Source organism: Oculina patagonica, chromosome 4 (genome assembly GCF_052425735.1).
Source record: "Oculina patagonica isolate OP01 chromosome 4, crgOcupat, whole genome shotgun sequence".
Taxonomy (NCBI): domain Eukaryota; kingdom Metazoa; phylum Cnidaria; class Anthozoa; order Scleractinia; family Oculinidae; genus Oculina; species Oculina patagonica.
The window spans coordinates 10,754,752-10,825,818 of NC_135761.1; the positions used below are offsets into that span (position 1 = coordinate 10,754,752).

Below are 71,067 nucleotides of genomic sequence, written 5' to 3' on the forward strand. Positions count from 1 at the left end.
CTGTTTAGTCAGTTGAGCGGATGAAAACGAGCAAATACGCGATGAGCAATGCCACGATATTTTAAGTCACTTTTTCTGATTGCTTTCAAATTCAAGGAAACCTCAAAATAATAGTTTTCTTACGTAGAAAAACAACAAAGGAGTAATAAAAACCCGAAAAATAACCAAGGATGGTTTCGACTGACGAAGATTAAGACGGATTACGAACGCTGTCAGTGACACGGAGAACTTCACTCACCCAACGTCTCAATGCGTTTACAATAATATTAAATATCATTAAGGTGCATTCTTTATATTTAATGGTAGAGAATTCCAGAGTCTTGGTGCAGCGATAGGAACTTAATGCCTGACTCACCCAGTTAAACTCTGCATTCCTGCACCAACAGTTGATAGTAATGAACCAATTAGTATCACCCATTTGGTGGGAGGCCAGGCGATCTCAGCTACAACCATAACACTGTTTATACTGCGACCGAATCTGCAAAAAACATATCACAGATCAACCTGGTTAATAAAGCTCATTCCTTAACTTTGTCAAATGCAACATTTGGTAATTAATTCACTAAACAGGGGTGTAAGACTCTACAACAGGTTAACAGATTGTGTACTACAAAAGAGCTAAAACTACTTGAAAGTCACGGTCATGAGAATGCTCACCCTGTTATAATTCATGGCTGAAAGGAGTAGTTGAAAGAATGAAATCTTTGCAAGCTCTCCAGCCAAAACTACTGTAGAACATCCCATAAGAAGACACCCTTGGGACCTGAATGAGTGTCCGCTTAGAAGGGGTATTTGCTTTATAGGGGGTTAAAAATGTAGTGTTGGTATAGGTTGCTGGGACCATGACTAAGTGTCTGTTTACAGGTGTCAGGAGTCCCTAAACAAAGGTTCAACTGCATCCATAGTTCTGCACTACTAATGCTGTACCTCGAAGAGAGCATCTGTGTAAATTCTACTTGCGACACAACCTACATCACCTGGCAAGTTTAGCCTGCGGTGCAGGCGTTTTCCGTGGGCACGAGAGAGTATTAGCTCGCAATCAAGTAGATTTGTCAGCCTGACTGGGTTGCGTTTTCTCCTCTCCCCAACCCTCTCCCGAGTACAAATCCAGGATGGAGCTCACCTGATCAAAATACATTAGGTCGCTGGCTAAATACACCTGCATTCCACGCTAGGCAAGTTAAGAGGGGTGTATGGTTCTTGACTAACTGGGATTAAACAACACTGCACAGTACACAGTGCACTGAAAAACTTACTTGTCTCTCAGTAGCTCTCCATGTACTGTTGCTCCAAACAGCAACACTGAAGTGAGATCTTACAGCTCTGTCAAGGTGCTGTCATGAACAAATATCTCTTTAAAAGGGAAATGGTCAAAACTATTGTACTCAGACAGAACCCACCACTCTTTATGTACCCCCCTTCCTTCCCCACCTTAAAATTGTGTCTTGTTTGTATAGCCTCCACTCTATCAGGAGAAGAAATTAAGAAAAAGATTCAAACCTCCTTGTGTCATCTCTCCAGCAATACAAGCTTCATGCACATCTAATATGCAAGTCTCAACTCACATTTTGAGGAAATGTGTCCATTTGGCTAGCCCCCCTACCCCTACGCGAGGTTGTCCTTGTTGAGTACACATGTTATGATTACTTCCCAAAGCAGCCACACAAATTAAAAAAAACTGCCAGGGATTCTAGTGAGGGACAAATTGTTCCTCTTATTATTAACAAAAATACATGCAAGGTGTAACTGCAATTATTATGTAAAGGATACAGACAACAGATGTGGTGGTTATTGCTGCTATTGTACCCTTAGGAATAGACTGCTGAGCATCCCTTAAGTCACCTGACCTGTTAGAACCTGCCATTATTCCTTTGAAACAAAACCCAAACAATTATTACAAAGATGACCCTATGAGATACATGTACAGCAAATAATAATCACTGAGTTTCAACCAGGGTGTTGCTTCTCAGCTGGCTCTATAAACATAAAGGTCCCACGTATAGGGTTTTTAAGAGTTTACCAGAGAAATTGTTTTGATTTTCCAGGCTCCAAGTTAACATACAACCTTACTTCTTGTAAAAAACACATTTCCAACAATTTCCTTTATCTACGCTACCATAGCTAGTTTCAAAATTCCAGGACTTACTAGAACCTGCCAGAAAATCACTTTTTATTAAGACTTTCCAGCCTTAGAAAAAAAAAAACAAAATCCCGGGACTTCTTAGAACAATTTTTTCGAGACCCAATTCCTGATAATTAACAGCACATGTTATTGATTTGAATATCTTTACAGCTAACCTACCAGTGACAGAGGGAAAGAAAATTGCCAGCAAAATGAAGAAAGATGTGGTTATGTCTGATCTCACTTCTCCATCATATTTACCAGCCTGTACATCTGGTGAAACTTCACCCTTCTTAAGATATTGACTCTGCCAGTTATCTGCAAAGATATTGCAACAACAATACACTCAGAAAGAGTTCAGGGTTAAATTAAGGCAAAGCCTGCATACATGAGCCTAGTGGCCCATCAGGCCAGAGCCTATCCTGGTTTCAATTGCATGAAGCATTTGGGAGCATTTCTTATCTCCTCCATGGATGTGATGCTAGTCCTTCACAGGGTTACTGGCCCCCAGCATTAAATTTTCTGGTATCCATTTAAAAAACCTGGTTGAAGCGAGGCACTGTGAGAGTAAAGTGTCTTGCCCAAGAACACAACACGCAACAGTGCCCCAGCCAGGGGCTTGAACCAGGACCGCAAGTCTCAGTGTAAGGATTAAATTTCTAATTGAGTATTTGTCTGATAATCAGTCACTATTCTTCAGTTTTGCACACAGCCGAGATGACCTGCATATAAGATTTGGTTAAGCGTCAAGTGGTTTTGGATGCGCCTTTTGGTTTCATTGCACAGACCATTTGTATTGGACCACTTGTCTGCACCACTCCGCATACCCCACCCTCATCCCACCTCTTTGATTCTGCTTCAACACATACTGACTCTACATAGACTTGCCAATCTGAAACATTCAGGGCTCAAAATAATTTTTGGATACTGACCCGTCATGTTGACTGGCCAAATCAATTTTTGCACGGTCATGTCTCGTTTTTGACCGGTCAAAATATTGAGTATTTACTTTGAAGCAATAGCCTATTCTGCCAAAAATTTCGCCTCATAAGCTAAAACACTCGTTGTTAAAGAGTACAAGGCTTAAACTTAAATGTTTTGATCGCTAAATGTGTCATTTTATTATGTTCGCTTTTTGAATTTCCATTTCTTCTGCGTTCTACTCTACATAAAACAAAATGCTCAGTAGCCGTAATGTTATATTACTCTGCATAGTTTTACATTAGTTAACGACTTACGGGTGGAGGCGATCTTGGTTGTAAGCACTTAACTGGTCTTTACTACCGAACACTAAATAGTAATAAAAGAGTAATAGGACATATGCCCATGCTACAAGTGAGATGACTGTGCCTTTGCTCGGCATGTAGGAAGAAAGGAAACGCCAACGGCTTCATGTCAACTGTGGTCAGTAAAAAGGATAAATTACGTCCTGGACTTTTAGATATCTTTCCTGTATCATGCGATACCAATATCAAGCTAGGGGATTAACAAACTAACCGCCGTGAAAAAGATTTCACATTCGTCCACAACGCTTAGCCAACCAGGCCTTTCAGTAAGGGTGTGCCGGAAGTTTAACATGTCTTTTGTTGCTTTTTTTGGATCTCTCCAAGTTTTCAACGTCGCCTACAACAGATCGAAACAGAGAAGCCTGTTCTTATACTATGCGGTGCCTGATTGAGGTACTGAAATATACTTACGGCAAAGAACTTTTAATCATAGACATCCACGGAAGTAGCCTTACACAAGAAGACTTCGATAGAGAGAAACACTTGAATGCCATGGCTAGATATCGATAGTTATCGTTTCAATCTGTAGACGCCGGACGTGGAGACCATATTTTATATTTTGTACAGTACGAGCAAACGTTTACCGGAACTCTCTTTGACAATTAAGTAGCACCACGTCTTAGGTGGTCAACATGGGGACACGTTCAGTTATAACTAATAAGCACAATTTAAAGAAACATTTCTGATTTAACATTCAAAGCGTTTAATGATTTAATTATTATGCTGGTGAAAAACACGCTACGATGCCATGTTCATTGTTGTCTGTTTAACGTATTTACAGACGTGGTTTCCTGTTTTATTTTGAGCAAACCGCTAACAAATCCGCGTGACCGTCTCATCTATATTTTACAAATTTGTGACTGCAAGAGCCAGCTGCTTTTCAAGAAATACTGCGAATTAATTTGTGTGTGTTATTTATTTGAAAGCCGTGTACGTGACCGGTCAAAATGACCGCCGAACCAAAATTTTGTCCGGACAAATCGTCATTTTGGCCGGACATTGTCCTTTGACCGGCCATTATTTTGAGCCCTGAACATTAATAATTTACAACAAAATACAATGCAGAAAAGATCAGTCTCTGTTTCTGTGTAGAATCAGCTTACCAACAAAGACGCCACTTGTGATGCCTGGCACTCCCACCACATGAGACAACGGATTGTTCTTCCAGAATGTGTTGTCATTTCCATAAGTTGAGTTAAGTAGAGTGTCATTCCTTGAACACTCATTATAACTGCTACTCGCCAACAGCTTGTCACCCAACAAGCAAATCCTGAGAAGAGAGAAAGAGATTAAGTTTTGTTCCTAAAAGGGGAATTAATGCTGTATTTGATGTGTGTCCCAAACCCTGACCTATCTGACACCAAAGAGGCATCATTTTCCATACTATATAATATACAATTTAGTACAAACTGCAGTGGTATAGCCAGTGGTAGCAAATCGATAAAAATGTTATCACACATGATGTGTGATATCATTTTTGACCATTTAATTATATTTAACAATTATTCGCCAATGGCGAAGTGATTATTCAACAATAATCACTGAGCCTGAGTCAATACCGTATTTGTTTTAGTATAATTTTCACAAGTGAATATCAAAAACTTCTAAATGGTGACTTCTGAGCAATTGTGTGAATCCTCTCGAAATTACCAGCTCCAGTGAGAAGAGAACTAAATAATGTTTTGTCAGTCGATCTGACTGAGTGCATGGCCGCGAAAACCAATGTGTTTATGATCAATTCTAATGCCTTAAAAACCATCTCTTGAAAATATTTTTGGTCAAAAAGCCTTGGTAGTTTATTTGCAAAATTCCAAATGTTTGAAATATCCAGGACTTGGAGTGATTTCTTTTAAGTGAGAGAAATTTTCATTCAGCAAATGCCGCCATGTTCGCTGGCCTGGATGGCAAATATGGCATGGAGCTTAGTAGCCAAACCTTGAGATGCAATATTCACCGCCTAGCGCGGTGAATATTGCGCCATAGTCCGAGCTTCTCGACCAATCAGAATTGAATTCACCTCTGGAAATTATGCTAATAATTTTTATACCACTATGCAGCTAATCTTTCATGGGGCTACACAATCACAATGCTAATTAAGGTAGAAATTATAATAATCTAAAAAAACCAATGAAGATAAATTTACAGAGCTGTTCTGGGTACATCGGAAGCAGTAGTTGTGCTTCATCGGCCTCATATCAACTAAATTATATTTTTTTAGTAACTTTTCTTTATTTCTTTTAATAAATTATTGCAAGGTTGTTTAACGATGAAAATCCTCCACTCTCTAGACCACCCTCTCTATTAATCCCCCCTTCCACCTCCTTCAAAAGGTCTTAAACAGAAATAAAACCCCAGGGAAGGGGGAGGGGAGCAGCTTAATAGAGCTTTTATAAAAAAATTTGATTCTACAACTAAGCTCCTGTGTTTCCCTTTTATACCAGATTTGAGACCAAAACTCAAACCTAGATTAAAGGGGTGTGCCTCGCCCTGCCCTGCCCTCCCCCATCTCCTAAGGATTGATCTGCATGAGGGTGGCACAGACAAATCAGTTTACTCATTAACGATAATGATGATGACGACAATGATAATGACTTAATGACCACAATAATAAATAACCATTACCTGGGCATCTCTCGTGCTTGTGCAGAGAAAAATCCAAGATAAATTGCCAATATGGAGAACAACACACAGGCCAGGAAAAGAGAAGCACACTTGTTGACATACTTGACACCAACAAACACTACTCCGATGAGCAAAAGTAGAAGAATAGAGCCATACACTCTCATGTTATTTAACATCACTGGTGACTGGGCACCACCTCCTGACCGCACATCTCCAAACAGTGACATGGATGGAGCCATGTACGTCTGCAGATAAAAAGGACTATAAATTACCAAAATAATTATTAATAAAATTTAAAGAGTTTGGCTTTTTGGCCTCTGCAATCAAACTACATTTGTCTACTGACACTGAAAGTGCTGACAGAACATGAGTAACAAAGAGTCATCAGAACCTGTTTAGAAATGGATGAAATAAAAATTGATACCCCAAAATCGATACCCTCTTTCAGACGAGATGCTACCCGGGCACTGCTATCAATTGGTTTGTGTAAACATTTAAGAGGGGATACAAATTACCAAAGTCCTTAAATCACACTTCTAAAGGGATGAATAATGACAATCATAAAATTAATTAAGGATTTTCTTTCAAAGATGTCTACCTACAGTATTACCTAGCCAATTGCTGACCAGAGTGCAAAAACCATACCCTTTTCCAGACCAAAATAAACAAAAACAATATCCTATTTCAGACCAAAACAGCTTGTAAACCACGCCCTTTGGCAGCACACATAACCTATCAGGGGGTAGCTTAGATTTGAAACTGGTGGAAATTTCTTTGCTATAGGCGGATACTTGTCAAGTAAAAAGGTATTCAAAACCTATCCATTTTCCCCATTTCCCAGCCTTCGTGGGCGGTAAAATTCATCCAACAGCAGGGTATTTTACCCGGCTCCGGCTTAAATGTACGTTCCTGTTACCTATATAGCTTTTGTAAGGGATTACCCCCGGGTTACTCACTGAGAGGTTACATAGTGGGACGCGCAGTGGCCTAATGGTTAGCACGCTCGACTCCGAGTCGAACCAAAGGGGTTCGAGTCCTGGATGGGGCGCTGCGTTGTGTTCTTGGGCGAGACACCTTACTCTCACAGTGCCTCTTTCCACCCAGGTGTATAAATGGGTACCGGCGAATTTACTGCTGGTGGGTAACCCTGCGATGGACTAGCATCCCATCCAGGGGGAAGTAGCAATACTCTCAGTCCCTTTATGCTATGGAAACCGGGATAAGCTCCGGCTGTATGGGCCACTTGGCTCGGACACAAACTTTACCTTTTTTCCGGCTTAAATCTATGTTCCTGTTACCTAATATATAGCTTTTGTAAGAGATTACCCCCAGGTTACTCACCAGAAGGATTTCAATTGCACCAAGGATGTACATAGAAGAAGCAAATGTAGTTCCAAGATAGAACAGCAACCCAACAGCTCCACCAAACTCAGGACCGAGGGCTCGTGAAATCATGAAATAAGCACCCCCAGCTGAAATGTTCAAAAGTTCAGCAAGTAAATTTGTGATGTATCAGTAACAGCTATCTAATCAGCAAAACACATGTTATGTAACTCAATCTACACTTAGCCAGGTACAACAAAATTCAAGGGAGATCAAAGCTGGATCCTATAAGAAGAATGATCAGTGCCACACGACAGCTGCTGTAAGTGCCACACCCCTATAACTGTATAAGGGTACCCCTCTCAGGGCTCGGGACTTACTTTTTTGCTAGCTGGCCTATTGGCTAGTGACAGCTTTGATTTCACTAGCCAAAACCAATTTTCTACTAGCCAGAATTCTCAAGCTAACTTAGGTTTGGGCAGAGGCACTTTGCTGTCTTCACTGACTCTGTTATCATTATCTTTAGAGTTAATTTTAGCTAACTTTGTAGTAATTTCAGTTTGTCCACAGTCTTTGATAAAATTTCATACATGAGGACAGTGTGTACTTGTGAGTTCTGTTCTCTCGGAGTCGATTTCGATGTATAGTTTTCTTCCAATAAATTTCCAGAACTTTTAACTATATAGCCATTTTGTCTAGTGAAAGCCCAGAATCTACTAGCCAAAACTCCATTTCTACTAGCTTGTGGCTAGTTGGTGGCTACTGTTAGTCTCGAGCCCTGGGGCCTCTACTGCATTGAAAACTGTTCCTGCTATGTAAGCTGAAAAGGAACCCTCCCAGAAGCCAACAACTAGGAAACTTCCTGTAATTACATGAAGAGACTTACACTACCTGTGGGATAACTGTACTGATTTTGGTAAAAGGATTAATTGCCATAGGGTCCTTTAATACTGAACAATAATAAGCCAGCAAACAAATACCTGGTACAACTCCATTTGTAGCTATAGCACTCATTGAAATGGCCGTCAACATGGTCTGGATAACACATAAATAAAAACAATAACATCTTGTACAAAACTATTAATTAATTAAAGGTTAATTCACAATACCTGTAATTACATTTAGAGCAGTTTTCAATTGAGTGTCATAAAACCAAAAGCAAAGTAATTACTCTGACCAATCACAAAGAACACAGACAATCCTGTGAACCAATCAAAACTCGAAGTAAATACATGTAGCTGCATGATGGCACTAAGCACAGGAAAACATGTACGAGTAAGACACGATTGGTTTTGGTTTTACCTCTAACTGGCTGAGAAAGTGGCACATGATTTTTAAACCATCGCTAAGTGTAGTAACCAAAGCAATTGCAAATTACTTTTGTAAAACAGAATAGGCAAAAGAAATTACCATCATATACACATACTTACACAACAGCAACAAATGAAGACTATAAAGAAAGCTTGAAGTGTTCCTGCTATGCCTACTATCCATGATAAACGTATAAACAGGATGACGCCAAATATGTTCTGGATAGTGGGAAGATAAACACCCATAAGTGTGCCCATCTTTGTGGCCTGAAAATCAGCAAACATATGTTCTAATCAAATGCTGATGATGATGATGATAATTTAAAAATAAATACATTTTTTGTTGCATTTAAAATTAAAAAAAATTATATGTATCATAAGTTAAAAAATTGTACTGTGCTGTATGAAGTAAAAAAAATAATGTATATGTATTTAAGTTGTTAGTTAAAAGAAAATTTTTGTACTGTAAGTATTATAATATTATAAGTATCTTATTGCATGTTATGTAGGTAAATGGAATTGTAAGTGGAAGCACTGTAAGTAGCATAAGTGTCGTACTGAAAGCAGTGTAAGTATTGCATTGTATTATAAGTGATATCAGGTGATATGCTTCTGGTAATTTAAGTATTTTACAATAAGTAGTGAGTAGTGGACGAATCGTTTTTGTAAATGACTTCTTTTTTGTGTGTATGCAATGAAAAAAAATTAAAATTCTTATTGTGCTTGCAATAGGATGTAAAAATAAAATGTCTAGTAAAAAGTCGGCCGGACTTTTTTCAAGTTTATCTCAATTTGTATGAAAGTGTCATTTACAATGCTCCAAAATCAACCTTGTTTGTTATGTGGCCATGATTTTGCAAATAAAAGACTTTTGCGTAGCTGATTTTAAGTTTATAGCTCCTAATTAACGAAAATTAATAGAATTACCTAAAATACCGTGACCTAGCCCCTTTAAGAGGGGAGAGGAACGGTTTAGGGAGGAGGGAGAAACGGCCGAAAAAAAATAGGGAGAAGGGAGAAACCACGTAAAAAATAAGGGAGAAGGGAGAACCAGTACAGAAAGGGAGAAGGGAGAAAACTATTTTGTTAAAGTTAGTTATTATTTTTTTACAATCAGTTCAGATATTTCCTTGTTTTTCCCTTTGTTTCCGGTATTCAAGTCAAAGCCGAAATGACCGAAATACGGTACGTGATATCAGTGAGCGGTATAGGTTTCTTTGAGAAAAGACTGGGTACTATTTTGAGCCCGTAAGTTCCAGTGATTGCGGTATAAATTTTCGCGCTTCGCAATCGATCAATCGAGCCTTCGCGCGAGTTGTTCACAGAGACCATAGAGTCAGAGAGTCCACAAATATTTCGTGTTTTTTTAAACTACCACTGAGCAGAGGTCAACAGACAGCTTTGGGACCTTTTGGAAATTGTAATAACATCATAATAACGAAGAAAGTTGGTTGTAGTGGGGATTTAGTGGTGATCGTACGGTCCGTGTTGTCTGTGTTCTGCCGCTGTCAAGTCAAGGGTCAAGGCCATGGTAAGTGGAAATTTTTTTCTCTTTCGAGTTACCACTAGAATTGCTTTCAGAAGTTGGTAAAATGAATCGAACGATGGTAAATGAGAGTAAATAGTTGACAAGGGAAAACCGATCAATTTATAAAGCGGCGCCTGTTACCGGTATCTCTGGCCCATTAAGGCACCCTGCTAAGCCAGCATCACGTAATACTCCAAAGACTTTTGCGACCTTTGCGTAAAAACAACCCCGTCTACTACAGATCGCACTGAATTAATTTGCAGAAAGGAAACAATGTTCAATGTTTTCATACGTTAACATCTTAGGAACCCGTTTAAAGTTGTTTATTTCTATATCTACGTGTAGCCTTGCGTTACTTTGGCGCAACCAAAACATTTCCGGTTCAGTGTCTTCAGTCACAAACAGGAAATTTATGAATTGCAAACTTAAAGTGCCTATGAAGTAAAAAATAACTTTGCTCAATTTGCTTGTTTATGTCTTAGTTAGCACGAATATGCGTGTTTAAGATATCAAAAGCGCTTTTTTCTAGTATTTTTTGAGCCTCGAAGTTTGGATTTCGCAATTTGAAGTGGGCCCTTTTCGCGCGCGGCCAAACGCTCCGGTTTCACCGGAAATGACGTACTTAGTGGTTCTAAAGACACCATGATTATGGCGTAAAGAGAGCAAAGAGGGCTGGCGAAAGCTATATTTCGGCTTTTGAGTCAAATAAAGGCAATTGCACAAACGAAACTGCATCAAATACACTTATTTCCTTTGGTGAAGCTTCGCAGAGTAAATGGAAGCGAAATTTCAATGTGTCATAGTAAAGCTATTCGTTCTGATGAAAACGCAAGAAACGAATTCTGTTCCGTCGGCAGTTCGAGGATCGCTGTTCTCAGCAAAAGCTCTTCCTTGCCACAAATGAAACGATAAAGTCATGAAGCGAAGAGGAAATTTATCAAAAGAGTTATCTCTGTAAAGGATATGGTGGTCTCTCTATATCATTCTGCCCTGACTAGCCGAAGAAAGATTTAGCAGTCGCGCCAGGAGTTTACAATATGTTACACAGCTGGGTTCAGTATAAGTGTTATTCTTTTATTATGAGACTTTGTTCCTCAAAATTTAATTTGTATGGTTAGTAGATCGTGTTATCATTCGTAAGGTAGCAGTCGTTTCCTTTCCCAAACACTTGAAACGATCGATCGCCAGACGCAAACGAATGCATCTGTGAAAGAAGCAAAAATATGGAATGTAAATTCGACTTGAGTGCCGGTTAGAAATGCTTGTTTGTTTTCAAGTAGCGCGCTTCGAATGTTGTCATTCACGTCTGCATTTCCGGTAGTATTCTATGGCGAATGCACTTTTAAACAATACACTGAGATCTTGCAAAATCTTGGACAAATTTTACATCTCCCTTCGCCGGAATTATTTGCTGATAAACACGCACTGTAATTTAAATCAGGATTTATCGTATCCGGATAAAGAAGTCGACGGTTGAAAATATACCGTAGAGCTAACGAACCATTAAGAGCCAACAACTGCAGTTCTGTTTATTCTTGAAGAGGAAATTTTTGGTTTCGTTCAGGTCAAAAAGTGCTAATCTTGAGTTTGAAGAAGTGTTATCTTGTCGTGTTGTCAAGTTTAATTAGTTCACTCTCACGCTTCGGAGAAATATGTCAGTCTGGTCAGTCCACTGTACTTTCCCACACAAGAACACAATCAAAATGAAAGCGAGCAACTGATCGCTACTTGTATTAAAATTACCAAATCGTTATATAATACCGTACCGTACCGTAACCTGAATTTACACATTCGACAAGCAAGAGAAGCAAGCAACCTTGGCGCGGCAAGCAGCGCTCGTGTCAATTCCGAAGCAGTGACATTGCGACACTGCGAAACCACTCACAAAATCAAAGCCCGTCGATGTATGTGCTTTTGGAAACAATAAAAATTCTAGTTATTCATTTTTTATAGGGAATTTCTCATTTGAATCTGCTTCGCCGAACTTCGATCGTCCTCGTCGACCAGCGCTTTGTGTGAAAGAGCGCTTGATCGGCTTGCGGCGGTTGGACAGGTCCAACTAGCTACTTCAGTCCATTTAGTGTCACGATATTTCGTTGTGCGATTCATTTCTGCTAGAAACCCGCTCTGCCAAGTTCGCAGATGGCAACATATCGTTCTTGTCGGACAAGATTTCGATTTATCAACGAAAAAGCAGCAACAATCTCAGGTGAAGTAGTGAACTTCACTGTGTATCAACAAAATCTAAGTGTAAACTGATCCGTGGAACCACTAACTACGTCATTCGAGCCAAATTCGTGTCCAGTCTCCGGACCCACTGTTTTGTCTTACCGAGGGCACTTTAGGCGGCAAAAAGTCCGATTTCTCTCTTTTGACATTATTCTTTTTTTAACTTTTCGGAAAGTAGACATAATAAGCTACCAAAAAAAGCAAAAAAGTTTTTTACTTCATAGGCACTTTAAAGGGTCTTAAAGTACCAGGAAAAACATTTTACTGACCAAATCGACATAAATCTGGGGAATATTGCTTTGCTAAGTGTATGCAGGAGTGATTTATTTCTCTTTTTGTACATTTGATTTGTTTGGCACGGACTGTCAGCCCTTTAGGCTCTCTTGTTTTGGCAATCGCGCGAAGTGCAGATCGATGAGCGCGAAGCGCGATCGTCGAGCGAATCCCAAAACAAGAGAGCCTAATTATTCACAATTTAACGAGTTCAGTTTGTTACGAGTGTGGGGCAAAGAACAACGTACATTACGATCAATGTTGAGCTACAACTAAAACCACTGAGACGAGGAGAAGAGCCTGTTACTTAGGTCACTAAGGGAGACCACCGCCACATTGACCCACAAAGTTGATGTATATCATTCATAGGTTAGGTACATAATTATTAGGACTATTAGGTCATGATAAATCTAGTGGTCTATAGGGACTATACACTGTAGGTCTCTACAGACCTCTACATCTACTGTAATCAGAGCTTTTGAGAGCACTTAAAGCTCTCTTGAATACAGTATTACGTAATAAATAGCTGTGAAAAGCACTGATAAGGGAGAAAGGGGAAAAATTAGGGAGGAGGGAGAAACGGCCGAAAAAATTAGGGAGGAGGGAGAAAAAGGAGCTAAAAAATAGGGAGATAGGATTTTAAGCTGCCCGTTCCTCTCCCCTCCTTTAATGAATCAACTGACTGGATGACCCCCTCCTTGCACCCTTTCTGCCTCCCCCTGCCTCCTTCCTTTATATACATCATGCAGATCTACCTCTCAATCACACAAATACAGGTATAATCCCTAGAATTGGGGGGGGGGGCATTCTCTATGCAAGATGTATATAAAAGTACTGTTTGGAATTGTGCAATCCCCCCCAGTAAAGATAATAATTTCTAAGCAATATAAAATTGGTGACATAGCAGCTTTCACCCCTTATAGAATTTTAGAAGAACGAAAACCCCTTGAACCAGGGTACAAGCATCCCCAATCCTAAATAGCCCCCCCCCCCCCCGCTACATCTTCAGATTTCTGTTTCACTTAGCAGAGCTATTTTGAATGTACTTGCGTGAAACTTTTGCTGCAAGTAGACCACAATTGAAAAGCATATGCTTCGCGTCTACGTTATTAAACTTGCAAGACCGTTACTGATTTAATATTTATGGGAAATTAAAATGATTAAGCTTTGCTTTGTCTGTGTGTTGGGATTAAGCTTATTAGGCCGATAACGCGAGACAATGGCGGTCTATGTAACTACATTAAGGTCAAGAATGTGCGACCTTTTCTCTTGTTTATGCTTTTAAATATAGAGGGTTTGTATATATATTTACTCAAAATATTAAACACCGCGAACTTTTGACCCATCAAACAGCAATTTATCAATAATTTAGGATATTTTCAAAGCCATAGCCTAATTTGCATAAACCAGAAAAATACACATTCAGAAATTGATCAGTCGACATCGCTTTGTTCTAAATAATAAAGAACTTTTATGTTGTACCTGAGAAGATTTGGCCGTTTTCGCTTCTCCTTCTTCGTCATCTTGTTGGGGTGAGGCGACTGCTTCGTACCTTGATAAACTCTCCAGTAGTGTTGAAATCCTCGGTCGCTTATGAATTTCATCCTGTGTAGTACAATAGAAAGTTTGAATACGCATTCAAAATGAACAGTACACCTACGGCGCGAGTAAAGACCGCCCAAAACAAGAACCAAATTCAAGGGAATAACATCATCTTTACCTCGTATAATGCTAAATTCCCGGCTTTTCCAGCCACAAGGTTTGCTTGCTTGTTCGCTTTTCTCTCGGGTGCTACAAGCAAAAGATGTACAAAGCCGTTTATAGTTACCAGCGTGAGAAAAACGACAACTTTGTGATGTAAGCTTACATTTAGGCTAAGCTTTCGCCTAAAACGAGTGTAAAACAGCAGGGACCACGTGAACGCCAAAGGCCGCGAAAAAAAAATCTTAACAACTGAAGTGTGACAAAGAATGAAAAGTATTTTGGCTACACGTGGTCACGATCGGTGTTCAATATTTCCCTCGTAAAAATATGTCATATAAAGCGTGTACGTACAAGGCTCGATGATATTCACTTGAATATCCGTTGACAGATTCACTCGTCGGTAAGTTTCCTTGCTCTCTTTCGTTCCATCAGTATCGGCCTTTGAAACTTTGAAACGATTTTCAGACATTTTCCTAAAACATACTGAATCCAAGACATGCAGAAAAATAAAAATATTCACGGTGATCCTAAAAATCAACACAGCCGTCGCGTCTCGTTGGCCGCGCTGTATTTCATCTTGAGCGTGGGGGGTGGGGTAGGGTAACAGGTGTTTCCTGACCTTCCTGACACCGGGAAATGGCATCGTGCGCCCACCGTGCGTCGATCAGAGAGTTGCGAGGAGTGACTTGTATGCCTGGCTTGGAAATAGCAGTTGTTGAAATTTAATTCCCGAACGTAGAACAGGATTTAGAACTCTGGCCCGTAGGGCTTTCCACAAGTTGCTCGAAATTTCTGAAAAAGGTGCCCGAAAGTTGCTCCAAAAATCCAAAAAAGTTGCTCGAAGGTCCTCGAAAGTTGCCCCCAAAATCCAAAACGCTGCTTTTTGTCAAGAAAATTTCGCCATATAAATGCTAACTTCCCTTTTAAGGTAAGATTTTTAAGCAGTTTCATGCGATTTTGCTGCAACAGAAGTATCTAAATAATATATTCAGGCAAATTTTTTTGAATAACAAGGATTTCTTTCACTGAGAAAAATCGTAAAGATATCGAAGGTTCTAATGAGGAATGAGTCGAAAGTCGAAACGTCTTCGGATATTCTACGAAAATTTTTGGCAAACTTCGTTAATCTTCGGGAACGTTCGTATGGACTTCGGACAATCCTCGGGGATCTTCGGTCTACAAATTGCTCAAAATCAAGTTGCTCGGAAGGAAAAAAGTTGCTCAAAGGGGAAAAAGTTGCTCGAAAAATAAAAAGTTGCCAAAAAGTTGCCGAGCAACTTGTGGATAGCCCTAACTCTGGGGATAAGGATCGCCGAAATAAACGCAATTTTTTTTTAGTTTCATGGAGTCTCAAATTTTTTAATCAATCCAGGAATGGGCCCTGCCCCCCAGTCTGAGACTGGGAAGCAGGGCTTCTTTTGAAGTCAATTTTCCACATTTTACCATTTTAACATAATTGAGAACAAGAACTTATTAAAATTTTGTTCATTCAAATTTTTAATGCTCTACTGTCCATTTAAAATCTCACTAGCTTCCACGTTCTTTGTGATGTATCCCTCCTCACCATAGTTAGTAGATTCTCCTCTTCTAAGACCTACTAACTATGTCCTCACAGTTGTCTCTAGACTAGCGCCAAGCTGCTCGTTTTCAGTTTTCTTTGCATCTATAGTTACTTAAATAAAATCGCTTCGAAATCAAGCGCGAAAAAACACTTGAGTAAAATCGTCTTTGAAATCGCGCGCGAGGATTCATTTCTGTGAACGCGCGCGCAAAGGAAAACAAATGACACTTGCCGAGGAATGGCCATTCCTCGTTCCGCGATCCGCCAAGATCCTCCGCCATTTTGTTTCTCATGCCCCCGCGCGCCCTCCGTGTCCGCGTAGGAATGTGACGAGGAACTGGCACGAGGGCCGACAGATAGTGCCGCCCGCACCGGCCGGCCCCACAGACCGGGCTGGACCAGACCCCGACTCCAGAAAAGCAAACACGGAAAAAGGCCACCACGGACGTCAGGGGGATGACGCACCACACGTCACGCCGCACTGGATCGCCACGGCCGGCCAACAGACCACAACTGGCACCAAGGAGAACGAAGAAACCTAAGGAAGAGCCGATGCGGGGACGGCCGACACACACACCACAAGACGAGGAGGGGAAGACGAGCGGGGGGGACGCCCCCGGAAGACGGGACGCAACGCGACAGGAGAGCACGCCCGGCGGGAGAGACGACGGCGGAGGAGGGAGGGGGCCCGACGGGAGGAACAAAGGAGAGAGAAACTGTGGGGAGGGGGGGGGCCCCGGAGACAGAAAGATGGCGGGACCAAGTGAAGGTGGCCAAGGGTGCCAAAACGCACACAGGAGCTAAGCCGCCGGACTACCGTTTCCGTATCCAGCGATCTCCTGCGAATCTAACGAGCGACTTGGAGCAAGTCTTAGTTGTCTCTAGTGGTACCTCTTTTTAAAGCTCCTTGTATAAATGGTGGCCGTCGGAAATGAGCGTCTTACAGTTACGAAGACATCAGCGCCTCTTGAAATAAAGAATCTTCAGCGTAAAGCGTTTGATCTCACATTGTCAAGAAAATAATCAAAGATTAAACGTTTTGCAAAATCGCGTAATTAAAGTGATTTTGGATATAGCTTGCAAATACAGCCGCCTCTCATTCGCTTCCGCTACTATTCGCACGTAGTGGCCGGAGCGAATGAGAGGCGGCTGTATTCGCAGGCTATTTTGGATACGACAATTTCCCAAAATCACGAAAATTTTATGTAATAAGGTAGTTAGTGTTCGCCGCTGTAATATACACTCTTTTTATCTTATAAGAACATAGTTTATAAGAATATCGAGGCTGAAATTTTCAAATTTGTGAATTTTACGAATATTTTGTGCACGTTTCACATATACAGACAGCCCTTGCTGGTTCACAAAGAGTTTTCCGCAGTTATCACACTTATTAAACTATCATTGACGTAGTTGAAGCAAAATCTGGTTTTGTTCATTTCCCTCATTGTATCTCTGTGAGGAATGCTTCATTTAAAGCCAAAATGGCCAAGTGTCGTCTGATGCAACATCTTTAGTTTCGGTTTAGTTCAAGTTCAGTTCAATTCGCCATATTCAAAAATACCATAATACACTTTGTTGTCTACCCAAAATTTTGCATAAGCATTGTTTTCAATTTCTCTTAGGACAGCAAACTGGACAGCAAAACAATGCTTATGCAAAATTTTGGGTAGACAACAAAGAGTATTATGGTATTTTTGAAAATTTCGAATTAATTTCTTGAACTTGCTGGATCTGGACACCAAACACTTGTAACTGATACCCCAATATGTGTTCAAACGGAAATGTCAAACTCTATTATCTAAGACTGTTCATAAGAATATTTTCAGCCTAAAATCGGCAGAAAAATAATAATATTTAGCCTGGGTTGAAAAAAAAATATTATAATAAAATAAAAAGAGTGTAAATAAAATAACAATGGAGCCCGCCGAAGACAGAGTGCGAGTCTGGGTCATAAAACAGTCTGCGAGCAGGCTCGCGTTTGGGAATACACACCGAGAGACAAGTTGGCAATAATCCAGTCCTTGTATTCTTCCGTTTCGCGCCTTATATAGGGTCTTATATAGGGGCTTAACCCAGGGTTCAACCAGCCTTATCAGTAAAGCACGCGCAAGGGAGAGTACAGGGGCTATAAATAGCATGGGCGCGAATCTACTTCCGCTCTGCACGTATGCGACCTTTAATAACCGATTCAAATTGAAATATGTCTTCGTCCACGGTCACAAATGGTTTTCTAACTCTAACCAGCTTTTTGTAAGTCTTACTTATCGAATGTCACGGTTCTAAAGTCATTAGCACTCCGATAACATTTTCCTCACACCTCCCCCAAGCACGTGCATCAACTCACCAGCTATCTAGGGAAATATTATTGCAGATACAGACTAACTCCCGAGTTAGGATTTCGAGTTGGATTTCGAGTTGGATTTTCGAGTTGGATTTTCGAGTTGGATTTCGAGTTGGATTTTCGAGTTGGATTTTCGAGTTAGGATTTTCGAGTTGGATTTTCGAGTTAGGATTTCGAGTTGGATTCTCGAGTTAGGATTTCGAGTGGATTTTCGAGTTGGATTTTCGGGCTAGGATTTTCGAGTCAGGATTTTTTTGACAAAGCAAAACCCATTACAATTATTAAAATCTAACCGTAAACAGGCTAACTAGAGTACATAGTAGGCTAACCGAAGTGAATCCGGAGTGCATAGTACAACCAATTGAATTGACCTATGACTTTTTCTTACAAAAAAGGTTCTCAAAGACTTCCTAACCTCGAATTTTGTTATTAATACGATTAATTAGTAGTTGGACTTCGTGTCGTACAATTCAGAGAGTAGTCGTGCTCGTAATTTCAAATCGGCCTCTCGCTGCGCGTTCTGCCGATTTTGAAATAACTCGCCCGATTACTCTCTGAATTGTACACCACCAGTTCAATTACTATTACTTACTTTATTTTTTTTCTCAGCGCGCAAGCGGGAAAGATGAACCGAATCCTGCAATCTGATTGGTTCTGGTAGCGGGCGGAATTTTCCGATCCTGACCGCGGTCAACGGAACGGGATGCAGTTCCGCTCAGTTCCGCGCAAAATCATTTTGCAGCGAGAGACGAACGAACACATGAAAGTTTTGCTCTGCAAAATCGAAATAACTGTTCATCAACCGTTGCAAATTTGAAAGGACTAAAAAGCAGTGAAAATAAAGGCCTCAAAGTTCTTCAAAAGGCGAGTATTATAATTATTTCTTTCTCAACAAAATCGAGTTGTAGTTTACCGTTCTTAGATTGCCGTCGCGTTGTTTGTGCGTTTTGCAATGATTTTCACGCCATTGCGGTAAACTTTACGCGGTTTATAGACTCAATCTAAACTGCCTTGTTTATCTATCAAGCTTTGCTGAAACAGAATACTATTTGCCATCATTCAAGGAAATGAGATCCTTTGATTAAAAACGGACAATTTAATTATCACAATATTGTGCCGTACGTAGACACTACGCATTTCATTTAGTTTGGCACTGTTTATCAGAATAAAATTCTGCTGGGCCGTTTTTTTCCAATACGGACCTCCCGGCCGCCAAATAACATATATTTATTCGCTTAGCATTTCACATACTTCCCGCATTTTTACGCTTTTGACACATTTTATTTAACTTTACATTTAAGCATAGGCCCACGCGGAATCTTTTCAATCCCTGATGATGCCGTGCATCGGCGAAAGCTAGCATTTTTAGCGTAACGATTTTTACAGTAGTTTTAGGCGATATTTGAACTTTTTTATTTATCTTTCAGGATATACCTTATTTCTAGTTTTCAGCTCCAGTATTTTTATATTAAGCAAAAATCAATCCCGCTAAGAATGTGCTGTTTCTAGGAACTTTTATTCTGGAGCAAGCTCTACTCAGTGTTCTCAAGTACCTTAATAGCTTATTTGACGACTGTCAGCTGTCAGTAATTTCGTGCTTATTCTTCGTTGCTGCAAATTTTCAATTTGTAATATTATGTTCTCTCATTCAAATGTTTCATACCGTTACGTTTTTTCCTCTAAAATTTGCGTGATAAGAAATAATTTTTGTGTTATTTTTAAATGTAGAAAACTCTACCTTCCCTCGAGAAACGCATGTGCTGCTTTTAGGTAATATTTTAGCGCTAGAAATATCTGCTCAGTGATAGAGAAACACCACAAGGCATGCGCTGTTTCTTGGCAACATTCTGGCGCTAGCAAGTTCTGCTCAGTGACCGCACGTACCTTAATAACTCATTTGACGAATGTCAACTGTCAGTAATTTCGTGCGTATTCCTCGTTGCTCCAAATTTTCAATTTCTTACATCCTGTTTTCTCACTAAAATATTTCGTACCGTCACGTTTTTTCTTCTTTGTAACTTAAGACTTATCTAAAGCATCGTGAACTAAAATTTATCTGAATATAACTGAGATACGAAGCGCGCGCTGATTGGTCGAAAACCTAATATGTAACTACGCTTTACGTCGCGTAAGGACGAAGAATTGCTTAGCATTAGTTTAATGTTTTATTTTGCTTTATCAGTTGACAAAAAACAGAAGATATGATTCTCATGAACGATGGAAATGCAAACTTACTTAGGTGACTACAACGAATTTTCCAGCCCGCCGTAGTTAATTAAAATAGAGCAAAGAACCTTGAGGGAAAAAACCGAAAACAGCTAGCAAGCTCTGCTCAGTGATAGAGAGTTACAGACACGCCACTAGGCATGCGCTGTTTCTAGGCAACAATCAGGCGCTAGCAAGTTCTGCTCAGTGATCGCACGTACCTTAATAACTCATTTGACGAATGTCAGCTGTCAGTAATTTTCTATTTTCTCATCAAAATATTTCATTCCGTCACGTTTTTATTCTTTGTAACTTAAGACTTATCTAAAGAATCGGGAACTAAAATTTATCTGATAAGAAATAATTTTTAGGTATTTTGAATGAAGAAAACTCTGCTTTCCCTGAAGAAACGCCATTTTGCATATGCTGTTTCTAGGCAATCTTTTGGCGCTAGAAACCTCTGCTAAATGATCGCGTTTACCTTTATGCCTCATTTGTCAACTGTTAGCCGTCAGCTGTCATTTTTCAGTCTGTGAAATTTGTAAACTTGCAAAGTTTTCGTGCATTTACTCTCGCGAATTAAGAATGACTCCGGCCAATTTCCTCGTGAAAGTACTTTTAAAACATTGAACAAATTTTCTGCTTTTAACCGATTGTCATTTTCCTTTCCTTTCATTTGACTATTATAGCTTATTACTTTTTTAATTTTTTTTGTCGTGTTGATCAGTAAAATTCTAAGCGTGGAGCTGCACCTGTGTCTTATTCTTTCAGCCGCTTTGATTTTTTTTGATTATTTTTTATTTATTTTATTCCCATTTATTTTATTTTTATTCAAGAAACGTTTTCTATAGTTTAGTATCCATAAATGCAATAGACCGCACTTTCCAGGGGTTTACTGGCGTAATAAAACCACTTGGGATGTTGGAAGAATACTCTAAAAGCATGTAAATCACTCGCCTAACACTCCTCATTTACCAGCCTCCTTCGTAGACGTTATTTGGGCTCGTCATTTTTGTCCCACGAACGTCTGCTTAACCAAGCTACCAATTCTGTTCGTCGGTGGTTTGCCTCTGTTATGAAAAAAACCAATCGGCACCCGTCTATCGTATAACAGAAATTCGTGGGGAAGAAACGCGTGAAGAGCCCAAAGAACGTCTGCGAAGGAGGCTAATGATTTACAAGCTTGACCTCAACAATTTGGCTTCCGTCCCAAGCTGTGTACAACTTCAGCTCTCACCAGTTTTGCAGATGAGGTCCTATTGCATATGGAGAGTGGAGAGCTATGCGGTTCAGTGTTCTTAGATTTGACCAAAGCATTCGATACCGATGACCATAACATCTTGCTGTCTAAGTTGTCGGCTATCGGTGTCTTGCACAGTACCCTGCAGTGGTTCAAGTCTTACCTGAGTCATCGTAAACAGCGGACTGCCTGTAGTGATGCTGTGTCTGACCCTCTCCAGATGACCTTTGGGGTGCTACAGGGGAGTATTTTGGGACCGCTTCTCTTCTTGGCTTATATTAATGATCTTCCTCTGGCTATAAAGAATTGCGAGGTGACTTTGTATGCTGATGACACGATCCTGTACTATTTTGGTAAGGAGCCACATCTGTTAGAAGAGGCACTAAATGATGATGTCTTGAAAGTTGTTCAGTGGCTACATGGAAATAAGCTAACTTTGAATCTTACTAAGACGAAATCCATGATCATAGGAAGTAATAGGAAACTTGTTGACATTTCCTCTTTCACATTATCTATTTTTGACACTGATATAAATTCTGTGACTAGTTTAAAATATTTGGGAGTTATGTTGTCCTCAACTTTTACATGGTCCGACCATTATGAGTATATTTCATCTAAGGTTAATAAGAACCTTAGTCTTCTACGTAGGATTAAGTATTATTTACCTTATAATGCCCGTTGCTTTTATAACAGCTTAGTGCTATAGCTACCTATTTTTGACTATGCTGATTTAGTCTGGGGTGACAAGGACAATGTCTCACTAATGAATGAATTGTAAATTCTGCAAAACAAGGCAGCTAAGTTGATATTAGGTAGATCACTTCACTCCTCATCCACTGATGCATAAACAGTCTCGAGATGGCTGAATCTCGAAGAACGTAGGAAATGTCATCGATGTATATATGAATACAATTGTATTAATGGCCTACTTAATCATTCTTTGGACATTGTAAGAAAGAGTGACATGTACTCCTACAATACTCGCAATAAAGAAACTATAAAGCTCCCCAAAATCAAATATAATTGGGGAAAACATCGTTCGCAGTACCACTGTTTCAAAGACTTTAATGTGTTATAGAGAACTGTAAGAAACTCAGCAAGTTTGCCAACTTTTTAAAAGTATCTTTTTCTGCTTTTTTTAATTAAGTATTTTTAATCTTTGTAGTGTATATGTTGTAAATATTTATATATTTCGGTTTTAGCTCTTATTTATTGATTTTAATTGTATCATTATATAATATATATCTAGTGTTAAGACCTCTACGTAAACCACTTTTAGTGATGGAGCTTCCTAATATAAGATTGTTATTATTGAGCTTTTCTCGTGTTCTCCTAGTCCAGTCGCTAAAATCTCTTCCAACATCCCGCGCGGTTTTATTACGCCAGTAAACCCTTAGAAAGTGCGGTCTCTTGCTTAAAGAAATAATGTTTAGGCTTTTTAATGTAGAAAACTCTCCGCTTGGCTTACAAGTGAGGTTTCTAGACAATTTTATTCCAGCGCTAGCAAGCTCTGCTCAGTGATAGAGAAACGCCACTAGGCATGCGCTGTTTCTAGGCAACATTCTCGCGCTAGCAAGTTCTGCTCAGTGATCGCACGTACCTTAATAACTCATTTGACGAATGTCAGCTGTCAGTAATTATCTTTTTTCTCATTAAAATATTTCATTCCGTCACGTTTTTATTTTTTGTAGCTTAACACTTATCTAAAGAATCGGGAACTAAAATTTATCTGATAAGAAATATTTTTTAGGTATTTTGAATGAAGAAAACTCTGCCTTCCCTGAAGAAACGCCATTTGGCATATGCTGTTTCTAGGCAATCTTTTGGCGCTAGAAACCTCTGCTAAATGATCGCGTTTACCTTTATGCCTCATTTGTCAATTGTTAGCCGTCAGCTGTCATTTTTCAGTCTGTGAAATTTGTAAACTTGCAAAGTTTTCGTGCATTTACTCTCGCGAATTAAGAATGACTCCGGCAAATTTCCTCGTGAAAGTACTTTTAAAACATTGAACAAATTTTCTGCTTTTAACCGATTGTCATTTTCCTTTCCTTTCATTTGATTATTATAGCTTATTACTTTTTTAAATTTTTTGTCGTGTTGATCAGTAAAATTCTAAGCGTGGAGCTGCACCTGTGTCTTATTCTTTCAGCCGCTTTGATTTTCTGACCAAGTCATTCGATGAGTGTGTTGAGAATAACGACCAATAACCAAGTAGTTGATCTCGAAATTTTAACAAGATTTCTATTTCTTCGAGAAACGATTTCTATAGTTTAGTATTCCATAAATACAATAGACCGCACTTCCCAGGGGTTTACTGGCATAATAAAACCACTTGGGATGTTGGAAGAATACTCTAAAAGCATGTAAATCACTCGCCTAACGCTCCTCATTTACCAGCCTCCTTCGTAGACGTTATTTGGGCTCGTCACGCGTTTCTGTCCCACGAACGTCTGCTTAACCGAGCTACCTATTAGATAGATCACTTCACTCCTCATCCACTGATGCATAAACAGTCTCGAGATGGCTGAATCTCGAAGAACGTAGGAAATGTCATCGATGTATATATGAATACAATTGTATTAATGGCCAACTTAATCATTCTTTGGACATTGTAAGAAAGAGTGACATGTACTCCTACAATACTCGCAATAAAGAAACTATAAAGCTCCCCAAAATCAAATACAATTGGGGAAAACATCGTTCGCAGTACCACTGTTTCAAAGACTTTAATGTGTTATAGAGAACTGTAAGAAACTCAGCAAGTTTGCCAACTTTTTAAAAGTATCTTTTTCTGCTTTTTTAATTAAGTATTTTTAATCTTTGTAGTGTATATGTTGTAAATATTTATATATTTCGGTTTTAGCTCTTATTTATTGATTTTAATTGTATCATTATATAATATATATCTAGTGTTAAGACCTCTACGTAAACCACTTTTAGTGATGGAGCTTCCTAATATAAGATTGTTATTATTGAGCTTTTCTCGTGTTCTCCTAGTCCAGTCGCTAAAATCTCTTCCAACATCCCGCGCGGTTTTATTACGCCAGTAAACCCTTAGAAAGTGCGGTCTCTTGCTTAAAGAAATAATGTTTAGGCTCTTTAATGTAGAAAACTCTCCGCTTGGCTTACAAGTGAGGTTTCTAGACAATTTTATTCCAGCGCTAGCAAGCTCTGCTCAGTGATAGAGAAATGCCACTAGGCATGCGCTGTTTCTAGGCAACATTCTCGCGCTAGCAAGTTCTGCTCAGTGATCGCACGTACCTTAATAACTCATTTGACGAATGTCAGCTGTCAGTAATTTTCTATTTTCTCATTAAAATATTTCATTTCGTCACGTTTTTATTTTTTGTAACTTAACACTTATCTAAAGAATCGGGAACTAAAATTTATCTGATAAGAAATAATTTTTAGGTATTTTGAATGAAGAAAACTCTGCCTTCCCTGAAGAAACGCCATTTTGCATATGCTGTTTCTAGGCAATCTTTTGGCGCTAGAAAGCTCTGCTCAATGATCGCGTTTACCTTTATGCCTCATTTGACAATTGTTAGCCGTCAGCTGTCATTTTTGTTTTCTAATTGGCTTATTAGAACCTTTAAAAGAGAAAACGTCCAAGATCGTATCCCATTCTCAACAGAGAACCAACTGCTAACGGAGATCTGACTTGACGCAGAAGAGGTTCATCAAAGAAGAAAAAGTGCAGTGCAGTAAGTTACGTCTTTTATCATGTTTATAAGACTCTTTCCTCCGCAGAGGCCTCTCTCTTTTTTCGTAAGAGCTAGGAAATAGGGAGGAGTTAAATTGAGCGCGCGGAGCCTGGGGATATAACGGCTGTATAAACCAATGCCAAACATGAGGAAGTGGACGCATTCCTCACAACCAATTTTTACGAAAGTATAAATTACCAAAAATTATGAGTCGATAACAGCTTATGTATCACAATACCTGAAATGTTTGTTGAAAGCCTTAATTCTTGGTATTTTTTTAGAAGGTGGGTAATGTTTTAATAAAAGAGAAACAGGGAAGTTACCTACCCTTTGGTAGTTTTTCGATGATTTTCATAGTGTGAATGTTAGGCATGAATAGATTGTGCTAGTAAATTCAGGAAAAGTTGCTTCACAATATACCTTAAAGTTGCTCTAAAGTTGCTCAAATATCAAAAAGTTGCCACCAAAATTTAGAAAAGTTGCTTGCTCTAGAGTCGTTTTGTTTTAGATAAATACTCAAAACGTGTTTGTTTGTTTGTTGCCATTTAAAAATTTTCATTAAATATTCTTACAATCATTAAAAGAGTCCAAAAAGCCATTGTTATATGAGAAATAGAAATACTTTTTTGTAATCAATATGCTCTTTAAACTCAACATAATTTCAATAATAGATAAAAAATAAAATAAAAAATAAAAAAAGATAAAAATCCCTCGAAATGAAACGACTTTTATGGTTTGGATCGGTTTTATATCAATTTGTTGCTCAAAAGTTGCCAAGGAAGGCAAAAGTTGCCCTAGGTTGCTGGTACTACAAAAAGTTGCTCAAGACGCTAAAAGTTGCTCAAACGTTGCTGAGCACAATCTATTTATGCCTATCTGACAGGCCCAGAGAACAGTGCACCTTCTGACTCGTCAAGATGCGCTTGGGAATGTATCGTCCATCTTCGCCTTCAGTTCTGCTGGTTTTGGCCATACTGGGATGTCTTACTTTAACAGTAAATGGTAAGTCTGCTATCAGTGATCCATGTTCTGGAAAGAAGTACTTTACATGAACTTCAAAGAAGCACTCAATGAAACCTTTCTTTAAAATAATCTCAGTTTTCAACCTGATAAAAGAGTTTTGCGGGTTTTATTTTGGGCTGTGCCTCCTTTATGAAATACCTCGAAAGTTTTAAATCTATGCTGATCATGTTTTCGCTTACGTTTGCACGATTTAATGCACTTTGTTAAGGTAATGAAAGCTAGAGCAAGAGGATAGGAGACGAATTTTTACGCAGGCAGGCAAATATATCTGCTGTTAAAGAGGTTACAAGTATTTCAAAGGTGACATGCACGGGCAGACAACTTGTTCTTCGATCGTTGGGAGCTGAGAATGTTTTCTAAACCTAACATTTCATTTTATCAAATCATGTTTATTAGCGTTGTTTTAGAAAATAAAAGGCTTCTAATATTAAAATTATATTATATTTATATGGGTCGATTTCTATTAAAGATCTAGAGCCCTGGCAATTTTTGCTTCACTGACACCACACGACAGTCTCGTATGAAAGGAGAGGTTTGACTTGGAAAGATACTGTTGAAAAGATCTTTTTTAATGACCTGGAGCATTGTTTAAAGGAAGACTCAATCCATTAACTTGGCTTTCTAGCTACAAAATTCCTTTTTCGAAGAGGAAACCTACTGAAGCAACTGACGCAGTAAATGTCGTAAGATGCGCATCTTGTTACTTTGTTTCAGCTGTGTTACAGTTGACTATTCACGCCTATGAGAACGGCTGGATTTGCAAATATGTCTGGACAATTTACATCTAAGATTTAAGGAAACGTTCAACAAGTAGTTCATCGCATTATTTTCAGTTTATAGGGGGGACTGCATGAGGAGGTCGAGGGTGGGGCGGAAGGTAACGTTAGCGGAGATTTTTTCAGAAAGCTGTGTGTTCTTGCACCCCATTTGGATGTTTTGGACCCGGTAACTTGATTAATGAGTCGAAGTGCATGCATCTGGTGAAATCTCTTCGGACGTGCAAAAACGCACCGTGTGAGTACAAAACCATTGCCTGGCCTGAACGCGCTGAAAATCTTTTAGTGATTTTGTTGGATTAGTGCCGGGATACTTTAGTGTGGAATCCTTTTATCAGCTACTTATAAATGTTTTTTTGGAGGCTTATATGTAAACATGTATAACTAAGCCCTCTCAAGGACAGTTAAGTTGTGCATTGTTTTTCTTTGGTGCCAGTCCAATTTCAACACTCCGCGCCATGCAATTAGCTTAAACTTGTCTTTTTCATTCGTTAAGTGGAAGCCACAGAGTAACCTACGATCAGGCTAATATTTCGCATTCTTATTTTCTCTTTAAGTGGGTCGCGTGATCTTCGACTGGATCCTAAAACTGTGCATGTCTTTTGATCTTTCCAAACTGTCAAAACACAGCAGATCTGAAACATATCAGGCCGTGACAATGTTAAACTTATTTATATAACTACAAATAGCTGTGAGATATTTTATTGTAAGCTTTTGCTTGCTCACTTACGAAGCTGCCTTGCTTGACAGATGAACATAAATGGTTTAGTCTTATTCAGTCGCAAATCCATTTAACAATGGAATTTGTTGTCTCATTTCTGGCTAGCTATTTGCGGCAGTCTGTTTAAACACGTTTATAAAAGTCACAGAAACGAGTTAATCCATCAGGGAGAGATCTCACGCTGCTTTTTTGTCAAGAGATGACTGATTTGGCTATCTGCACCTATCGTGTCACCTGCACACGCAAAATGTGTAGAAGAGGGTGGAGATGTGATCCGGAGCCGCAGACGAGAATAGCGGACAATGGAACATGAGTGGTGGAGAATAATGGAAAGCTGGGGGAGCGCCGACAACTGAAATAATGGAGAGTCAGTCACAAATTCATTTTACAGTGGAATTTGTATTCAAGTTGTTTTATCAGTGCTGGCTACCGTCAAGGACTTCAAAAGCGGTCTGAAAGTACCTTTGACCTTTAATAATGACGGCCGAGTATCGTATAATATATGTCACGGTTCAACATAACGCACTTCTTGTTGAACAACAACAAAAGGGAATGTAAACGCAAATGGGTCCGTGTAAAAGCCTGAGGCTTTCTTGTCAGCCAAAGAAGGGGTTAATCATTAACCACCTGTATTCAAGCTATTTTCAGTAGCTTTTTGTTTGGGAACGAAGTTGAAACTAACCAAGAATGCACTTTTATGAAAAATGTTTCACCCGCATACATTCTTTATTATTCTATCAATATGTTGAAGTATATACTAAATTTTATTAAGTTATACAACAAACTACGTTGATGTGCGTTTTTCAGTATGCTAAATATTTCAGCTAACAGACGTTTGTCGTTCTGTCTGTACAGGGCTTTCACTGCAGCAAAGTGGCAAGCTCAATATGTCAAGAACGTTTAAAGACTGGACCTGCAGCAGTGGATGTTTACCTCCTATAGATTGTCGACTGCCTATTTGCACAAACGTTGCATTTCCTCATGTGTTCAGTGGATCAGGAAAGGTTAGTGTGTTAGTGCAGAACAATTGAAAATTAATTCGATAGTGAAACAGTGGGTATTAAAAAGAATTTATAGGCAAGTTTGAACGGTCTTCTATGCCGCAATATACACTGGATATCTTAAGCTTCCAAATAGTGGTGCGTCCTGCGTCTAAATATATGGCAGGGCTCAGCAGGTTTACGGAATTTGAAAAATTGTCTACTTCAGTTACAGAATTAACACAACTGTTTACGCTGGCTGCATTATGCACTGAAGGCCAGAATTAAGCGAATCAAAAGATATAAAATGTGTTTTTGTCGAATTGGGCAGAGTTTTATCTCGACATAAACAGGAGTTTCCTTTATGAGGTAGTAACTAAACGCCATCCGGTCACTTCGTTCCAAAGTCACTTTTTTCCATGCTGATCGTTTTACATAACATAGTAAGATCGTTTTAGAAAGAAATATTAATTTAGTTAGAAATAGTTAGAAACAATGTCAAACTAGTGAAAATGTTCCCCTTTGCCTCGTCATTTCCGTGCTGGAAATTTGTGCGCATGTTTTGTAGTGTGAAGTTTGTTTATATCGTGTTTGGTGAATGAGGACTCACCCATCTGCACCCGCAACTGAATGCTACTTACTTTATCGATCAAAACGGAAACCCGATAAGAAAATAAGAGGTCTTTCAAAATAAGAATTATTTATTTTGTCCTTGGGTAGAGAAAAAATGTAATTGATAACTTGATATATACCTAGTTCACATGAAGACTTAGGTATAATTACGTGAAAGAAGTTATGAAAAACAAAAGTGTGAAACTTTCAGTTTTCAGCCATGTGGTTATCGGCCTTTTAATCCTCCGGAATTTCTCTAAATAAAATGTCTGTTGTTAATGTTAGTTTTACTTTACGTCCTTTAGGTTCAAGTGCACGTGTCATTGAGCCATGGTGAACAGTTTTCACGTGTTCACTCTCCTTCTGCTATGTGGGTTCAATCCGTCAGTACACGTGGATTTGAGGTGTGTGCACGTGAGTCAGGCATTGGATCAAATGGAACTGGAATCATCAACTGGCTGGCTTTCCAAGATCAACCACAAATGACACATGGTAGTGTTACTTTTAATGGAATATGGACAACAGAAAGCAAATGCGAGAAAGTCACGTTTTCACAGGTTAGAAAACAATATCGTTAGAAGAAAGGAAACTTTTAAAAAATCAGTAAGGCTTTTTGATAGAAGAAATAGAAAAATAAGTTGTAGTTTCTTTCGTCTGTTTTGATAGCTAAAGTTATAACGAAATTCAATTACTTCTTATTGGAATAAGGTGGAAACTGAATAAATGCACAAATTTTTTTTCACGTTTTCCTTTCGAGTTATTTTTTATTCCTTCCTTTTCATCGAGTTGTTCCCATCATCAGTTCTATCAGCCGATCCTAGAAAATGTCAGAATATAGTGGCAATTTAAAAGAAAAAGGGGATGAAGGTGGCAGGGGGTGCAAGCCAAACCCTCGTCACACAATTTTAGAGGGATTGTTTAGTGCTTTTATTCGATTTAAATAAATTATGCACGGGAAATTTCGCAGGCCTCTATTTTTCTTCCTTCCCTGCTTATAATTCAACTACATCAATCAAATCTTTGACTCTCATTATATAGTTTTGTTTAATTCATACAGAGTTTTGGTGGAAAGCCTTCTGTATTTGTCTCAGCTAAGTACACTCGTAGTACAAAGCCTAATGACGCCATGTATATCTGGCTGGAGAATGTGAAGCCCGGATCCTTCGAAGTTTGCATCCGCGAGTTTCTACAGTTCGACGGGAAACACCAGGATGCAATTGTGGTGAGTAAAATTATTTGGACATTTTTGAGAGTTGCATAGATTTAACTGAAAATAAATGTTAGAATGGGAATGGAAGTTAACACAGGACTCTACTATAAAATGACTCTTTTTGCTGCAGCTCAAAATGCTACCGTGCTGTTTGATTTTTTTGGGTGGGTGTTTTTATTGTTTTTTTTTTTTTTTTTTTTTTTTTTTTTTTTTTTTTTTTTCCCCGGGTCGTTTTTTTTTTTTTTTTTTTTTTTTTTTTTTTATAAACACATAAAAAATAATATTTTTTCTATCATTTTTTCTTAATTTCCTCACAGGATTGGTTTGCTTTCCATGGCAACGGTTCTGATTTGAATTTTACGCTGGCAGGAGAATCGTTCTTCCCTAACACAGGAAATCCAACCGCTGAAGACAACTACGGCTTCTGTCAAGTGAGTGTATTTGATAAGCAGGTGTCAATCACGTCATCGTGTATAGGCTTATCTCAGTAAACAAAAATAAACACCTTAGACGTTTCAGTTGTTTAATTTTTTGTATGTCTCAAATTATGAGCTTTTGCCAATTAGTATAAGATCCAACAAACAAGTTAATGTCTTCAACCAATGATTTCATAAACGTGATGGTTTGAAGATTGTCGTGTGATATTTTTTGAGAGTAAAATTTCACCATAGAGGAAAATATTGCGACTTTAGTGCACTATGTATCGTTTCTTTGCATCAAATGACGCCTTTTTTGTCTATTTCTGTTCACAGGAAGTGCAGTTCAACACAACATTCTATACATCGCCAGTCGTCCTTGTGTCTGTCAATCACTATTACGATCGGAAAGTTAAAAACAACATTTTACCAGAACACAACATTATCACGGCATGGGTTGAGGTAGGACATAGCTTTTTATTGCATGTATTTATGGCAGTTTGGCCCTCATTGCTGTTTTAAACAAATACACGTTAACACCCAAGAGACACTTTTGAGCCTGTAAGGAATGCATTACAACTGAACCCTTATAAAAAACATTGATAAAAACTCACAATACTTCAGTTAACATTTCCTTTTCATTTTAGGAAGTTGGACTCACATCCATGCGGATGTGCGTGAAAGACCTGAGTGGAACGGGAGCCCAACACGACCCTTTGTCTGGTAGTTTTGTTGTAATTGGAGGTTAGTTATTATGCTGTTTATAATCTAAAACTTGGCTAAAACTAAGGCATACTTATTAATCAAGTGATCACCTTGTAAAAAAGTTGCAGCGATCTAAAAATTAACAATGAATTATTTATAACGATGTTCAGTTGTGCACCTATCCTCCAGTTCTAAAAATTGATCGTTCAAACTTGATCACGCCAGTATATTATCTGTTTTAGTTTAATTATAAAATGGAATTGTAATGCAGCTAGTCTTGAAAGCGGTATAAGTACAACTTGTTTTTTTACTCTTTTGTTTAACAAATCTCGATCGATCCATTTCGTGACGTGCACTGTCCATCATCTAGGGCCAATATAAGACTTACTCTTATACTCCTTTGTTTTACAGATCGCAATCCATGTCTGGGCGTTCATTGTCCTTCATTTGGCGTTTGTAAAACTTACAGCGCCTATAAAGCTCGCTGTGTGTGTTTTGAAGACTGTCCTTCCTATCAGGACCCAGTGTGCACCGCGAATGGTACAACATACGACAACAAATGCTGGCACGAGTTGAACTACTGCAGAGGACTTGAGAATAATCTTGTGTACCACCCAGGAAGCTGTGAGGGTAAGTCAGGGGGTCTGTTGAATGGTAACAAAGTAACATTTTGCTCAACCTCATGAATCGCAAAAGCTAAATGGCTTATGGATGCAAACGGGTAACTGCTGTCTTTGCTGTGTAAAACGACTAGAAGTACTTTTGTTATCTCCTTGGATAGGATAAAAGTCTATCGCATCTTGCAGCTCGCGAATTATTTTGCAGCTCGCGAATTTTTCTGAGCGGCGGGAGGAACTATAGGAGTACGGTGTATTCTTGGTTAAAAAACCCAATGCAGATTTTGTCATCTCTAACTTATTTATCCCTTGTTTATTGATTAACACAATGTTCCATTTAAAGATGAATCGAAAACTAAAAAAAATAATGTAATGTACACTTTCCCTCACATTCATTTATCATGTGTGTTACTGGACTTTTGACAACCAAAGCAAATGATAAATTTGAATTGAAAAGTAAACGATTTTGGATAAATGTCCACTTACTCTCAAAATGTTGTTAAAATGTTAGTTACTTGAAAAATGTTTGGCAACAAAAGCACATTATTAAAATGAGAATGTCCATTTCCTATCAAAATTCTTTTATCATGTTTGTTACTCGACTACTCCACTGATTAAAATGAGTCATTTTTATTTTCTTAAACAGGTTTTCCAATTGAGCGTGGTCGAGTGGAACTTCTTCGTGTTCCAAAGTGGTCTGATTCAAGCTGCCAGACGGTCGCTTTCCCGCCATACCGGTTTTATCCGGACAAGCAAGTTCATGTACAGATAACAGTCAATCACATGAATCTGAACGATACTGAAACTGTCCACGACGCCATAACTTCCTGGACTGAAAATATCAATACAAAGAATTTCACAGTTTGCGCAATGCAATCTGGGAGAAAGAACAAGAACTTTAATCCATTTGCGACTGTTGATTGGATGGCATATCAGGGAGCACCGCCCCAAGGAATGACGGGAGATATAAAGATGAAGAAATGGTGGTCTGGAACAAATTGCGCAGATGTGACTTTTCCCAAGGTAAGATTGGCTGTCTCATTTTTTTCTTTTTAACGTTAAGAACTTTTTCTAAAAACATTCAATTATAAAATTTCGACATACCTCTTAGAGCACAGGTATCGCAACGTCAATATACGAGCATCTGTTCTACATGTAAGTAACACAACAGTTTAAGCACAAGAATGTGTATTCTCCAACCTAAAAAGTACAATTGACTATTGAAAAGGAAAAGAAAACTTCTTTCGCTCGGGTCGTTTGTTTCTTGTTTTCAATGAGATTTCGGCCTCAATTTATGGTTCTCTAGGTGGTTTTAGTGCTACTGCTTTGTTCTCTATATATCCTTTCCAAAGTGACTACATTTATCTTCAAGGTTTACACTCTTCTAAGCCATAACACTGATGCTGAAAAATGCGAAACGTTTTCCAGTAAAAGTTCACGCCTCACTGCTGATTAAACGGACATCTTGTGAAGTCATTTCTATGATTTAAGTTGTAGTCGATTGATGACTCAATCGCCATTCTTCCCAGAAAGTAGTAAAAATATGTTGTAAATGAAATTCTTACTGTTTCTTAATAAAGGACAAGTTTAAGGAGGAGCCTGTAGTTCTCGTGACGTCAGAACATTTAAGGACCGGAAAGGAGTATGATGCCGCGCTGATCTGGACAGAGGATGTAACAAAGGACTCATTTAAAGTCTGTCTCCGAGAATTGCAAAACTTTGATGGAAAGCATGAAGATATTAGTGTGGTACGTACTTTAAAAATAATACGACCAATAATTTATTAAAGTTATACGTGAAGAGAAAAGTTAACCATTCACCCACCTACAACCAGTCAGAAAATTGCAAAAATTGAACAGCCGAATTTAATTTTGACCTGTATCTTTCGCAAAAGTTGTTGCTTGTATGCATTGAATTTAAAACCAACATTCCGACAACATTGATATTGTGTGTGTGTGTATGTGTGGGAGGATAACACAAGTTTGAATTTGTAAAATAATGTAGAATGACCCCCTTTAATCCAGAATATCTCAAGTCTCCTTTGTAAATGATTGTAGCACTCAGAGTTCGTAATGTTGGAATGGCGGGATCGAGTGTTTGTTTTTAATTCAGGATTTAAAACTGTAATTTGTAAGAAGCGGTATTGACGAACAACGCGAAGCTTTTAGTGGGTAGACATGAACTTGTATCTAAAAACGGATTGCATTACAAAAACCCCATTCATCACGTTAAGATCAACTTTAGTTGCCAGCTCCATAAATATGAATAAAGAAAATATAGAAACTTTTACAACGGACTTCTGTTTATTCAAACCAAATCCATTGCATTTTTTGCAGAACTGGTTGGCATTTTCTAAACTACACAAGCCGTTCTTTACTGAACATGGCTCTGTCGGGTTTCCAAACACCAACCCACCAACAGATGAAAATAACAACGCTTACTGCGAGGTACGTTTAGAAGAAAGTGCATTGATAAAAACAACAGGCTGCTTGAAAGGCAGAAAAAAGGGACTTTATCAGCGTTCTTGTTTATTTTTGGTTTACTCGGACTTAAATTATATTATTGGGAAACAAATTATGAAGTTGTCAGAAATAGTTCCCTGTCTTTAACATGAACATATTATTGTTAGACTTTAGAACCCTAGTGGATTATTATTGGAGTGTTGTATAAATTCTAAATTCTAATGAAATGTAACGTAATCGTAGTATAGTGTATATTGTAATGTAAGTAATGTAATAGTGTTTATTGTTAGACTATAGGACCCTTGTGATTTATTATCGTAGTGTTGTATAAATTATTTACGTGTGTCGTAATTAAGGTAGTAAGGTATTGTATTGTTGTCTGTAACCGAACTGCATTAATAAAAAAAAAATTATTAGGGCGCGCATTTGTAAGAACTAACTCAGCATCCGATACAGAAAAATAAAATGTGCTTAGATAAAAGTCACTAAAATATCAGTGTATTGATGTTTAATTATTTGGCTTATTTTACAGTTTATGCACTTTACACGAAGTTATAATACAACACCATCAGTTCTTGTATCAGCCAATCACAGCACAACAGCAAGTGGAAACTCGGCACCAGTCCATAACGGTATCACGGCATGGATTGAGGTAAAACTTTGTTTCATTATACGCGTACACTGACAATAGGCTAGTTTCGAATTGCGCTCTACTGATCCTAAACAAAGGAATAAAGTTGAGGGGAATAAAACAAAAGGAAATTCAAATTATTCCCCTGAACCTCGACTTTATTCCTTTGTTTGTGATCAGTAGAGCGTAATTCGAAACAAACCTGTTCTGGGAAAAGCTGTCGATAATGAAGCTTTTGCAGTAGCAATTTAGTGGTAACAGTAGTAGCAGCAAGTTGTGGCAGTGTTTGTGGCAATGGTGTTGGTGTGGTAATGGTAGCAGTCACTTAGTGTTAACTTTAAATTTGCAGAACATGAACGCCTCTGGATTCAGAGCCTGTGTCAAGGAATTGTACGAGACAAGATATGATCCTGTGTCAGTTAGCTATGTGGTCCTTACAGGTTAGTGAATACTGAGGGCCACACAGGGGAATGGAGGGGTCCTCTGTTGCCTTGTTCGCGGGAAAATTTTCTCTGTGTTCCCTTCTTCCCTTAAAGTATTTTGTCGATATTTAATTTTTGTTTTGTTTTGTTCCCTTGTTCCCAATTATTTTATGAGGATATTCCCTTGTTCCATGAAACCCCTGGGGAGCCTCAATACTACTCTTTTACTTTGAACTAAATAACTAAGAAATAACTTCCTTTCACTCATTAAGACAAAAGGCAAACGGATGTTTTCTATTTTTGCAGATATCTGTGTTCCTGGATGGGACTATTTTAATGGCTTCTGCTACTATACAAGTCAGACATGTGTCAACTGGACCACAGCATTGCAAAAATGTCGACAAGAAGACTCCGTCCTCGTTGATGTCAACAGCAATGAAGAGAATGTGTTCTTGCAGCATCGACACAATGGTGCAAAGTCTTGGCTGGGGTTGAATGATCGATTTGTGAAAGGCAACTTCACTTGGGCGGATCGAGGAGAAGGAAACTTTACGGCTTGGGCTCAAAATCAGCCAAATAATTTCAGAGGAGAAGATTGTGTTCACGCACTTGGTGTGCAACACAGTTACGAGTGGAATGACGTGCAATGCAGCGATTGTCATCAGTATACTTGTAAGAAAGGTAAGATGTCAATCAGTGTTTATAAGGCCGAATTATAAATCGTAGACAGTAGGCAGTGTTTAAATATTTCAAATCAAGAAATACAGTAATAAGTTGACTTGAAGATTCTCTATCACGCTGTTTTCTTGCGCGTTTTGGAAGAAAGTAGGCTTAAAATTAAGGCTTTGTTAGAAAACATTTTAACTAAGTATTGAAATACTGAATTGAAATAAGCCATACAACGGTTATAGAGAGGCATCGATGACTGAAACTATTTACAACTGCCCAATAATTGCATACCTTACAATGGGACACAATTTACTTGACGGACGTTTTGAGTGTCCAGGAACAAGGTGGAAAAATTTAACACATTGTTATTTAACCTATGATTTCAAGAATGATTATCATTTGATATTGTCTTGATCTAACACCAAATTCTCTCTACTTACTTTTAAGGAAATGTATGACAATCAGTAAGGAGAATTACTAACATCAATTTTTTCGACTCGATTTAAGCCTCAATTTTCTGTGCACATTACAAATAAACACGCCTCTTTGACGATATTACATTCATTGTTATGCTTAACTCATCTTGTCTGTTCAACAGACGTAAATGAATGCGAAAGACAGATAAATGAGTGTCATCAGCATGCCAGCTGTACTAATGAACGTGGATCATACTCCTGCACATGTTACAAAGGTTACGCTGGAAATGGCTCGGAATGCTATCGTGCTCGTGTTGTTTCCTGCTCGGCGATACGAAAATATGTCAGCAGTGTAAGCGGAAATTACGTCATTGATCCAGATGGCGCAGGAGGCCTGGAACCATTTACAGTTTACTGTGACATGAGTGACAAGAATGGAGTTGGCGTGACAGTGATAGGTCACGACAGTGAGAGCAGAACGCACGTGGGGGGATGTGATCCTGCTGGCTGTTACTCACGTGACATCCATTACACCGGAGCGAGTCTGTCGCAGCTGGCAAGTCTCACCAGAGCCTCCTCACACTGTGAACAGTTTATCAAGTACGAGTGTTGTAATTCAATGGCTGTTGAGTAGGGGATTTGCCTGGTGGGTGTCACGTGATTCAATTAAGATGACGTACTGGGGCGGAGCATCACCTGGCAGTGGTAAGTGCGCATGCGGGATGACCAACTCATGTGCAGACCCCAGGTATGGTTGTAACTGTGATAAGAATGACAATGTGTGGCGTGAAGACAGCGGTCTCCTCTCTGACAAGACACATCTTCCAGTTAAACAGCTGAGGTTTGGAGATACAGGCGCTGGCGGCGAGGAAGGTTATCACACACTGGGGAAACTGAAGTGCTATGGCATAGCGTAAACACTGTTATGTTGATGTATGTCTCTAAACAAATTAAACACAACCGACTTAGCTTTATTATAATAATTCAGTTCAGTTGTGTGAAAATGTATGGCCAAGCACATTATTTGCAATAATCACTAGGTTAGCTTTCTATGTAGGAATGTACGTATTACAAGAAATGAAAGTTCGGGAAACCAATTCGTAGTAGCAAAACGATAAGAAAAGCAAGTGAGGATAAGAAGTTAAGGGTTAATTTGTTTAAAAACTGTTCACTTTGTCTTCAGATTGTTAAACGTAGGAACTCTGCGCCATCTAGTGACAAATGTGAAGAGTGACAGCTTCGTGAACAACTGTAGTGTAACCAGGCAAAAATGAAGTAATAAAATGAGAGACGCATTGATCAATTTGTTTTATTTTCTTTATTGTGCATCCGTTTACTGTTACAGAATCTCTTAACAACATTGAAACAGTTTCGGTGATCGCTTATATGTAATCTTACTTATGACCGAAAAGGATTAGTGTAGAAGTAAGTATCTACTACATGCTGAATTTTATTCCCTGAAACTAGTTATAACTTTTGTTAAGACTTGCAGCAGTTTAAACCCAAATTTTAGAGTTTTGTCAAGTGCCATATAGACTTGACATTGAGTGGAGATCACGAGTTTCTAAAACAATGAATTACACAAAAGTCAAGCGAGTCTGATCCGTGTTTACACAGGGATGGCGAAAGCGGGGGGCTAAGAGGGAGGGGGGGGGGAGCTTTAGCCCCCACACCCAGAATTTCTGAAAAAAGATAAAATAAATATAAAGACTTATAAAGAGAAGAATTTTTTAAGCCTATCAACTTCAAGTCACTGGTCACTGGTTAACCGCCCATTTGGGGGGTTCATTTGTTTTCTTTACGGTTAACATACGTGATAAAAGTTAATTTCCATTGATTAATTGAACAGAGTTGAAAATCAATGTTTATCATTGTAAACATATAATTTTAAGGCCTTTGGACCATTCTGGGATATTTCGCAGCCCAGATCTGGGCCTTTCTCTTTACCGACAAACATATAAGGCCTAGTTCAGACATCGTGCTCCTGCCGTGCCGAACTAAATTCAGGAATTAAGTTCGACAAAAGCACGGCAGAAGGACGGCGTCTGAATCAAACTTTTGAATTGAGTTCGGCAAAGCAATTTAGTTCGACACGGCATGTCGTGCCGCACGACTCTGGCACGGCAGCGGTTCAAACGTCGTGCTTTTGCCGCACCAAACCAAATTCATAAATTATATAAATGTATTTTGGCGGGATTACGTTCCCGCGAGGAGTTTCGAGGAGACCCGAGAATAATTGTCCATTACGGAGTATGCGCACAACTTCATTCCCAGGGTCTTCTCCGTTTTTAGCGGAGCTCCACAGCGGCCCGAAGGGCCGCAGAGCGGAGCCCCATACCCATAGAAAATTCACAGAAATAGGAAAACCATGAACTTGAGTTTTCATGGTCATCATGGCTAGCGGCATAGCTCGCGGGCGCGTACGGCGTACGTACGGTGTTGCGCACTTCAGAACTAGATTAACTCTAATCTATTTGTTACTGGGCATCCAAGTTATGGTCAATTGACAGCTGTCAATACACGGTATCCGCTGACCAGTATCACGTGATCATATCGCGGGCTCAGGTGTATAACTCATCGAGGTAACGCGTTTTTATAAAGTTGACCGCTGACCAAAAATGTTTTTTTTTATTGGATTGCGGGCTCATTAACTATTTTTTATGCCTACGGTCAGTGAATTCAGATATTTTAATAAAGGGCAAAGTAAAATACCGGGGAGCTCCGCTTTTAGGCTTGGCTAAGGAGCTCCGCTTTTAGGCTTGGCTAAATCTATTTTAGCCGCCATTTTGAAAACGGAGAAGACCCTGGTGCCGATGTTTTAACATCGTCACCAGTTGCATACTTAAAAGAATGCAAATTGAATTTTATTCTTGCCAGACGGCAAAAACCATGGCGGCCAGCCAAAGGAATACAATGAATATTTTTCTGCTAAAAAGCACGTCGAGGATGTTTTCATTCAACGAAGTAGATGACACTGAATCCGAAATAAGCAAGTTTTCGGAAACTAGTCGGGCAAACAAACAAACATTCGCCGTACTCGCAAAAAGAAAAGTTTTTTCTTTTGCTTTTCTTTGAGTTTTTGCTGCAATTTGGAAAACGGCGCCATTTTTGTTGGATCACCGCTGACTAATTGTTACGTAGATTCATTACTCCTGAATTTGGTACGACTCTGGCACGACGTCTGAATCAGAGTCGTGCTTCTGCCGTGCTACAGTCGAACCTAATTACAGTTTAGTTCGGCACGGCAGGAGCACGATGTCTGAACTAGGCCTAAGGCAAGACAGAAACATCTTCACAAGAGATTTTAATACTCTCACTTTCGTGGTCTCTCGTTGCTAGACATTTTTAAAGTTAACATTTTGTACGGATAAGGGTTAATATGTTTAAATTTTTACGCCTAGCACCTAAGTTTTTGGCCGGTCTTACGGTAAATAGTTAATCCCATTGAGACCCTCAACTAAAAGCTGACCACTAACCCGCCATCGCTTTGATAATGCTTGCCCTTCCCCTCTCTCGGGATTGTTGTTTATAAACATTCGAATGAGAATACAAGGCATCATGAACAATAATAATAAAGGACTATGAACATTCCAGCACTGATTCTTAAAATTTCCCTAATCAGTTATTCCCCTCTGGTGGCGTGTGTAAAAATCATTTCCGAGCCCACGAAAACTTTCCTGTTGGTGTCCCGGCCAGGGAAGAAAATGTAAATGTTGCTTTAATTTCATGGTCATTTATGCCAACTTCGGGGGGAAATTTAAGTGGTTCAATCAGACGAAGGTTGGGATTCGGCAATAATCCCTGGCTGAACTGTTCAATTACAAAAGGATGTTAAAATCTTCCTTTGATTATAATTTACTTCACGCTAATACAATGATCTTTTACATAACTTTCATTCCCAATAATATCTTCCCCCTCCCCTCCCCTGCACATGTACACCACCTCACCAGCCCAGAGAAATATTCTTGCATGCCTGCTGTGGTAAATAAATCTGACCCCAAGTGCGATAAGTACGTAATATGCTTCCTGTGATACTCAATCACCATACCAAGCACAAACAAGTCAAGATTTTTAATTCACATGGGTTAACGTGGTTGAGGTCAAGGTTCATGTTACATATTCGTCGGTAAAACTCAGACAAAACAGCTTTCTGTCTGTCTTCCTTGCTCACAGTGTAGAAAAAATTCCTTAATCCAGCTTAATCTTAGTATCAGTTTGGAATCACAAGTTTCTGATAGGAGCCGTAACGACAGTGTAACGATGAAACAAGATAAAGAAGAGAAGCGGACGAACAGAAGACAAACACTGAACAGCTTGCGTTCCGCGTCAGGCGTGCTGTTGTCTGTTTTGTGTTGTATCGCGCTAATTCACGTGGAACTCAGAATACAAGAACATCATCGACTGATATCACACTCAGTAACATTCTGTGATAACATGGAGACAGAAATCCTTCGAAAAGTACAACAAAATTACGGCAGATAGCAAGTTAAAGCTGCATGTTATCATGTGGCGCGCCTTCTTTGCAGTCTTTGCAGTCTTTGTCTTCTCTTAACCCTCAAGTCATTTATTTTTAGTTACATTTTCTACCAACACGAATGAAAACGAAAACACGAGGCTGACAGCATGTTACGGATGCCCGGGGTTAAATGGAAGCGCAAGTCTCCTCTACTGCTAAAGCCGCATTATAGCATCCGTTCAGATCCGTTGAATTTCTATGAATAACTGGTTTAAATTTTTTAGATGGACAGGAGACATTCTCAAGACAGAAACGCTCTTCGTCCGATGATTCAAAACAGGAATCAACCCTGACAGCTTCCGAAGTACAAGTATTGATCAAACAAGAACTCCGTCTGCTGCTAAAGATCACACGCTTTGCCGTGCAGGACCAAAAGGTAACACGGGACGACGAGGAAGACTGAGAACCCGAGGGAGACAAGGTCCCCCAGGGAGACCCGGGTCAACCGGACTTCCTGGTAAACACGGGCCAGTAGGAGCTCAAGGAACGAAGGACATAAAGGGGGACGTTGGGATACCGGGGGCCCCTAGTCCCGTGGGACCTAGAGGCCCGCCGGGTATGAAAGGCGTCAAAGGTGAATCGGGCCAGTCCTTCTCGGCTCCATCTCTGCGGCAGCGTCCTGCTGGAATGACAGTCAATGAAAGTCATCTTGAAATATACAGTGGATGGCAACCCAAGTCCAAAAGTCACGTGGTCCAAGGTGAATTCATCGCTTAGCTTCCGGTCTGTTGATCACTAAAAAAAATGCAGGTCAACCCACGGTAATTGTTTTGTACGATAAAGTTTCGCCACATGAAATATACATCGGAAGGCATCTACCGAAGATGGGCTATAGGCAGGCTATATATAGATTAATAAAATATAAATGCGAAATAACTTTAATTTCGTTTTTATAATATCCAATGTAAATGATAAAATCTTGTATTTTTGTCACGTTATGCATGGTCAAAGAAATACAGTTCTCTTTTTCTCGACAGTTGCTCCTCAACTTTATTTTCATCCAATCGATTGATGGCTGAAGAGAAACAAAACGTCACCATCGTCTGCACTACTACTGGTCAGCCGCTTCCCAGTGTCACGTGGTCCAAGTCAGTTGGTAGTTTGCCTGAAAACAGAACTGAAGTAATGAGTGGAACCCTGACAATCTACAGCGTGACAAGAAAGGACGCTGGAATATACATTTGTAAGGCAGAGAATATTCTGGGATCAGCAACAAACACTGCTCTAGTTGTGATATTCTCTCCTCTGCGGTTCAAGGTCTGTCCTCCTCAAGAGGTAACACCTGTGATCGGTTCAATTGTTCATCTGCCGTGTGTGGCCGAGAGTGACCTGAGACCTACAATCGCTTGGACAAAGGATGGTAAGTCTTCACTTCCTGTAGAGTCCAATGTTCTACAGAATGGAACACTGCTTATTCACAACATCAAGAAATCTCACGAAGGATCTTACACCTGTAGAGCGACTAATGCTCTGTCAACAATAGAAGCCAAAGTCAAAATCAATTCTCCATTTATTGTGACTTCCTGTTCTGTGATAAGAAAAAACGTCAGCAGCGTAAGCGGAAATTACGTCATTGATCCAGATGGCGCTGGAGTCCTGGCACCATTTACAGTTTACTGTGACATGACTGACAAGAATAAAGTTGGCGTGACAGTGATGAGTCACGACAGTGAAAGCAGAACGCACGTGCAGGGATATGAAGCTCTAAGTAGTTACTCACGTGACATTCATTACTCAGGAGCGAGTCTGTCTCAGCTGGCAAGTCTCACCAGAGTCTCCTCTCACTGTGAACAGTTTATCAAGTACGAGTGTTATGGTTCATCGATTATCGGAAATGCCTGGTGGATGTCACGTGATTCTACTAAGATGACGTACTGGGGCGGAGCATCCCCTTGCAGTGGTAAGTGCGCATGCGGGATGACCAACTCATGTGTGAACCCCAGTCAAGGTTGTAACTGTGATAACAATGACCAGGTGTGGCGTGAAGACAGCGGTCTCCTCACTGACAAGGCACATCTACCAGTTAAACAGCTAAGGTTTGGTGATACAGGCACAAGCCAATACAACGAGCAAGGTTACCACACGCTGGGAAAACTGAAATGCTATGGTATAGCATAAACTTTAACATCTTGATGTAGGTCTCCGGACAATAATAAGCCACATCAGCTTTTCTCTGCCTTTTCAGTTACAAAAATGTTTGGTTAAACTTAGTATTTTAATAATCGTAATAGGTTTTTATGTAGGAAAGTAAGATAGCCTAAGATACTAATCAGTGTAGTAACAAAAAAGACCAAAAAGCAAGCAAGGATGAAAAGATATGAGCTTTGTTATTTGTTTAACGGCCATTGATATTTTCCCAAGAGTGTAATTAACTATAGGAACTCTGGGCTACTTATTGAAAAATGCGAAAAGTGAGAGCTTCGTGGACAACTGTAGTCTACCTAGCACAAAAAAACTAATAAAACTGGAGTCTCAAGCTGTTTGATTTATCAGTTTAATTTCATTCTAAATCCTTTGAATTTTTGGGGATTCCTAAGGGCATCCCCAGTTGTTTTCAGGGTGCGTGTGTATTTCCCTTGGGAGTGAGGATAATTTGATTAACAACCGAAATAACCAATAACAGCATCATATATTGGTCCCTTGGGTGTTGGGCAAACAGGTTTTGGTAAGGTTGGGTTAAATTGTGAGGAATTGAGGAAAACTGGTTTTGATGTGGAAGACAAGGAAATTATACAAATGCATGAGCTCGAGGATAACTACTTTTGCAAGGTGATTGTTTCTATTTTCGTGTTCAGCTATCTCTGCGTGTAAATTAAATCGCTTTAGTTGCTTTCAATAAACCCGGGAATAAACCGCCCGAACTAGCTAACATCTAAATTTTTCAGTTACAGTTGGACTCTCATTCCTCATATCGTTAGAGCGACTGGCGGAAATACGTTGACTATGCCAATATGATAAGCAAAAGCGAATTCTTTTGGTATTTTCCTTTGTGAAAGCTAAAATTCCTTGCCGGTCCCGTCAAATGTCTACACTTTCAGCAGTCAAATCAGTTACATGCGGTTGACTTTTCCCAATAATATTTAATCAATACAGTACTGCATGTATCTTAAAATTTAAACAAAGTTTTATGTGGTAAAAAATACTTGTGAATTGATTGAGACGTTCTTCGCCACTTTTGTGTCTTACGTGATGTCTGTTAAAATTTAATTAACAATTAAACACGCAACGAGTTCGCTTCATATTTTTCGCCGATACATCGCTTTATTCGAACTTAAAAGCATTGTAGTCGCCAAAAAATTTCAATATTTTTTTGGTGTTGCTGAGGATTATCCTTCCGATATTGAAGAACATGGAAAACGGGTTTGTTTGCCTTCAGTACAACGTGTTTGACATTGTGGTTACGAGCGTTCTTCTGTTTGGATAGTAGACCATGCTGTGTAAATAGTTCACATCGAATCCAAAACAATACCGTTTCGTTTCTGAGGAAATCAACCAAAAACAGCAACGCGACGTTTCTATCGAGCCTTATTTTAAAAGTATTTGTTATCCAACGGTCTCTTTCCTTAAACTGCTGACTTGCTACGTTTGTTAATCTTTCGCGCGGTCGGGGGGAATGAGTAGAGTACAAATATCGTGAGATATTTGTACTCGTTTTGCTGGTTATTTCACTTATTTGTACTATACGAAGCAGAGTTGGATAATAATAATAAACTGTCGTTGTTGTTTATGCCAAATTCAAGTTGACAAGCCAAGGCAATAAAGAAACGTATGACCTCAAGAAGGAATTACGAACCAAATTCATCCAAAGAACATAACACAATATGTGCAACAATACTAAGGTGAATATTTATTCTGATCCTAGCATTTGTGAAATCGCTGCAACATTTTTAATCTATATAGAAGTCCCATGAAATAGTCTAAAATCTTACTATTTGCTGTTTTTTCTCAACAAATTAACGTTTTCTTTTATAAAAAAATATTCAACATAGTGTATATTAAGCTATTCCGTTTAATGATGTAATCAAGTAACTGTTGTTTATTCTCTATGTTATACTTGGGTTCAAATTGGGTATTACTGGTGATTTTTCAGTGGTATGGAAATTTACGTAACGCGAAAATAATTATTTTATGCTCCTTTATGCGTTACTCAGCGAAATTTGTTCTTATTCTGCGCCCATTGCCTTGGTTGAGCTCGGTTTGTTGGGAAGAGATATGACATAACATATCATTGCCATCTTTTGGCCACCGAGGTGGCCGTTTATTTTCAAATGAAGTTTAGTCTAAATGAAACTGTTCCCAGCAAAGGTGAGGGGATACCTGAACACATGCTAATAATATTTTTCTGTGGGAAACAGGGATGGTGGGAAATGTTGACATCGCCTTAAATGCTTCGATGCCAAGAGGCTGAATATAGCTCCTCTCTGTCTTATTTTGTTTTTGCGTCCTGTGTCTTTTGAGTTGGTATGCCTGTGTACTGTTTTGCGGAATGAATCGAGCCGCTTGCGCGCCCAGATGTTAGAATGCCAGATTGCCCCCACCCCCAACTTGATTTTTGCAGGGGCAAATCTCGGCGGGGAAACTGGTAGCCACAGATAGCCTCGATCTCATGCAAAACAGGATGGCGCCCCAAACTGAGCTCAGAAACATTATTTTGCTTGAAAAAAGGGCTAAAAACGTGTGCCCAAAATTGTAATTTTGCCGAAAATGTCGTGGAGAACATTAAAGGGTTATCATCCAAGGCAGCAGAGTTGTCTTCAGCCAACGAACATCATAAAAAGAGTGGAAATCGAGTAAGTCGATGCGTTGTTTCGTACGGAGTTCGTTCGTAGGTAAACCAGCGTGTGGTCCGGTAATTACATGTTGCACAAAACTACAAATTCTTAGAATTGCATGCATCAAGAGTGGGTATAATGCGGATAATAATTGTTTTATTACTGCTTTGAATTTTGTGATATTTCGTTATTCCTAGAAACACTAGACGTTTTGACGAGGAAATCGTTGTATATTGAATGTTCAGCATGCGTGTAGTGGATTACTGGTGAATTATGTCTGTATTTTTTAAACTTAGTGGAATTTTGTGGAACTTCGTGAAATGAAACTATTTCCAGAAGTTTATGGAAGTTAAATCTCGTTTAGTGCCAAACGATAACAAGTCAAGTGAAATAAATAATTAGTTTGTGTACATAATATGCCATTCATTCTATGTTCTTTTGGCTCGTCACACAATCCTTCTCACACATATACTCCTCGCGTTTAGTGAGGTATAAGCATAGCAGTCCTCAAATGTTTCTCTTTGTAATAATTTTCAATCTCCTCCTTTTGTCTTTGACGATTATCTTTTCGATATTTTAAGAACATGTTTTTACCATCTTTTTGCCTTTGTTAAAACGTGTTGACATTGTGGTTACGAGTGTTCTTCTGATTGGATAGTAGCCCCTGCTGTGTAAATAGTTCGCATCGAATCCAAAACAATACCGTTTCGTTTCCTAGAAAACGAAACAAAAAGGTTGGTTACAAATCTCGTCTTCTGGGTCACAATACAAGCTCCACAAACAATTGCAGTTTTAGCTTTCCGGTTTTTTTTTTCGAAAATGAATTCACAACCCAAACTACTGTTCTGTGCAGAGGCTGTGAAGATTGAAGCGTGAGGAAAAAGACAATGTGGATCTCAGCTGTTCCTCTTTAACAAATATACTTAAATCTAATAAAAACAGAAGTTAATGGCCTACTTAGCGTCCAATAGCATTAAGTGACAAACAAACTCATAAATGGATTTGTGATCAAGTGACACACAGCTGTGTGTCCACCAGAGACTTTCATTATGATTTTAGATCGTGAGTGGAAAACCAAACTAGAAACAAGAAAGAGCAAAGCTAGCTATGCTAGGCTGGCTTTGGCTTATTGCTAAAGCCAATAAAACATTATGTATTCTTTTTTCATTATATATTTTTTTGTAGTACTGGACTGTTATCCAGATGAGGCCTCATTTTTAACTGTGTATCGCTTGTTCATATTGGTATTCTTAGAAAAATAGCATGCCACCGGAAAACGGCCAGTGCTCGGTTCAAACAAGACAAAAAATTTATCTCCTGCTAAGGTAGACCTTTATAACTTAATTAAAATGCTTATATTCTCAATGACAGAATTTACTTACGCGAACGTGCTAATTCACATCCACAAAGAAGAAAGGGTGTCACAACTTGCAGCTGAATTCATGCACAACATTAGCAAAGCTAGAAGATGACATTCCGTTTGACATATTAATGGAACTAAGCAGAACATTCTATAACCAACGCCACTGCTAACAAGAAGAAAATAGATAAAATAATAAGCTAATGTGTTTGTTGGTCTCATAAATCTAATTAAAAAAGGACTGAAAAGTAGTTTTACCTTGAAAACATATTGTAGTCGAGAATCGTGATAACGAAACATTTCCTGACCTGAAAGCCCTGATGTTTCCTCTGTAGGGCCTGGACATTACTCAGGTCACGTGCTCCATCGTCACTGAACATTAGAGCTGCCTCTTTCTCTTGGATCCAGGCCCTGGTTTGGTATAAGTGCTAGTTTTGTTTTTTGATTTGATAAATATAGACTTTGCGTAGCCAGGTTTATAAACAGACTGTTTTGAAACTCATCGTTAAAAGCAATTAGCAGGCTTAGTTTGCTTGATAAATACAGGCGCATTGTTCTCAAAGTTTTCAAAAAGAAGCTTTAACAGTTTAATTTATCGAAATAATAACAATATCTAAGTTTCTTGCAATGGCGAGGCTTTTTCACATTCTTTTTTCCTCTTAATTGGCCTTCTTTAACGTACATACATTGATGTTTAGCACTGTTGGTAATGGCAAGGAATGTAGTCAGTTGTTAAAACTTCTAAAATAATATTTTGACAAGAATAAAACAAATCTAGTATCCAGGAGTATCAATATCTGTTGGGCCTAATGTGTTTTGCCGTTTATCTTTGTTCAGGTGGAATCTCACACCGACAAACTGTCTTGATTATATCTCTGCAAGCTATGTTAGGAAAAAAATGTGACAAAAAATCAAAAGAAGAAATGTTTACTTTTATGCCATTGGATAGATCAAAAAAGAAACAAACTCGTTCTTGCATGCGAACAAAATCGATCATTGTTCAAGGAAGGAACTCATTCAGCTTTGAACAGCAAGAAGTAAGTATATTTTTTATTGTTTTTAAAATCATTTTGATGCTGCATCTAACGTGTTTGATATCCCGTTTTCTTATATGTTCTAGTTTCTGCTTTCGTTCTTACTACCCAGGCGCTGAGTTCTTGGCAAGGTACGTTATATACAATTCTCTTCAGAGTTTTTTGTATTTTACGTTTGCAACTGAAAATTTCAAAAGCAAGGAAAACGCCCCACTCATTACCTGATGCGAACAGGCAGTTGGGGAAGAAGAAAGAAAGCCTTTTAAAGGACCTCTAACTCCATCATGTTAAGAAATTAAAATTATCTTTATTTGAGTTAGAATCGTTTGAGAAATGTTCCGTGTTAAATCAGATATAAACTAAGAGACTGCCTCTCGATATTTACTTGAAATAAATTTAAATAAGTCATATTCACAATTTTTAATAGCTCAGCGCCAATGTTTAAGAGACAAGAACGCACGTCACAACGAAAGAACTTCAACAGCAGCTTTTAATGCAACCAAGATGGCTGACATATTACACATACAGAACATGTGGCGCGAAAACATGCGCGCGCATACAACAATACTAATGCCGCAGGCACTGCCTGCTGGCGCAGAAAATAATTATTAGACCTCTGATTGATATTTAATCTGGTTGTTAATGCTATTTCACGCACGCTTCTATGATGTTTCATCACGTGAAAATTACCTTGTATAAGCATAGCAGGTAACCAGTTTTGAGACTACAGAGCGGAGACTACAAAGTTTACAGGTTCAAACTGGCCTAGTACAATCTAATAGTCAGAATTTAATCATGAGAACTAATTAACCACTCAATGATTTTCCATTTTCCTTAATAGACTTTAAAGATGACTGCCAAGGATATTGTGTTTTTCATCCTCTTGATGTCACGCATTGCAACGGAATCAAAATTTTCCGAGAAGCCCAGAGGTAAGCATTACTAAATATAGAATAAAAGCCCTCTACTGAGAGGACATGTGGTTACTGTCTGCAGTAAATAAGAACAACAATGATGAGAGAGGAGTTGTATCTTTAGGTTTATTGGGGAGTACCTTATTTTTACTTAATTTCGCAGGTACGGTACTTCATTTCGCGATTTTGACGAGACAGTATTAACTGGTACTTAATTTTTGCGATTTGGAAAAAAAAAATACGTTTAGAACATTGAAAATATATTTAAAAACGTTAAAAAATACGTTTGGTGGGTCTTCATTTCGGTTTACCTATAATGCACTCTTGTAAGCCTGTCTGTTAAGTTTTGTACGGAAACACAATTATTACTTAGAATTGAAAAGTCTTTGAATCAAGTAAATTGGTAGCCTATTGGTAGAGTTGAGTCGACTCCACACCTGCCGTTTTTTTGTTTTGTTTTGTTTTTTACATTTTGCTTTTTCTTATTTTCTTTTTCTAAGTATCTAGTGCAATTATTGCATTTAGCTGCGCGTGCAAGTCCTGAAAACTCCATTTCAAGTTCGTAGTTTGGGTTAATGACATTATTACAATAATCATGTCTTAGTTTTACTTTCTTAAGGTTGACGAAGGTTGGTGTTAGCTATCGAACAATCAGAAGCACTTTATTCTGATATGATTGAGTAATATCTTTAAGGCCAAATTGACATCTTGTTGAACGAACAGACAGGAAATAGATTATTCAATCCATTTTTTGGGGAAGTGCGTCGTTAGTGATAAGCATTTAAAAAATGCTAATGATGTTGATTATGATCAAGGAAGTGATCAAAATAATTTTACCCTCGTTTTCTTCTCAGTTTTTCCCAAAAGTACTCTCTTCTCTGCAGAGGCCTCTTTCGTGGGGGAAGGCGAAAAAAACCACGGGGGGAGGATGGCGAAAACACGAAAAATGAACCTCTTTGGTTTCGATTCTCTGCAGGCTCCGCGCGATTACTTTTCACCTCTCCCCGTTCCTCTCCCCGTTCCTCTCCCTATTTCCCAGCCCGTACGAGACACAAAAGAGACCTCTGCGGAGGAGAGAGCCAAAAGTATGTTGGCAAACTCCCCAGGAGACTCAGTACATAATGATGCAGGGAGGCCTGGTTGCGTGTCACGCAACAACGTGAAGAATGTGTTTCTTGAGATAAAGAAGCGTGTAGACAACTTGATCGAGAAACAGATTGCTGATCTAACAGCGAATGCAAGTTGCATCCGTACGCGCAAGTTAAGCAAAAATATGATTAATCGTGACATGCCAGTTAGTTTGAAGGAACTATACGCGATCTTGTGGTCCCACACACTGCATCTCAGCCGCTACGCTCGTCAATTAAAAATATCCTTTTGAGGTCATCTTTTAATTTAAAAAAGCCTTAAAAGGTCAAATATTGGGTGATAATGCTTTACAAGATTAAACTAAATGTGTTTCATCCGCACAATCGGCCTAACTGTAATGGAATGCCAAAGACAGGAGGGTCTAAAATATTGTGAGCCACCTTAAAGAAAAACAGTAGATGATGTTGATTGCAATTTTTTTCTTCATTTTTTCAGTACCAAAGTCTTGTAGCGACTTGAAAAATCTCGATCGATCAACAGCAAACGGTACAGCCATCATCGACCCTGATGGCGAGGGAGGTCTGGAACCTTTTACAGTTTACTGTGACATGAGTGACAAGAATGGAGTTGGCGTGACAGTGATAAGTCACGACAGTGAGAACAGAACGCGCGTGCGGGGATATGAAGCTCCAGGTAGTTACAAACGTGACATCCATTACACAGGAACGAGTCTGTCTCAGCTTGCGAGTCTCACCAGAGTCTCCTCACACTGTGAACAGTTTATCAAATATGAGTGCTATGATTCAAGGCTGCTCGGACATGGAATGGCATGGTGGGTGTCACGTGATTCTTAAGATGGCGTACTGGGGCGGAGCATCACCTGGCAGTGGTAAGTGCGCATGCGGGATGACTAACTCATGTGCAGACCCGAGTCTTTCTTGTAACTGTGATAAGAATGACTTAGCATGGCGTGAAGACAGCGGTCTCCTCACTGACAAGACACATCTTCCAGTTAAACAGCTGAGGTTTGGCGATACAGGCGGAAGTGTTTGTAAATACAAAGAGCAGGGTTACCACACACTGGGAAAACTGAAGTGCTATGGCATAGCGTAAACGCTGTTATGTTGATGTACGTCTCTCAACGAACACAATCGTCATTAGCTTTTCAATTACAAAATGTTTGGTCAAGCGCATTATTTGGAATAATCGAGTTTCCATGTAGCATTGTACGGATTACAAAAAATGAAGGCCCGTTAAACCAATTCGTAGTAGCAAAATGACAAAAAAGACAGCGAGGATGAGAAATTAAGGATTTATTTGTTTAAAAACTGTTCACTTTGTCTTCACATTGTTAAACATAGGAACTCTGTGCCATTTTGTGACAAATGTGAAAGTGATAGCTTCGTGAACAACTGTAGTGTAACCAGACACAAATGAAAATAATAAAATGGGAGATGGATTGATCTATTTGTTTTTTTTTTCTTTATTGTGCTTACTTTACAGTAATTTCTTAACAACATTGAAACTGTTTCGATGATCGCCTTTGTAATCTCACTAATGACCGAAAAGGATTGATCAGACTCGCTTGATTTTGTGTAATTACATTGTTTAAGAGACTCGTGATTTCAACTCAGTGTCAAGTCTATATGACACATTTGCCAAAACTCTAAAATGTCGGTTAAAATTGCTGCAAGTCTTAAAATAAATTATCACTGTTTTTAGGGATAATAAAATTCAGCATGGTAGTAGATGCTGTAGTAGAGTTACTTACTTCCGACACTCGTGTTTACACAGAGATGGCGGAGCCAGGGGGCTAGTGGGGCTTTAGCCCCCACGCCCAGAAATTCTGAAAAAAATAAAGACTTATAAAGAGAAGAGTTTTTTTAAGCCCCCCACTTCAAGTCACTGGTCAACCCCCATTTGGGGGGTTAATTTGTTTCCTGTACGGTTAATTAACAGAAGTGATAAAAGTTAATTTCCATTGTTAAAAAAAGTTAAAAATTAATGTTTATCATTGTAAACATGTAATTTTAAGTTCTTAGGACCATTCTGGGATATTTCACAGAAATTCTGGGCCTTTCTCAGTACCGACAAACATATAAAACAAGACAGAAACATCTTCACAAGAGATTTTAAGACTCTCACTTTTGTGGTCTCTCGTTACCAGACATTTGTACGGATAAGGGGAAAAAAGGTTAAACTTATACACCTAGCACCTAAGTTTTTAGTCGGTTTTACGGCTAATAGTTAACCCGATTGAGACCCACAACTAAAAGCTGACCACTAACCCGCCATCACTTTGATAATGCTTTCAATCTCTTGCCCTTCCCCTCTCTAGGGATTCTTTTCACGTGTTTATAAACAATCGAATGAGAATACAAGGCAAGAAAAAAATAATAAGGGACTATGAACATTCCAGCACTGATTCTTTTTGTGATCAGTTTTATTGCCCCCCCCCGGGGGGGGGCACTCAAAAAGGTTTTATACGGGGACGGCTTCGCCCCAAGCTTTTACCCCTTACCCTTTTTTATACCATTTTGACAGAAATTGTACCCCTTTCGTATACCTTTTACTGAAAAAAGGTACCCCTTTCATATACCTAAAAGACATGGCATAGACTTAGAACAGGATGTTTTCTCGTCATTTTCATGCAGCGCTTAATAAATTAAAATAATACAGCCATAAAGTGCGTCTGTTCGAAATGTTTTAATTAAAGGCCCTTTTAAAAACCTAAATGACGGATCTTCATACCCTTTCATATACCAAAACTTGTGAAATCCCTACCCTTTTATATACCTGAAGCCTGAAAAAGGTACCCCTTTCGGGCGGAGACTCTCCGTATAGGCCATTATATGGAGTACTCCCCCCCCCGGGATTCCCCCCTGGTGGCGTGTGTGGAAATCATTTCCCACGAAAACTCTCCTTTTGGTGTCCCGGCCAGGGAAGAACTTGAAAATGTAAATGTTGCTTTCATGGTCATTTGGGCCATTTTGGGGCGAAATTTCAGTGGTACAATCAGAAGATGCTCGGGACTCGGCAATAATCCCTGCCGTGACCTGATCTGTTGCCAGAGGGTGTTAAAATATCCCTTTAATTATTAATTTACTTAACGCCGATACACTGATCTTTTACATAACTTTCATTTCCAAAAAAATCTTTCCCTCCCCTCCCTTGTAGTCCCCTTCACCAGCCCAGGAAAAAAAATTCTTTAAGTACGTAATCAGATAATATACTTCCTGTGATACTTAATCTCCATAACAAGCACAAACAAGTCAAGGTTTTTACTTCAAGCTTCCGGTTACAGTTTCGTCGGTGAGATCGATGAAGCTCAGACAAATCAGCTCTCTGTCGTCTTTACGTACATTTTAAGCAGCTCACAGAGGAGATAAACGTCCTAAGAATCATTTTGAAATTAGAAGTTTCAGATAGGAGCTTTAGCGATGATACAAGATAAAGAAGAGAAGCAGACGAACAAAAGACAAACACTGAACAGCTTGTGTTCCGCGTCAGGCTTGCTGTTGTCTGTTGTGTGTTGTATCGCGCTAATTCACGTGGAACTCAGAATACAAGAACATCATCGACTGATATCACACTCAATAACATTCTGTGATAAGATGGAGACAGAAATCCTTCGAAAAATACAACAAAATTACGGCAGATGGCAAGTTATGGCTACAGGACGCCATTGGCAAGCGACCAAAGGTGAGTTGCGTTATTTAACTGTTCATTCTTTATATACATCCGCCGTCTTGTGTTCTGTTCAACCTCATGTCATTTATCTTTAAATAAACTTTTTACTCGCTTTTTACCAATACAAATGAAAACGAAAAAAACCAGGCTGACAGCATGTTACTGAACCCCTTTCTTAAGGAAGCGAAAGTCTCCTCCACTGCTTCTGAAGCTCAATCATAGCTTCCGTTGAGTGTTTAACAATACATGTAACAATATTTCGAAGGGTGCGATTTTAACTTGAATAACAGGTTTAAATTTTTCAGGTGGACAGGAGACAGTCTCAAGACAGAAACGCTCTTCGCCGGATGATTCCCAACAAAAATCAACCCTAACAGCATCTGAAGTACAAGTAATGATCAAACAAGAACTTGATCTGCTGCAAAACCAAGTCTGTGCTAAAGATCACACGCTCTGCCGCACAGGACCAAAAGGAAACACGGGACGGCGAGGACGACCGGGAACCAGAGGGAGACCAGGAACCCCAGGGAGACCCGGGTCAAGCGGACCTCCTGGTAAACATGGGCCAATAGGAGCTCAAGGACCGATGGGCATGACGGGAGATATTGGAATGCCGGGAGACCCCGGTCCCGGGGGACCTAGAGGCCCGCCGGGTATGAAAGGCGTCAAAGGCGAGCCGGGCCAGTCCATCTCGGCTCCATCTCTGCTGCAGCGTCCAGTTAGAATGACAGTAAATGAAAGTCAGACGACCATCTTGAAATGTACAGTGGATGGTAATCCAAGTCCAAAAGTCACGTGGGCCAAGGTGAATTCATCGCTAACCTTCCGGTCTGTTAGTCACCACGTGGTACAGTCCAGTGGCGCTCTGATTTTGAAGGACGTAAGACCTGGAGACGACGGAGTTTACATCTGCAAAGCTGAAAACTTATTAGGACAAGTGAATGCCTCGGCAAAATTAACTGTTCAGTGTAAGTTGAATAATTTGTACATTTGCCTTCCAGAAGTTGTAGTTAATGTTCTAAAAGCAGGCTATTTAGTGATTAATGAAATATAATATAAATGTGAAATATTTTTAATATCCTATGGGTATGATAAAATCTTGTTTATTAAAGTGCATTCATCTTGTGCTTGGTCAAAGAAGTACAATTTTCTTTTTCTCGACAGTTCCTCCTCAACTTTCACTATCATCCAATCGATTGATGGCTGAAGAGAAACAAAACGTCACCATCGCCTGCACTGCTACTGGTCAGCCGCTCCCTAGTATCACGTGGTCCAAGTCAGTCGGTAGTTTGCCTGAACACAGAACTGAAGTGATGAATGGAACCCTGACAATCTACAGTGTAACAAGAAAGGACGCTGGAATATACATTTGTAAGGCAGAGAATATTTTGGGATCAGCTACAAACACTGCTCATGTCATGATATTCTCTCCTCTGCGGTTTAAAGTCCGTCCTCCTCAAGAGGTGACTCCTGTGATTGGTTCAAGTGTCCATCTGCCGTGTGTGGCCGAGAGTGACCTGAGACCTACAATCGCTTGGACAAAGGATGGCAAGTCTTCACTTCCTGTAGAGTCAAATGTTCTACAGAATGGTACACTGGTTATTCAGAATATCAAGAGATCCCACGAAGGATCTTACACCTGTAGAGCAACTAATGCTCTGACAACAGTAGAAGCCAAAGTCAAAATCAATTCTCCACTTATTATGACTTCCTGTTCTGTGATAAGAAAAAACGTCAGCAGCGTAAGCGGAAATTACGTCATTGATCCGGACGGCGCAGGAGGCGTGGCACCATTTACAGTTTACTGCGACATGAGTGACAAGAATGGCGTTGGCGTGACAGTGATAAGTCACGACAGTGAAAGCAGAACGCACGTGCAGGGATATGAAGCAAAAGGTAGTTACTCACGTGACATCCATTACTCAGGAGCGAGTCTGTCTCGGCTTGCAAGTCTCACCAGAGTCTCCTCGCACTGTGAACAGTTCATAAAGTATGAATGTGTTGGTTCACACTTAAGTGGCGGATATGGTTTCTGGGTTTCACGTGATTCAACTAAGGTGACGTACTGGGGCGGAGCATCACCTGGCAGTGGTAAGTGCGCATGCGGGATGACCAACTCATGTATAGCCTCAGGGTATAACTGTAACTGTGATAAGGAAGAAAATGTATGGCGTGAAGACAGCGGTCTTCTCACTGACAAGACACATCTTCCAGTTAAACAGCTGAGGTTTGGAGATACAGGCGATAGCGGCGAGCAAGGTTATCATACACTGGGAAAACTGAAGTGCTTTGGCATAGCATAAACGTTTACTTCTTTATGTATAGTCTCCAAATGAAGTAGCAACACTTTTAAGTATTATGTTTGTAATGACAGACAATATTGATATGTTAAAGTTATATAGGGTACATATCACAAATGTCTTATAATCATGTTTTAGTAATCACTTCTAGGAAGGTTACTAATTAGTCCGTAATATTTTGGATTGTTCTAGCATTTTAACAAATGAGACAACAGTTCGAAAATAAAAGTGATAGGGTTCGAGTTTGAGATTGAGTACGAGTACGAGTTTTCAAACCAAATTCGTGTGCCTCAAATAATTACTTATCACACCAATCGATCCTCTAACATTATTCATGTGTTAGTGAGCAACAGAAAAGAGTTATGGTTCGTGAGATAAAATTGTCCCGAAGTTCCAAATCCGTACTTGTACTCGACTTCGTACTCGTAGTCCGATCTAAAGGTCGCTAAAAAAGGAACCTCGGATAATAAACCACTTTTCGTTTGGTCGACAATAGCACTAGTCTCTTCAAAAACCTTCTATGCATTCATTGTGAGGGAAGTAAATGTAGGGAGAATAATTAAAAAATAGAAAAATAGAAAAGCCAACGTAGACAACATTTTGTAACTACAGTATGTGGTCCTTGGACCGGACGAAAAAGACGCGAACGTATATTTCTTAATTAACTTCGAAGAAGAGCAGTGAGCTTATTTTGTCCTGTAAATAAGTTACCGTAACATTCAGCTAACATGTGAAAAGACAACAGTTTTTGTGCTTACTCGATTACCCTGTATTATCGAAAACGGTGGTTCGTTTTAAAGGCCCTTGGTCCGGACAGCGGGTCCTTGGTCCGGACAGCACGCAATATTTACACAACAATTGTTCAAAATCCAATCTAAAAAATATTCTTCTACATTTTTAATATGTTTTAGTGAAATTCAGAAAAAAGAAATAAAAACTTTAGGGAAGAGAGCTTTATTTCGTCTCATCAAAAATATACAGTGAATTTAAACTATAGCGCTTATTAGCCTGATATATTGTTTTCCATTGTTTGCCGCCAGTGTCCGGACCACGGACCTATAGTCAGGAAAATTACTTTGAAATATTAATTCGTTATTTTGGACGAAAACTCAAGCGGTCAATCAAATTTATTGCACTAGTCGAAAGATTATTTCCTGTACATCAATTCTATAAAAAACAACCTCTTTTAGTGAGATCAGGTTCGGATATACAGGAATTATAAAGAAAACCAGTTAATTTGAAGCGCCATAAATAAATTAACATCGCGAAAACAAACTTCACCTACTTTCAAGTCGACTTGAAATTCTCGACTTCACCGCCAGCAGGAAAGCCTTCGAGCGAGGTTAAGACAGCAAAGTTGAAACAGATTAGGAAATCTTTGGAAAGGTTCGGTTTTATTGAAACTTTGTTTCCTATCGGAAAAATGCACGATGAACGGAATGTGTCCGGACCAGGGGCTGTCCGGAATTAGGGCCACATGCATGCTGTACTTACTGTGGTTTTGTTGTAAATTTAACTGTAATTAGCGTTGAAGTGTAACAGTAACGTGAAGTAGCCTTGTGTTTAACTGTTATCTACCTGTATAATTTTGAAAGCAATTAATTCAGTGCAAAGCTTAGATCATAGATTCCGTTCTTTCCAAAAGAGTTTTAGAAGTATGCGTTTTTACTTTATAATTAGCCTTTTTTGTTATGCTGTAATATCGCATCGCGTCCATTGTTGGTCTTAAACTGCTTAAATAGAGTTTTACTGCAAAATGTTTTTTGGCTACATATTAAAGTTTACGTTTGACCCAAGTTCTGTCTACTATTAATTAATTTATTGTTTACCCTCGGTAACCGATTTAGCACAAGTGCTTATGAGGCCGAGCATTCAAACATTTAGAGACAATTTCCAAATTAAACATAACAAGGTTAAAAATACCAACTGGCAGGAGGCGAGCTATATATTTCAAGTCCGATGTCCTAACAACTCGCGCGGCCACGCTGCCTTCATTTAATAGTACTCCGAAGATTTTGTTTGCTCTAACAGATACCAGAGTTCCCGAACTTCGCGAGACTGCTAGGCAAAAAATTATATCTATATATCAATAAAATACCGCGGGAAATTGATCGGGGGAGGGGGGTAGGGTGGGGGAGTTGAGGCTGGGCGAGCACAAGGGGGTGACTAAAATAGATTAGAAAACAATTTTTGTTTACCCTCTTCGCGGTCTCTCCTTCTCGCAAGCTCTCCTCGCTCAAACTCTCGCATAGCATAATAAATGAGGACTAAGAACCCCATTATACGACAGCAGTAAAACTAACAGTGAATCAGTTACAATTTATACGATCAGATTCTTTGGTGGTAGGCCGGATTACTGGAATTTCTACGGGTACTTTGCAACAACTAATGAACGGTTCATCATTTTTACATGTCCCTTGTTTCGACCGTGTATGTCAAAACTAGGCGCTACGTGCCTCATTGGCTATCTACCATCTCATATCCAACGCGCAATAGTCGATCGGTCACTGTGTTATGCTAAAACTTGATAGACAGACGAAAAAACGTTTAATGTACATTGACCTAATTTGATAAAAGCAGTTTTAATTTGGCGCGACATGGTGTCTCTACCTTGACATATATTTTGTTAGTTTAACACGAAATAGTTTTCTTAAATTCGAAAAACTCCTTATCATGCAATTGTTAGGCTCAGTAAATCTGGACTGTGGTGTTTACCATGAAAATCCATTCACGACTTAATGTCAAACAGGACGCTAAAACAATAACAATGAGACAACAGAGAGGAAGCAAGACAAAGCAGATGTAAGGATCGAAGGGAGGATACAGGATAAGAATAGAGAAATTAAGCGTGACTTGTGCTAGCTTTCATGCACATCTGATGAAATGATACTTCTGAGCCACGACTGACTGTTGTCGAGCTGCCAAGAAACATGGAACGTGCCGTGCCCAGCCTGGCTGTGAATCATCTGCCTCCTCCACAGGCTTTTCCAAGGCCGCGCGGGTTTTGGAGAGAGGCAGGAATTTTGAGCGAGCGCGAAGCGCGAGTAGGGGGATTAGGAGCGAGCGCGAAGCGCGAGCGGTGGGTGATGGGAAGGGGAAAAATAAAAAGGGAAAAGCCTGCTAAATCCTGTGTCGAAGATCTGCGAATGTGATCGAAAATGTGCAAATCGTTAAAATAGTGAAAATGACGGACTTTTCTGACGATAAAGCGCCTCTACCAGTATTGGGAGACTTTTTAATGATACCGTGGACGAATTAGAGGTTTCCATCGGAGAATTATCGATCGACGGTATGGTAAATAAACTATAGGTGACGGGCCTTCCGTGATATTTGTACCTTTGTTGTTCTATGTTAAATTCGGTCTTTCGGCCTTATTTGCTTCTGATTTCTTTCTGAGGGGCACTGTTTTATTTGGAGGCATTATGTATTGAATAGAGCCGTATTGTGGCCTAGGAAGTACAGTGTCTAGAGGTCATTAGTCTTCGCTGCGTCGTTTCCGTTTGTAGAGTTCAATGTCATGACACCTCTAAATCTGTACTCTGCCACATGTTGTGCTAGTTCAGTTTGTTTTGGCTCAACTCTATTTGCAAGAGGTGCTTTAAGCTCTCGAAATGTTCGTCCTGGACGGACAAGATGTGATATGTTCCGTGAATATGTAAACTACTTGCATTTTATTATGCGGGCATGCATTTTAATAAATACTGTTGCAAAATGTATTGTGTTATCACGGATTTATTTTGGTCAGGCTTCGCCAGAGACTGTTCCAGCTTTACTATGAAGGAGCTGAAAGTTGGTTTCAGAGAGACATTCTGTGTTGTTAAGATTATGCTTTTTGCATTATTTTGATCGAGCGCTCTGTATTTTATGCTCGATGTTTATAGGATTTTCGGATTTCGATGCTTAGGATTTTCTCCTTTGTTCGTTGCGTTACGCTGGCACAACATGATTCAAATATAGATTTGAAATATTTTACGCGCAAGTCTGTTGATTGTTTTGCGTTTTGTATATGCCTATATGGGAGAAATATACTGTAAGGTTTCTTGTCCGTAAAATTCCTGTGTCTTGAGTCGTGCCCTCGCGAATACCTTAGCATCTGCTTCTTTCTCATGAAAATTATGGAGCGAAAATGTTGCCCCAATTCATTTCTTCTCAGGAGAGGCGATTTTATTTCCTCTGAAGGCCTCCTGGACCGGTCTAGGAAAATCGGGGAAAATCCGCCATTAATCGATCCGCCATCTTGAATGCAGGATTTGCCAGTCGCACTCGCTTTCCTCAATGATTAACTAACATTTCTCCCAACGATCGCGAGCGACTGGGGACGAGGCAGGTGAATCATGACGAGCTTCTTGCGACTTTGAAATTCGCAGCAGGTTATGGGTTGTAATTTCCGGTCAGTAGTGTTAAGTGGTTTTAGCGATCTGTCGTGACCGTGTACTTTGCGGTAATTGTGGTGTCGCAAATGTCATGGCGTGAGTAAATGAAAAAGACCAGATAATCTGGACATTTATGGAAGATGATCATGCGGTGTGAATATCTAACTAATAATACGGGAAACAAGGGTGAGAAAGAACTTGATGGCGGTATGTACGTGAGTCATCTCGTCACAAAGTGTTCGAACCTTCGCTTTCTAAGACTACAAATCGGTGTGGTGTTTCGAATGAGTTGCCTTGCAGACTTATTCAAAACTCGTAGCCAGCACAGAGCCCGGTATTAGATGTAAATCGTGGAGGTAACAATCTACGATCTAGCCGATCGTAAATATGGCGCGAAAGTCGATCGGCGAGAGACATCGTTTTCGTTCTTTTTGTATTCTGACCAAACCTCCGGCGAGGGAAAATCCGAAAGGCGATAAATTAAGCGGTTTAGTGGATTTCCACGCGGTCCGAGACTTACAAATTCACATCCTTCGATGAAATGGTGGTAAGAAGTGAGTTTCCCGCCATCTTGTGCGAACGCCGCTGCAGTTTCTTAGTCACGCTGCAAATCAAAACGTTCACACGACTGCATGAGGATATCGACTGTTTGGAAATCGACGACATAGAAAATGTAAGTCCTCATGATTGCTTTTTAAATGCTTCAGTTCTTAACATTTATTAGAAAAAATTGGCATGTATCAACTTACGAAATTGTATATTTTCAAGGTTTCGCATTTATTGATACATTCTTTGTCCACTTAATACACTGAAAAATTTAAAACTGTATAAACGGAAGCTAAACTCATAAATTTAAATCTTTGAGACCAAATACTGTTTGGTCAGTTTAGCCTCCTCAGGTTCTCCAGGTGTTTCATTGAACATAAATTTTAAGAGTGTATCCATAAGAGGACCAGGCAACCTGTGATACAGCTCATATCACCGATTTCGCCCAAACTTAGCATAAATGTTGGGTATGGTGAGCTATTTACTGTGACAAAACATCAGCTCAAAATATTTTATTCCCTTCAAGTTATGGCACCTTTTGCAAAAATGGCCATTTTTCACTAATTTATGCATATTTATTTAGCTGACTTTGATTGACCAGTTCCACCAGAAAAAAAGACTTCTGAAAATAAATTTCACTGCATTATATTCTGTGGTTATTAGGCTTTAAGTACAATAATTCACTTTAACCGTCTGATTTGATTTCTTCTCCTCAAACGGTCTTTTGGAAGGTACACATTTCGTACTGTTGGAAATAGCCTTTAACTAGTGCCCATTATCTCCCATGAGCAACAACTTATATACATTATTCTTACATGGGTAATGAAATCCATCATTAAACTTCACACAAATGCAACAAAATGTCTGGGGACTTCAATATTCTATTAGTATTGAGGAACTAAACACACGTGACTTACGATTTCTTGCTATTTCATCAAAATTCACCGAAACACAGAAGCCATTTATTTGCCTCAATTTGGCACAAAATCGGTACGAAATAGCTAATCAAGCATAAATTTATAGATAACAATCAAAATATTGGCGAAGATTGGCAGTTAGGGCATTTTTCGGAGCGTTTTCAGAGCCATATAATTCGGCAATGTTGTGATAGTAAATGTAAAAATAGCAGCGAAAGATTTTCTTCAAAAGCTCGCTCAATTCAACATTTAGGCACATCAAAGTTAAGAAACAAGAAAGTAATACTACATACATGCCACTTATCGACACACAGATGCTTTCTTTTGAAGAATTTGTTCTTCCTCGCTGCACTTCGATTCTTCGATCGATCTCAATTGACATGTACTGTTGCTTTGAGGCGCGATGAACTTAGCCAATACATCGTGGTTCATCCTTCGTGAAAGGTGTAAACAGGTTGTCAATAAAGTCACTCAAAGAGCTGTTTAAAGTTCACGGAAGGGCACTTGTCTCAGCCAGTTTGAATGAAATAAATTTAACTGGAAAATAAACAGCCGCCATGTTGTATTTGTACCTTTGAGCCTGCCGTTTCAGTCAGCGGTAAAGCCGTACACTTGGGCAAGTACGTAGTGTAGTCATCATATAGTTGTTTGACTAAATCCTATATAGGGATGTTCATAGAGGGGATACATAGCCTAGCCCTACACAGCTATTCACGCCTATACATAGCCCAACACAGCTATTCACAGCTATACACACGCGTGTTCATTTGCTTTTCCTTCGCAAATGTTTGTTTTCGTCGGAATAAGTAGCGGATGGTGTTATCTACCCTCTGAACAACCGGGGCTTGATCTTAGCCTTATAAGTAGTGTGCGTTTCTTGTAAAAGTGAGAATTTTTTTCAACTTCTCCATTGAATTTTTTTGATAAATAGTTGAAGAGAAATACACTGGATGCAGTGTAATGTATGCGATGCAATCGGTTTTGATGCTCTGAAATTGAGCTCTGAAATGTCGGAAACCATTAAATAATCAGAGCAAGTTTTTCCATCTTATATCAGGTTAAAACTAGTATGTTTATTGGTTTTTTTTGTTGTTTCTGTCTTTTTTGGGAGGTGGGGGAGGGGGTGAATATGGACATTCGAAGAAATGGCGGTCAGGTTGTCAGCCTGGCCTGTGTACATCTATTCCTTCTGTTCAAATCGTCTATATTATATTACACTTTGGCAGCTAGGAGACTGAATTTGTACCCACTCTCTTTTTCGGGATCCCACAAAGTTCTCCATCTGTCCATTTACCGATAAACGTCATTACTGCAGTTTTATTAATTTGTTTTAGAAAAGGGCTTTTATGGGGACAAATTTTTCCTCCTGAATGCCCACATTGCAAGTGACGAATTGCGGCTTCAAATGATAATTTTCTTCATCACCGACTCAATTTAAGTGGCTATGTGAGTTACAAAGACGCGAATGCAGACTTTTGTAGAGAGCTTAAACCCCGCATTAAAACTAAACAAATTTATTGTAAGACTAGGACTACGCAAGACGGCAAAACTTATTAGCTAATGTTTCAACCAGCACAGGTAGCCTTCTCCAAGCTTGCTCGGGACCGTACTGGGCGAATATTGGCCCTCGGTCTTTTTTGTACGGACCTCGCTGCGCTCGATCCGTACTGTTAAGACCTCGGGCCAATATTCGCCCAGTACGGCCCTCGCGCGTGGTTAATAAGAGATTTATTTCACGACTGGAAACTTTGTGTATTAAGAATTGCTACCCGGTAGATGTCGTGGAAAACAATATGCGGCAAAACTTTTACGCGCGCCAAAGGAGTTAAAATTATTTCTGTGTTGAAGGTCATTTCATTTTCAAAGCAATAAAAACTCCGAAAGCTAAATCGCGCGGGAATTAGTGCGGGATCATCTGGGACAAAACCCGGTCCGATACTTGGAAAATATCGGCCCTCGCGGGACCGGAAATAAAGTAATCTGATTGGCTGATTTAGTTATTGGCCCTCGGACCGCCTTAGTCGTGTAATAAATGTATTTATTTTTTTCCAAGAGGGCACGGTAACGAATCCTGCAATCTGATTGGTTATTAGCGCGGGCAAGATTCTCCTATCTCTGCCCACGGGCCACGGTAACGCTTTCGTGAGTTTCATTTCGCGGCGAGACGAACGAACCCATGACAGTTTTGCTCTCCAAAATCGATGTTGTTGCTCACCAACCGTTGTTAAATTTGAAAGGGAAAATTAGCAGTGGAATTTAAGGCCTTGAAGTTCTCCAAAAGGCGAGTATTTATTCTCTTTAGTGACAAAATGAAGTTATAGTTTTATGGCCGTGGTTTGCCGATCGTTGTTTGTGCATTCGCACTGATTTTCACGCCATTGCGGTTAACTGCAAGTCGCCGGTTTACAGACTCGATTTATCCTTTCAAACACCTTGCTTCTCTGCTACTTTTCTCCAAAACCGAATACTGCTTATCGCCATTCAAGAAAATGAGATGCTTTATTAAAAACAGTCAAATTAATTCTCGCAATATTGTGCCGTCACTGTGCAGGCGACCAAACTACACATTTCAGCTTCATTCAGTTTCACTTTCGCAAACTTTTTGTCAAAGCAGAATACTGTGGGAATCAACACAGAGGTTTTTGACTCGTTAAATACAAATGTAAATAGCTAAGTGCTTTCCAGTCCGAAAAGTAAGTTTAATTAACTGAAGAACTCACAAGCCGAAATGGAGTTAAAAGTGCTTTTCTATTATTTCAGATGCTTTTTTTTCTTTTTTTTTTTTTCAGATGAAATTTTCCTTGAGTACTGTTCATTTTAGTGAATTTATTTTGTTTGGCAGTAAGCTCTTATAGCAAACAGATCATTATTTACTCTTGCCGTAGCTCAACATTGGATGCGCGCGTATATAAATACAAGTTTACACATTTGGCAAGAAAGTCTTTGTAGGTTTTTTAGGTGTTTTTTAATCAAACACATTAAAGTAGGAAAAAAATAAATAAGTTATTTACCGGCTTAGGGTCGGTCCGTATAGTGAAAAACTGTGACCTCGGCCTTGAAAATGCTGCCCTCGGCCTGCGGCCTCGGGCAGCATTTTCAAGACCTCGGTCACAGTTTTTCACTATACGGACCTCCCAGCCGGCAAATAACATATATATATTTGCTGCGCCATATAGACTGCGTCCCTAAAGGCATTTCGTACGTGAATTCTTTGTTCAGTTCAGCACAGACGCTCCCCCAACTAAAGCACTTGCGCAAGAAACGATTACAAAACCTACCTCGCTATCCACCGTATAGTGATTTATCCCGTGGTAAACGTTATTCTCCAATTTTGCTGAGTTATTCATTTTTTCCCATTTATGCCCCGGGGTATGGGAATTTGGTCAAAAAATGTAATCGTTATGCGCGGTATTAATCACTATTCCCGCCAGGGGAGGGGAATTTGAACAAGCAATAAAAAAAATACAAATGTCTGGAAAGTAACTGGGAGACGTTGAAATTTTGATCTATTTAACTGTGTAGCGTCTTTTATGCTAAAAATAATTGTTTATGTTCCAAAATGACGCTAAATGGCGGTATTAAACTGCTCCGACGTTTCGGCAATACTGCCTTCTTCAGGGTGCCACCCCCAAAAAGGCAGTATTGCCGAGACGTCGGAGCAGTTTTATACCGCCATTTAGCGTCATTTTGGAACATAAACAATTATTTTGATTTGGTTGCCGTGCATGCCGACCGTTAACCTGCGTAAAATCGAGGAGACGCCGTCTTCTCGATTTTTTTCCTCGCGTGGCGCTCTCGCGCCTTTCGCGTTTCTCCCATGCGCGCGCTAGAAACTAACGACGCCTGCCACGCAGGCTAGCCGACCGTTGAACAGAAAAATCAAGAACTCTGTCTCGGTGAAAGTCAAATGGAACAGTATTTTTTCTGGAAAATCTCTTCGGAGATTGACGGAACGTCAGAAATTTTCTTACCATTTGTAAGGTTTCCCAGTTCTAGTTTCCCATGCATCAGGTCTCCCATCAACGGAAAGAAATAACAGGAAACTGAGCTACAAATGGTAAGCGACATCTATTTCGGTTAGTTTGCTAATTTTGGAAAGAAGCCTTTCCATTTTTCAGTGGTCATTCCAACCGGTTCTCTCCAACAAATGGTAAGCACCCTAGAGTTCGTTCAGCATCACATTGCGGTAAACACGTCAAGCTGTAGCGGAGGAAATTTTCCCTACGACAATTTGAAAATATTCTCATTTTCATCACAAACGCATCCAACGAACACTCGGGGAGGAAAAGCAAATGATCGCGCGTGTGGTGTGGTCACGCGTGATGGACGCGTGATGCCCAGTGAACAGCCGTACCGCTGACTGAAACGGCAGGCTCAAAGGTAGAAATTCAACATGGCGGCTGTTTATTTTCCAGTTAAATTTATTTCATGCAAACTGGCTGAGACAAGTCTCCTTCCGTAAACTTTGAACAGCTCTTTGAATGACTTTATTGACAACCTGCTTACACCTTTCACGAAGGATGAACCACGATAGATTGACTAAGTTCAGCGCGCCTCAAAGCAACAGTACATGTCAATTGAGATCGATCAAAGAATCGAAGTGCAGCGAGGAAGAACAAATTCTTCAAAAGAAAGCATCTGTGTGTCGATAAGTGGCATGTATGTAGTATTACTTTCTTGTTTCTTTACTCTGATGTGCCTAAATGTTGAATTGAGCGAGCTTGTAAAGAAAATCTTTCGCTGCTGTTTTTACATTTGCTATATCACAACATTGCCGAATTATATGGCTCTGAAAACGCTCCTAACTGCCTTTTCTTCGCCAATATTTTGATTGTTATCTGTAGATTAATGCTTGATTAGCTATTTCGTACCGATTTTATGCCAAATTGAGGCAAATAAATGGCTTCTGTGTTTCGGTGAATTTTGATGAAATAGCAAGAAATCGTTAAGTCACGTGTGTTTAGTTCCTCAATACTAATAGAATATTGAAGTCCCCAGACATTTTGTTGCATTTTTGTAAAGTTTAATGATGGACTTCATTACCCATGTAAGAATAATGTATATAAGTTGTTGCTCATGGGAGATAATGGGCACTAGTTAAAGGCTATTTCCAACAGTACGAAATGTGTACCTTCCAAAAGACCGTTTGAGGAGAAGAAATCAAATCAGACGGTTAAAGTGAATTATTGTACTTAAAGCCTAATAACCACAGAATATAATGCAGTGAAATTTATTTTTAGAAGTCTTTTTTTTCTGGTGGAACTGGTCAATCAAAGTCAGCTAATTAAATATGCATAAATTAGTGAAAAATGGCCATTTTTGCAAAAGGTGCCATAACTTGAAGGGAATAAAATATTTTGAGTTGATGTTTTGCCACAGTAAATAGCTCACCATACCCAACATTTATGCTAAGTTTGGGCGAAATCGGTGATATGAGCTGTATCACCTGTTGCATGGTTCTGCCCTGTTCTCTCACGGGCACACTCTTAATCTTTAACAGCAGATATTTTTGGCTTTCCCCTGAAGCAGCAGAGCAGCTTAGCCTTTTTAGGCTGTGGCTCTGTGAGAATTCTTTCTCCAGGTGTTTCATTGGGAACTAAAATTAAAAATTTAGGCTTAAACGCATTGAACATTAATTTTAATCTTTAACAGCACATTTTGTTTGGCTTTATCCCTGAAGCAGCAGAGCAAGAGCAGCTTAGCCTTTTAGGCTGTTGTTCTGTGAGAATTCTTTCTCCAGGTGTTTCATTGGGAACTAAAATTAAAAATTTAGGCTTAAACGCATTGAACATTAATTTTAATCTTTAACAGCAAATATTTTTGGCTTTCCCCTGAAGCAGCAGAGCAGCTTAGCCTTTTTAGGCTGTTGTTCTGTGAGAATTCTTTCTCCAGGTGTTTCATTGGGAACTAAAATTAAAAATTTAGGCTTAAACGCATTGAACATTAATTTTAATCTTTAACAGAACATTTTGTTTGGCTTTATCCCTGAAGCAGCAGAGCAGCTTAGCCTTTTAGGCTGTTGTTCTGTGAGAATTCTTTCTCCAGGTGTTTCATTGGGAACTAAAATTAAAAATTTAGGCTTAAACGCATTGAACATTAATTTTAATCTTTAACAGAACATTTTGTTTGGCTTTATCCCTGAAGCAGCAGAGCAGCTTAGCCTTTTAGGCTGTTGTTCTGTGAGAATTCTTTCTCCAGGTGTTTCATTGGGAACTAAAATTAAAAATTTAGGCTTAAACGCATTGAACATTAATTTTAATCTTTAACAGCAAATATTTTTGGCTTTCCCCTGAAGCAGCAGAGCAGCTTAGCCTTTTTAGGCTCTAGCTCTGTGAGAATTCTTTCTCCAGGTGTTTCATTGGAAACTTAAATTCACGCTTAAAACATTAAAAATATAATTTAAATATTTTGAACCAAGTATCGTTTGGCTAAATATCCCTGAAGCAGCAGAGCAGCTTAGCCTTTTTAGGCTGATGCTCTGTGAGAATTCTTTTTCCAGGTGTTTTATTGGGAACTAAAATTAAAAATTTAGGCTTAAACACATTGAACATTAATTTTAAACTATCTTTAACAGCACATTTTGTTTGGCTTTTTCCCTGAAGCAGCAGAGCAGCGTAGCCTTTTTAGGCTGTGGCTCTGTGAGAATTCTTTCTCCAGGTGTTTCATTGGGAACTCCAATTGACAGGCTTAAAACAATTAAGAACATTTATTTAAATCTTTAAATCTTTTAAACCAAATATGGTTTGGCTTTATCCGTGAAGCAGCAGAGCAGCTTAGCCTTTTAGGCTGTGGCTCTGTGGGAATTCTAATTCTCCGGGTGTTTCATTGGGAACTCAAATTGAGGCTTATAAAAAAGCAGACATTTAAAATTAAAATCTTCCAGGCTGAATATTGCAATTAGTTGAATCCTAATTCAATGTCAACCTATCTCAAGTTGATTATCTCAATCATTAAGTTGAGTATTTAAACATGTTACATTTCAGTGTTACGTCCCGGGTCCCGCAAGCTTCATCGTGTTTAGCCCAAAAGAAACGTTTTGCGAGTGAAAAAGCCGTCACGGCGCTTCCGGTATCTACAGTGGTATACCAGTATGTTGTTTTGAGGCTTTTTCATGTGTTAATCTATTTTGTTCCCGCGTTTTGCGATGTAAGACATTTTTAAGCGTCTGAAACTTTATCGCGAGTTAAGATGCCGTTGCGCTTTTTGAAACCCGCCTTTGAGGATAAGAATAACATTTTATCTGAATGAGAATTTTGTTCTTAACACCCCTCTGTAACAGACCTGGTGACACCTGATTTTCCACCAGGTTTTCAACTAAAGTCGACCAGGGAAGTCAAAAATCCGCCAGGTTGATTACTTACTTTTTGTATGCAATAAACTTAGCGGGGTAATCGTGCACAATTTTCCGCACCGATGTCGCCTAACGGCTGTCATGATGACACCGTCGGTTTTTTTTGCATTGTACGTAAACAACTGAAGTAATGTACTCTTTGTATCCTGCTATTATACGGAGAAAAGTGGCAAAGGAGAAACATAATTTCTCTTATAAGAAGTCCTTTTAGGCCTTCGCGTTTTACGGCAAACGGGCCGTTTTGCGATCCCCGAGCGTTCTTTGTATCGAACAGTGCATTACCGCCACTAGATCCGCAATGGGTCAAATTTAGCAAATCATTGTCACAATGAGGCAGTGAGTAATCATACTATTGACACTGTCAGTTCGCACTTGGACTTGAATCAGTCGCCGGGGTTATATTCCTGAAATCCTCTGAAATTCTCGAACGTTTTTGTCCATCAGAGTATCATACACGGCACGCAATGCATGCAGAAGCGATGACGAACAGAAGAACAAATTCCGCCGACCGCCTTATGATATAAGGCGATGGATTGACGTTATCGCCTTAAAATGATTCCTATAGATGCATGTTACTTTTCCAGTTCTTAGCAGGCCTGTAGGCAGGATTTAAAACAACGGTTCTTCAGAGCGCCATAGATCTGAAAGATGCAATCGTGTGAACGCCGAAGATGTAAGCTACTGGGGGTCCATGGGGCATGCATGCCTCCTCGGGAAATTTGAAAATTAGACAGGCCGAAATCACATTTCGTGCGTTTTGAAGGGAGTTTCATATGCAACTAGGCAGCTTAAAGTAAACTTTAAAAAACACGATTATTTCTAGACCTTCTCAGTTAAAATCAAAGCTCCTTATTTTTGGAAGGGGAACGCGCTTCACCAGGCAACCAACATTGCGCTTGACGGATTACACCACCAAAACATACATTTACGACTTAAAATTCCTAAACCGCGTGTCGAACTGAGGACTTTTAGATAGTCTAGATTAACGTTAATTCAGCCAGATATTCGATATGTTTAAAAAAAATTGGGAGAACGTTTCGCGGGATCATTTTCTCGACTCCCTAGTTTGAACGTCTCTCAAGCCCTGCTAATCTGAA

At 39.3% G+C, this 71,067-nt stretch overlaps 3 protein-coding genes and 2 pseudogenes across 5 annotated transcripts in view; 4 read left to right on the forward strand and 1 right to left on the reverse strand.

The window, feature by feature from the left end:
- Window positions 1-14,979, reverse strand: part of LOC144649550 (solute carrier family 12 member 4-like) — a 24,456-nt gene extending 9,477 nt beyond the window's left edge. The window contains exons 1-12 of the mRNA XM_078509064.1: window positions 14,749-14,979; window positions 14,414-14,484; window positions 14,176-14,298; window positions 8,784-8,930; window positions 8,334-8,388; window positions 7,372-7,502; window positions 6,031-6,275; window positions 4,512-4,678; window positions 2,303-2,440; window positions 1,771-1,869; window positions 1,257-1,314; window positions 356-478 (exon numbers count right to left, since the gene is read on the reverse strand). Of these exons, the coding sequence (XP_078365190.1) occupies window positions 356-478; window positions 1,257-1,314; window positions 1,771-1,869; window positions 2,303-2,440; window positions 4,512-4,678; window positions 6,031-6,275; window positions 7,372-7,502; window positions 8,334-8,388; window positions 8,784-8,930; window positions 14,176-14,298; window positions 14,414-14,484; window positions 14,749-14,866 (1,475 nt within the window). The 5' untranslated portion in view covers window positions 14,867-14,979. The remainder of the gene's footprint in view (window positions 1-355; window positions 479-1,256; window positions 1,315-1,770; window positions 1,870-2,302; window positions 2,441-4,511; window positions 4,679-6,030; window positions 6,276-7,371; window positions 7,503-8,333; window positions 8,389-8,783; window positions 8,931-14,175; window positions 14,299-14,413; window positions 14,485-14,748) is intronic.
- Window positions 14,980-25,191: 10,212 nt separating this feature from the next.
- Window positions 25,192-38,407, forward strand: LOC144651561 (uncharacterized; annotated as a pseudogene). Its single transcript, XR_013570334.1, has 16 exons — window positions 25,192-25,448; window positions 26,332-26,450; window positions 28,824-28,972; window positions 29,866-30,117; window positions 30,618-30,782; window positions 31,088-31,201; window positions 31,523-31,648; window positions 31,834-31,930; window positions 32,303-32,521; window positions 33,155-33,531; window positions 34,089-34,256; window positions 34,845-34,955; window positions 35,503-35,622; window positions 35,951-36,041; window positions 36,330-36,704; window positions 37,291-38,407. The product of XR_013570334.1 is annotated as an uncharacterized LOC144651561 (transcript).
- A 4,228-nt stretch (window positions 38,408-42,635) lies between these two features.
- LOC144648142 (contactin-associated protein 1-like) lies at window positions 42,636-44,091 on the forward strand. The gene has a single exon (XM_078507775.1). It carries the CDS (start codon window positions 42,636-42,638, stop codon window positions 43,740-43,742), a length of 1,107 nt encoding a protein of 368 aa, XP_078363901.1. The 3' UTR covers window positions 43,743-44,091.
- Window positions 44,092-48,842: 4,751 nt separating this feature from the next.
- Window positions 48,843-52,245, forward strand: LOC144651539 (neurexin-4-like; annotated as a pseudogene). The gene is made up of 3 exons (XR_013570331.1): window positions 48,843-48,921; window positions 49,632-49,722; window positions 51,289-52,245. The product of XR_013570331.1 is annotated as a neurexin-4-like (transcript).
- Window positions 52,246-54,339: 2,094 nt separating this feature from the next.
- On the forward strand, window positions 54,340-58,569 carry LOC144651468 (uncharacterized). The gene is made up of 3 exons (XM_078511407.1): window positions 54,340-54,495; window positions 54,789-55,451; window positions 55,648-58,569. The coding sequence occupies exons 1-3, from the start codon at window positions 54,408-54,410 to the stop codon at window positions 56,784-56,786; spliced, it is 1,890 nt and encodes a 629-aa protein (XP_078367533.1). The 5' UTR covers window positions 54,340-54,407; the 3' UTR covers window positions 56,787-58,569.
- Window positions 58,570-71,067: the final 12,498 nt, after the last annotated feature.

Excerpts from the sequence above, each read along its gene's own strand:
- LOC144648142 (XM_078507775.1), top strand. The coding sequence starts at position 42,636 with ATGGCTGAAGAGAAACAAAACGTCACCATCGTCTGCACTACTACTGGT.
- LOC144651468 (XM_078511407.1), top strand. The coding sequence starts at position 54,408 with ATGGAGACAGAAATCCTTCGAAAAATACAACAAAATTACGGCAGATGG. Across the intron at positions 54,496-54,788 it reads CCATTGGCAAGCGACCAAAG|GTGGACAGGAGACAGTCTCA; the intron begins GTGAGTTGCGTT and ends TAAATTTTTCAG. Across the intron at positions 55,452-55,647 it reads GGCAAAATTAACTGTTCAGT|TTCCTCCTCAACTTTCACTA; the intron begins GTAAGTTGAATA and ends TTTTCTCGACAG.